The following is a 72,089-nucleotide window of genomic DNA, read 5'->3' on the forward strand; positions in this document are numbered from 1 at the left end:
CCTGTTACCTTACTGTAGTGTGATGAAAGTGAAGCACTCTTCTGCTTCCTTGTCCATGTAGGTAAGTCGATCCTAATTTCTATCTTCTTTACTGAAAGTATTGTACTATATCATATAAGGGAACAAAACTTAAATATATACTATATTACTGCTCTTAAGTTTCTTTTTTTTTTTAATTAATGTTTATTTTTGAGAGAGGCAGAGAATGAGCAGGGGAGGGGAAAAGAGAGAGGGAAACACAGAATCTGAAGCAGGTTCCAGGCTCTGAGCTGCCAGCACAGAGCTCACCACGGGGCTTGAACTCACAAATTGTGGGATCATGACCTGAGCTGAAGTCAGATGCTTAACCGACTGAGCCACCAGGCACCCCTGCTTGTAAGTTTCTTAAAGCTTAGTACATGTATAGTGAGATAATATGGCAAAGTGGGAAGAGCATCTTTCAAGGAGGATAAAACCTAGTATTATCTGAGTTAACATTTCTAGCAGTATAGCTTTAGGTATCATACATATAAAGCATGTTACTGGGGCCAGATGAAATCTTAGATCATTCCTAGCAACAAAGTCTGACCTTAGCATGTAAGGATAAGTATAAAAGGAATATTAAACCCTTGATGAAGAGGAATTTAAGGCTTGCTAAAGACAACGATGCACGTGTAGTAATCATGAACCTCGCAAAATGCCCTTCCCAAATAATATGAAATAATTCACAACTATGAAAATTCTATACAAAATCACACCCTCATCATTATTTGAGGACAATGAATGCCAAAACTTCAAATCAACTGTTAGTGAAAGGAAAATTCAAAACCCCTAGCATTTTGGTCCAACAAGTGCCAGCTCCCACTCTGCTCTCTGTAAGGCCTTGAGGTAAACAAAAGCTGACAGAGGAAAAAAACACAAGGAAGACAAAGAAGGGATACTAGTAAATGGTCCTATGGGAGAACTGAAGCAAGCACCAAAAACATTAAAACTACCCTAAAGTTTAAAATACTAAAAGAGTAACCAGGAAGAGTCAGAGCACAGATATAGAGAAGGGATTTCAAAGTATGTGTTATTTAAAAATACCAGATGTCATGGGCGCCTGAGTGGCTCAGTCAGATACTTAACTTCAGTTCAGGTCATGATCTCATGGCTCATGAGTTTGAGCCCTGCATCAGGTGCCTGGAGACTGCTTCAAATTCTGTGTCTCTGTCTCTCTCTGCCCTTTCCTTGCTCATGCTCTGTCTCTCTCTGTCTCAAAAAAAAATATTTAAAATTTTTTTTAAAAAAAATTAGATGTCATAGCAAGGACGAGGCATACAATTTAAAGGGACAGGTTTAGCTTAAAGGGATGGATAAAGTATAAAAACATAGGACCCCAAATGCATAACTTGTATGAAACTAAAAAGGCAAATAGGAAGGAAAAGTGTCTTTTAGCATTGAGGTGGTGGAGGGAGAAAGAAGGAAAATGGAGAGATTAAAATCTTGCAAGGCCAAAGTCAACAAGAAACCTCACACACTCAAAATTGAAAGACTTACCACAATGCTGTGAAGCTTGAAATCAACCACAGGAAAAAGTCTGGAAAGCCTCCAAAAGCATGGAGGTTAAAGAACACCCTACTAACGAATGAGTGGGTCAACCAGGCAATTAGAGAAGAAATCAAAAAATATATGGAAACAAACGAAAATGAAAATACAACAATCCAAACGCTTTGGGACGCAGCGAAGGCAGTCCTGAGAGGGAAATACATTGCAATCCAGGCCTATCTCAAGAAACAAGAAAAATCCCAAATACAAAATCTAACAGCACACTTAAAGGAAATAGAAGCAGAACAGCAAAGGCAGCCTAAACCCAGCAGAAGAAGAGAAATAATAAAGATCAGAGCAGAAATAAACAATATAGAATCTAAAAAAACTGTAGAGCAGATCAACAAAACCAAGAGTTGGTTTTTTGAAAAAATACACAAAATTGACAAACCTCTAGCCAGGCTTCTCAAAAAGAAAAGGGAGATGACCCAAATAGATAAAATCATGAATGAAAATGGAATGATTACAACCAATCCCTCAGAGATACAAACAATTATCAGGGAATACTATGAAAAATTATATGCCAACAAATTGGACAACCTGGAAGAAATGGACACATTCCTGAACACCCACACTCTTCCAAAACTCAATCAGGAGGAAAGAGAAAGCTTGAACAGACCCATAACCAGCGAAGAAATTGAATCGGTTATCAAAAATCTCCCAACAAATAAGAGTCCAGGACCAGATGGCTTCCCAGGGGAGTTCTACCAGACGTTTAAAGCAGAGATAATACCTATCCTTCTCAAGCTATTCCAAGAAATAGAAAGGGAAGGAAAACTTCCAGACTCATTCTATGAAGCCAGTATTACTTTGATTCCTAAACCAGACAGAGACCCAGTAAAAAAAGAGAACTACAGGCCAATATCCCTGATGAATATGGATGCAAAAATTCTCAATAAGATACTAGCAAATCGAATTCAACAGCATATAAAAAGAATTATTCACCATGATCAAGTGGGATTCATTCCTGGGATGCAGGGCTGGTTCAACATTCGCAAATCAATCAACGTGATACATCACATTAACAAAAAAAAAGAGAAGAACCATATGATCCTGTCAATCGATGCAGAAAAGGCCTTTGACAAAATCCAGCACCCTTTCTTAATAAAAACCCTTGAGAAAGTCGGGATAGAAGGAACATACTTAAAGATCATAAAAGCCATTTATGAAAAGCCCACAGCTAACATCATCCTCAACGGGGAAAAACTGAGAGCTTTCTCCCTGAGATCAGGAACACGACAGGGATGCCCACTCTCACCGCTGTTGTTTAACATAGTGCTGGAAGTTCTAGCATCAGCAATCAGACAACAAAAGGAAATCAAAGGCATCAAAATTGGCAAAGATGAAGTCAAGCTTTCGCTTTTTGCAGACGACATGATATTATACATGGAAAATCCGATAGACTCCACCAAAAGTCTGCTAGAACTGATACATGAATTCAGCAAAGTTGCAGGATACAAAATCAATGTCCAGAAATCAGTTGCATTCTTATACACTAACAATGAAGCCACAGAAAGACAAATAAAGAAAATGATCCCATTCACAATTGCACCAAGAAGCATAAAATACCTAGGAATAAATCTAACCAAAGATGTAAAGGATCTGTATGCTGAAAACTATAGAAAGCTTATGAAGGTAATTGAAGAAGACTTAAAGAAATGGAAAGACATTCCCTGCTCATGGATTGGAAAAATAAATATTGTCAAAATGTCAATACTACCCAAAGCTATCTACACATTCAATGCAATCCCAATCAAAATTGCACCAGCATTCTTCTCAAAACTAGAACAAGCAATCCTAAAATTCATATGGAACCACAAAAGGCCCCGAATAGCCAAAGGAATTTTGAAGAAGAAGACCAAAGCAGGAGGCATCACAATCCCAGACTTTAGCCTCTACTACAAAGCTGTCATCATCAAGACAGCATGGTATTGGCACAAAAACAGACACACAGACCAATGGAATAGAATAGAAACCCCAGAACTAGACCCACAAACGTACGGCCAACTCATCTTTGACAAAGCAGGAAAGAACATCCAATGGAAAAAAGACAGCCTCTTTAACAAATGGTGCTGGGAGAACTGGACAGCAACATGCAGAAGGTTGAAACTAGACCACTTTCTCACACCATTTACAAAAATAAACTCAAAATGGATAAAGGACCTAAATGTGAGACAGGAAACCATCAAAACCTTAGAGGAGAAAGCAGGAAAAGACCTCTCTGACCTCAGCCGTAGCAATCTCTTACTCGACACATCCCCAAAGGCAAGGGAATTAAAAGCAAAAGTGAATTACTGGGACCTTATGAAGATAAAAAGCTTCTGCACAGCAAAGGAAACAACCAACAAAACTAAAAGGCAACCAACGGAATGGGAAAAGATATTTGCAAATGACATATCAGACAAAGGGCTAGTATCTAAAATCTATAAAGAGCTCACCAAACTCCACACCCGAAAAACAAATAACCCAGTGAAGAAATGGGCAGAAAACATGAATAGACACTTCTCTAAAGAAGACATCCAGATGGCCAACAGGCACATGAAAAGATGTTCAGCGTCGCTCCTTATCAGGGAAATACAAATCAAAACCACACTCAGGTATCACCTCACGCCAGTCAGAGTGGCCAAAATGAACAAATCAGGAGACTATAGATGCTGGAGAGGATGTGGAGAAACGGGAACCCTCTTGCACTGTTGGTGGGAATGCAAATTGGTGCAGCCGCTCTGGAAAGCAGTGTGGAGGTTCCTCAGAAAATTAAAAATAGACCTACCCTATGACCCAGCAATAGCACTGCTAGGAATTTATCCAAGGGATACAGGAGTACTGATGCATAGGAGCACTTGTACCCCAATGTTCATAGCAGCACTCTCAACAATAGCCAAATTATGGAAAGAGCCTAAATGTCCATCAACTGATGAATGGATAAAGAAATTGTGGTTTATATACACAATGGAATACTACGTGGCAATGAGAAAAAATGAAATATGGCCTTTTGTAGCAATGTGGATGGAACTGGAGAGTGTAATGCTAAGTGAAATAAGCCATACAGAGAAAGACAGATACCATATGGTTTCACTCTTATGTGGATCCTGAGAAACTTAACAGGAACCTATGGGGGAGGGGAAGGAAAAAAAAAAAAAAGAGGTTAGAGTGGGAGAGAGCCAAAGCATAAGAGACTGTTAAAAACTGAGAACAAACTGAGGGTTGATGGGGGGTGGGAGGGAGGGGAGGGTGGGTGATGGGTATTGAGGAGGGCACCTTTTGGGATGAGCACTGGGTGTTGTATGGAAACCAATTTGTCAATAAATTTCATATATAAAAAAAAAAAAAAAAAAAAAAATTGAAAGACTTACAACCTACCCAGACCACCAAAGCAAAATAAAAGAGACAATTAATTCTTCTAATGTGCCCAAACTTTTCCTAGTCTTGTAGAAAATGATACCATTCAAATGAAGATCTAGTAATATTCCCCCTTAAATGAACAAAAGCCGTGTGATGTTAAGAGAAAATATTTTTTAAACGAGGAAAAAATTTCATGCATATCAACTGAGTAAACCTATCCTGAAAACAAAAAAGCATGAAAAAATTATGAGTCTCCACCGTACAGAGAATTACATGTACTCAGATAAGCATTTGACGATATGAAAAACCACCTTGAATAAAAATGTAAGAATTTAGTAAAGAAATTTTAAAAACTGAAAAAGTTGATTTAAGTCAGAAAAAAACTTGCAAAGTGTGATTAAGTTATCTCAAAAACAAACAAATCTATAATTTTCAAGGTGCCTTAGAGAAAATAGACTCAAATTAAAATTCAATAAAAATACAATAAATTAATATAGGAGAATAACCCACATAATGAAAATAGCATAATGAAGTGAAATATTAGGAAGTAGTGGAATTGGAAGACAGACAAAAAAAGAATAATATTCACATAATTGAAGTCCCTGAAAAAGAAAAAAAATAATTAAATATATTTAAAACTATAAAACAAGAACACTTTCAAAGATAGAAAAAATGTTAATCTACACATTGAAAAGGCTTACCAAACACTTGAGAAAAATTAATCCAAAATAATCAATGTCTAAAGATTTTTCCAGTAGAACTATTACATTTCAAAGATAAAGTAAAAATATTCAAGGTTCCCAGACAAAAAGATCAAATATTTCACAAGGGCAAAAAACTAGACAAGCATCAGTCTTTGCAAAATCAATATACAAATCAAGATACCAATGGAGTAGTGTTTTTTTTTTCTAAAACTCAGTAAAAGAAAGTTTGAACCCAAGAGTTTATGTCTAGACAAGATGTTCTTCAAAATCAAATATATTAAAAACAGAGTTTTTAAAACAAGAGTTTAGGGAATTTTGCACCTAATAGTCTTTCTTACATAATCTTATGGAGGTTGATGTCATCCAAATAAAAACGGAAAACTTTTGCAAAAGACTGATAATGAGCATTTAATAATGTATGAATGTACATAATACAATTTAAAAATGACAAGGATGAAGGTGGATAATTAATGTTACATTATCTAACTAAGGAGAAATAGTTCAGCTAAACTAACAAACGAGAAGAAAGGAGAAAATAGGAAGAAAGGTTATTGTATAAAGACAAGAAGTAGTTTAAAAGATATTAAAGAGTCAAATTAGAAAATACAGCACTAAAGGCATCAATGAATATATAAATCCAAAGATATCACTAGAGCAAAAACATACACTTTCTTAAATACTAAAAAGAGTTTAAAAAGAGAGAGATGAGAGACAGAGACAGAGACAGAGAGAGAATGCAAAGAATATCAACCTAGTTCCAAAGAATAAATTCTAAAATTAATGATGAAAATTTGGGGAGAATCAGGATTTGCATATCTTCAAAATTTCTCTCCTAATATATAGTTACTAATTACAAAGGCCAAGATAATAATTTTACATTGGGGAAACCCGGCAGACCTCACCTAAATTAAGAGATCAAGGTAAAAATCTCTAGTGTTTGACATGATTCACTGAAGATATAATATTATTTCTGTGCTATTTTTACAAAATAATGCATAATTTTATACCAGTTATGAGACAACATCATATAAACTCAAGTTGAAGGACATTACCACATAACTGATCACTACGCTTCAACCAAAGTGTGTTAAAAGTGCCAGAGTCATGAAAAACAAAGCAAGGCTTGAACACCTGTTACCGGTACAAGGAGACTAAGGACAACTTGAAGACATAATGCAATATGTGATGACTGACAGTATCTCGCAAGAGAAAAAGTTGGTGAAATGTGGGTAAGTCTGTAGTTTAGTTAATAGTAATACATCAATGTTAATTTCCTAATTTTGACACAATTTTGAAGTGAATAATCTTTGTAAGTCTAAAATTAGAAAATTTAAATTGAAAAAAATTCATAGAAAAAATTAACACGAGTTTGGTAAAAAGCTCTTTAAGAAAGAAGAGAAAATGAGTGATCTGAGCAAGGTATCATTTCCATAACAAAGGGGAAAATACAATGAATATATTCCATTCTTAAATTTAATCTAAGAGTTAAAAAGACACTTTGCTAATTAGACCATCAAGTAAATGTTAGTTTAGGGAGTCTGCCAAATTTGAGATTAGGAACAAAATCCAATATCCTATTTAAATTAACTACAGATAAATCCATGTTTATTATTTTTTCAAAAGCCAGGGTCAGCAGTGACTACCTAAGCAAGGCACCCCAAATATGGACAGGAGCCTGTATGGAGCTGGTCCCTGTTTCTCTTCTTTACTATACTCTTCAACTTTCCAGAGTTGCTCCCAGTTCCAGTACTGCTTCCCTTCAGTACTACCAAAACCACCAATGGCTGGCAGTATTTCCTTCATGAATTCACTCAGATTGTAAGAATACCAAAACGATTGTTGACACCCTGATTTGGGGTGATTCCTACTCATTGTTGGACATGGACTGGGTTAAGGACACTGGGTTACCACTGTCTAGTTTTAAGCTAGAGCTACTTCTGTGGGACCATGAAAAAGGCTTGTTCAGCTCCCTCTTCCAACCACACTCTCACCTCTGGTCTAGAAGACCCTAAAGAGGCAGAACACGGGGTTAGGGTCAGCACCTAATTGATACTGGTTCTATAGTATCTGACTAAATGGCTCATAGATGCAAGGAGATTTTTATGGTATTATTTTCCATCCAAAGCCAAAGTAAATATGTTTGTGACTAGCAGTAATGAATGTATATATCTGTCACAAATATGATAATTTATCAAGTGTTACCTAGGAACAACATTAGAACATAAGACTTCCTAGGTTGCATGCTCTCCAGTTTTCAACATTTGAATTCATTCTATATCAAAGAAACTTCTTGTTTCAGTACTTGGAAAGGACCAAAGAAGGGCCTTTTCTCCTTCAATGTTTCTAATAATGATTTTCAAATGTTGGCATTTATGCATGAGCAGAAGCCACTTTTCACAGGATAATGTAACTGAATTCATCATCTTCTTTTGACCTTTAAATGACTTTTTGGTCTTGCCTCACTTATCTTACTTCTTGGTTTTGTCATTCTCTCTCATCTTCTGAGATCATGGAGTCAGGGCTTCAGGGTGACCCTTTTCAAAGGAAGATGCCTTGGTATTAAGGCCTTGTCTGTTTTGGATCAAGGCTTTAGAGCTTGCTCCCACATAATATTAGAAGTAATATATCAGTTATATAATTACTTTTTTAAAATCCTTACAAATGTGGACTTTCCTATTTCTCAGGTAATGACCTGTGTAGATATCATTTGATGTTTTAATATTTTCCCATGGAGTAATATGTTTTTAATAAAGCTTTCAAAATTCTAACTTTTTACCTAAATTTAATCAAGCAAAGCAGTACTTAGAGAAGGATTACAAAACATAATGGATATACTTCTTTCACATATGTATTATAAGTGAAGAAAATTACCAAATGAGAAATACAAACCATGAAATGTAGAATAGAATTTTTAGAGTCAACTTTATATCTGGAATTTCATACTTAAGACCATCAGAGTGAGAAGGCTACTGATCTATAAAAAGAAAAAGAAAAAAAAATCAACCAAAAAATCCTCATGGCCTTTGTAATGCTTTCTTTTTAAAGGTCACATTATATATGTGTATATGTATGTGTATAAATGTATATATTTATATGTTATATATATTCATTGTACAAAGAATGACAATATTTCTGACAATCATTGAATTGTTGCTGTTCCAATAAAATTACAGCTAAGCTACTATCATTTTTATAATTGTACAGTAGGAAATATCGATATAAAAGGATATATAGAGTACCTTAGCAGTACAAATTCTTTTATTTTACATTTAACACAGATAAAGCCTTTTATTTAATGTTAAATTTGGGTATGTAAATTTAAATTTTTGAAGTTGTTTTTCAAGCTTTATAGAGTTATCCTAAAAGTGACTTAATTATCTATTTCACTTTGTATCAGTACAATCTTCAATGAAAACAGAAATTCTATAAATTCATGTTTTCAAGAAATGAGCCCTTTTTTTGTTACACAGTATGGACTGAACTAAAAAAAAATTCTAAAGTAAATGAAATCAGACGGTTATTAGAGGAATTACAGGGTTGTAATTTCAACAAATTAGAGTGCTATAGCATAAAATATAATTTACCCCAATATTTTAAAAGACTATATGTTTTTCTAGATTTATATGGGTTTTGGAAAATTTTAAACACAATTAGCCAAAATGAACTTCATGCGTGTGTGGATAAATGTGTGTTTATATCCAAAGCGACCATAACTGTATAAAATATTCACTAAATTTCAACAAGTGGCCCATTAATTATACAATTTTTGAGTGTTACACTTTCTTTAGTTTTTCCTGTGTGTTTGCCAGAGTATGTGTGTGAAGGATTCTGCCACTGTGCCATAAGGTTCATTGAAATTTAAGCTTTCAGTAGCATTCAAAAACATTACTGCCAGCTTACAATGTATTAGTCATTTTGCTAGATGCTGACAAAATAGACTAATGGTTCCTTATTCAGAAGAGTACACAGTCTGATGAAGGAAACTTTCTTGTATGTGACTGAATAAAGTACAACATACTAAGTGTCAGGAGATTTCAGAGGGAGAGGTGATTTACATTGTCTGGGGAGAGTGCATACTCATTTTCAAAGAACTGGCATTGAATTGGGCTATGTGCAATATTCTTTGCTTTTTACCTCTGAATTCTATATTACCTCAACAAGGGTTCAACCCTGTTATTTTATAATTCTGTAATTCCATTTTGCTCACATGCTTTCATAGTTTTAGAGCCAGAAGATATATAAAGCAGTAATGCATGATGAGGCATCTCCCTGATGATTAGTCTCCTACATATTGGGAATTTATTACAGAATATCAGCCAGCAGATTTCTGATAGCAGAAAACTGGTAAACGCCTCTAGGGAACTTATTTTATTGAGTCTTCTCATTTAACATATGGTGAAACCTGGTACCAGCAGGATATGTTACTTTTTCAAGGTCACAGAGTTAAACAGTGATAAATCAGGACTAAAATTCAGACATTTAGCTTTCGAGTTTGAGTGCTTAGCTTGGTTTACTTTTGTTTTCTAGGCTAGATCAATATTCTGCCAAATTTCATCTAGCTTAGGAAATAGGAGTACCTCTCTCCATTATGCTTGTTAGCTTACTGTCTTCATTAATATTTCTAGAGTAAATTCAGAGAAAAAGAATGATCCACATGTGAGTTTTATAGACTGGAGATTTGCAATAATATTCATTCATTTTTTTGTTGTTAGTAAGGTTATGTTTTTGTCACTTCTTCACAATAAGAATTATTTAATATTCTCTGGCCTAATTTCTTTATCTATGAGGCAATTACAAATATTAAGGCAATTGAAATATTTTACATATTATTCTCAGGTTTTTTTTATATTTAATTGTGGGTAGTGCTATACTGACATGCTTATATAGATTTTTCCATGAAAATATTACCTAACCACTTTTGCACCTTGAATAGACTTTTAGAATTTTTATTTTGAAAAAAAAATCCTTATCTCATGTTATCCACAGATTTACACAAGTTCATTTTCACTCTTCCCCTCTAGATTTTTTTGCACAGCCATTTTTGTGAGAGAAAAAGCTACGCAAGTGGCACATTCAAATGACACCTTTAAAAACTGACAAACATTATTATTTCCCTGATGTTTCTTCTGTTCGTGACTTTATTTTATTTATTTATTTAGTTTATTTTGAGAGAGAGAGTGCAAAGTGGGAAGAAGGGCAGAGGGAGAGAGAATCTCATGCAAGCCCCAGAGGCCATGCGGAGCCTGATGCGGGGCTGGAACCCACAACTCTGAGTCAGAATCAAGAGTATGATGCTCAGCTGACTGAACCACCCAGGTAGCCCTCTTCTGTTCATGATTTTAAAATGTGATCATAAAAGTAAAGCAGTTATTAAAAAGCAACACAACCTCTTCTAACCCTCCCAAATCTCTCCTTACGCTGCACTTGGCATATTGTTACACAATTAAACTACGTGCCACTAATATTGTTCTAAATATTTAGCATAAATAAGTACATCCATTTTAAAAGCAGACCATTTTAATTATATTGGATTAATAACAAGAAGATTCTAAATTATACCAACTTTTTCATGTTTGTCTTTAAATCCTTCTTTTAAAAATATTTTTAAATGTTTATTTATTTTTGAGAGAGAGATAGAGACACAGAGGGTAAGTGGGGGATGGGCACAGAGACACACACACACACACACACACACACACACACACACACAGAATCTCAAGCAGGGTCCAGACTCTATCAGCACAGAGCCCGACACAGGTCTCAAACTCACCCACCACGAGATCAGGAGCTGAGCTGAAGTCGGACACTTAACTGACTGAGCCACTCAGATGCCCCTTTAAATCCTTCTTTAATTCAGTTTTCTTTAATCCTTATTTTCTTCTACTTAATCTCATATGTTCTCTTGTATCTTAAGACAGCTTAACTTATTCCTTTATATTATTCATATTCAACATTCTTTAGGCAACACAAAAATGTTTGTTTTACACAATTTAAAAATGAAGAAGGAAAATGAAAGAAAGAGTGGAAAATTAATAATTTAATAAATAACCGCATTCACTAAAATATTATAGCCCCATGTGTCAGTCTCCGTGCTATTTTCCCATACATTATCTTGCTGAATATTTTCAATAACTCCACGAGCCATGAATTCTTGTTCACGATTCACAGAAGACAAACTTCAGACTCAGAAAGGTGAAACATCATGGCCAAAATACCACACACCTTGTCTGTTGGGGAACCCCGGCCTTGCTTTATGCTGCTGCCCAGTTTCATTAAATATAAAGTCTAGAATTTGAATCATGTTCTTTCTTATTCTGTGTTCTATTTCCCAATGTTTAGTTCTTCGTGGTACCCATGGAGTTGAGCAGATTATTTTTATGGTCATAAAAATGAAATTTCTCACTCAACAAGTATTGATCACCTACTCACAGGGGTCTAACTCCCATAAAGAACACAACAAATATCTTTCTAACATATAAAATAACCACATTTTAAAATATAGTTTCCCAAATATTTAGTATTACTTAAATCTTTAAAGTTTTTTTTCTACTTGGATTTTCATCTTATAAAATCCAAAGCATCATTAAATTTAGCAGATATACAACTGAGAATGAAAATTCTGAAACACTGTGAATAGACAGCAAGTCTAAAATTATACAAAAGTCAGTTAAATGCCTTTGACAGCATCCTGAAGACTGATGAAATCATGCTCCATCAGTTCATAAATGAGTGGGAAATTCAGATCGATGGCCTTCCCCTGAAACACCTTGCCCTGGGCCTAGAGAACAATTCTCCATCCTCTTACTCTCAGCAGAAACTACTTTGTTAACCTTAGCTGCCTGAGGGAAATTTCAGGTAGAGAAGCATTCACAAGCTGGTTCTCATTAGTTTGCTTTCCAGTGTCTGCTATGATACATGTATGTTTTTGCACTTTGTAACAAAGAGAAGGTAGCTATTCTTTCCATTTGCTTCCTCAGGTTGCTAAGCAGACAGGCAGAGAGGTACTGAGGCAACAGCACTGAGCAGAGTACTCAGGTCTAAGTTCTACTATTGGTTCTTCCACTGACTGTGTAATGCTTTTAGAAAAACCACAGAACCTCTTGGAGCCTTTGCCCATTGGTGAGCTAAAATTCTTAGACCATTCCTAATCCTTCTGTAAGTCTATGTTTTAAGGATACCATAACTCTGCAAAGTGAACCACAGGCCTGGATTTCAGTGCCTAAGGTATCTCTGGGCACAAAAGAAAAACCCACACAGTAAATAATGTATAACAGTTACTCTGAAAAATGTCATTAAGTGCTTTCAAAACTATAATAAAATACAACACTGAGTATTTAAATAATTATATGAGTTTGAATCAACAGGTAAGACAGGAAACCTAAAATATTGTAAAGTAGTCTTCCTAATAAGTTGTAGAATGTCTTGGGTTCATGCTTTATCTAGAACTAATGATTAATGCATGGGGGAGAAATGAAATTAACAATAATAATAATGCTAATAGTGAATATTTCTGTCATGTTAAATTCTCATTATAGTCTCAGGACTTTCAAGACAAGCCCAAGTGGCATTAACATGGTAAAATTGTTTAATAATCCTATAACTGTTGTAACACAATATATCTAAAATTGCTACTGTTAGCCTTTTCAAATGTCAGTAAAAGGAATTCTTTTTCCTTTTAATTCAATGATGTTGATAGAATACTTAATCATATTCTATTACCCTGAAACATATATTTCCTCAACTGTAATTTATCAAAGATAAAAGCTGTGAATTCCATACCATTTTACTAAAACTACGATCATTGTTTAAGCAGGATAGTAAATTGTTACTGAGAAAAACTACCAAATCATTTATTATGTTATGTTTTTACTGACTTGTATTACATATTTTATGTAAAAACAGCTTTAAAATTTTCTCTAACAATTGTGTTAGGTTTCTGGAAATATTCACAGGTATAATCCCGGAAAGAGCCATTCATTTCACTAAAAATAATAAAGCCATCATCATTTAGAAAATAACTTTAGGGGCACCTGGGTGGCTCAGTCGGTTGAGCAGCCAACTTTTTATTTTGACTCAGGTCATGATTCCACGGTCATGGGATGGAGCCCTTCATCTGGCTCCACGCTGGGCATGGAGCCTGGTTAAGGTTCTCTCTCTCTCTCCCTCTTCCCCTCCCCTGCTCACACTCTTTCTCTCGCTAAAATAAAAAAAATAAATTAATTAAAAAAAATAATTTTAAATAGAAAACCTGGGAAGATTCTTATCTCATTGCTATCATATAATCTCTTTCAAGAGTAAGCTAACCAGCATAGCATAACATATAGAGTTGGCGAATCATTATATTGCACACCTGAAACTAATATAACATTGTGTGTCAACTACACTTCAATCAAAAAAAAAAAAAAACCTAGAGAAAAAGCCACTAGAATTGGGTCTACAAATCAACAAGAATATCCATATGACAAACACAGCGTGAAAGGGTCCAAAACAAAGGCCCATGAGAAACAAAAAGAGACACAGATCATCACCTTGCCTTCAAAGTTTAATAATCTACCTGCAAATTTACTCCATGGAGTGAAGACTATCTTGCAACCATCTCTACCCAAGGCCTGATCAGTGACTAGAATACTAAGTGCTATAAAAGAGGGGGGAGCCAAGAAGGAAAGCAAGTCTGTGGGCTGGTGAGAGGGAGGTAAAAGAAAGCTTACAGAGGACGTGGGACTTGTGCTGGGTCCTTGGAATCCAGAGAAAGGTGAAGAGAAGTGATCTCAGAACCAACATTGTAACTCAAATGACATTTTCAGGTATCTGAATCATGGATTTGAATTACTCAAGTGAGGGGTATAGCACACTAATTTACTGAAGCTTGAGCTGGCTCACATAGTAGTTTTCATTAAACTATGAATTGACTTAAAAAAAAAAGATTTGCTAACCAGTTACTAACGTAGGAATGCCTTTTTAACTCAATACTTTTTCTAGTTAAGAAGAAACATGTCCAAAAAGTAGTCAACTGTAAGACCACACTGTTATTGGTTCTTCCTTGTCACCGGTTCTAAGAGTGTGGTCCAAGGACCAGAAGCATTAGCATCACCTGTGAACTTATTAGAAAGGCAAATTATTAAGCCTCATTCAAACCTACTAAATGAGACAATGTAGGTAGGGGTGAGCCACAGATTGTGTTTTAACAAGCCCTCCAGGGATTGTGATGCATAGTAAAAGTAGAGAACCACTGCTCTACGTATATGTGGGTTTGTTTCCATTTTTTTTAAATAGGCTTTATTTTTCAGAGCAGTTTTAAGTCCACAACAAAATTGAGCATAAAGTATAAAGAGTTCCTATTTTGTACTCAAGTTGTGCATTTGTTACAGTTGGTGAACCTTTATATATGATTTTAAAAATAAAAAAAAATGTTTCCTCTGGAAATCATATTTTTGTACCTTTAGAGTTTTTCTTTAAAGATTAGTTTTAAGGGGCGCCTGGGTGGCGCAGTCGGTTAAGCGTCCGACTTCAGCCAGGTCACGATCTCGCGGTCCGTGAGTTCGAGCCCCGCGTCAGGCTCTGGGCTGATGGCTCAGAGCCTGGAGCCTGTTTCCGATTCTGTGTCTCCCTCTCTCTCTGCCCCTCCCCCGTTCATGCTCTGTCTCTCTCTGTCCCAAAAATAAATAAAAAACGTTGAAAAAAAAATTTTTTTTTTAAAAAAAGATTAGTTTTAAAATAATTTAAAGCATTAAGTGGCATATTCATTGTGCCTATGTTTTGTTCATCTCATTTGATAGAATTTATATAGTGATAAAATTGAAGTTTTCATGATCATTTATTGGCATAGGGTGTAATAATGATTGTAAAGGATTCACTGGGGCTCTGAGAATTCATGACATTCCCCCAAGATCCTTTTTTTCCTTGTAGCATCCCATAGCAATCAAAAGTCAAGAAAAAGCAATTAGCAAAAAGCAAAATCAAAAAGCAATCAAATAGCTTTAATGAACTAAGGTGTTATAAAATTTTAAAGTTACCTTTTTAGTCAAAATCTTCCTAAATTATCATTTAGTCACTTGTAGTTTTGTGCCTCCATTACTTGTGGGATAGCTGTGATATATGCATATTCCTGTGGTGTTTAGTATGTTTTAATTTATCTCTTGTTCAAATATTAGAATTTCTGGTAGGTGTCAGACATTATGCCAGGCAATGAGGAGAAACACAGTTCCAGAGGAACTCTTCAAGAATCTGTCTCACTTATACAAAAGGGAGTAACCTTCTTGTAAATCACTTGCTGCCTAAGTATGTATCTTACAATTCCAGTTTCTCAAAGGCAGAGAGATGAATCTTTAAATTAAGAAATACTTAAAAAATATATTTTTGGGGTGCCTGGCTGCCTTAGTCCAAACAGCATGCAGCTCTTCATTTGGGGGTCATGAGTCCAAACCCTATGCTGCATGTAGAGATTACAAAAAAGATAAATAAAATTGTTTTAAAGAAAGTAAAAAAAAATAAAATAAAATATTTAAGTATTTTTATTGAAGTCTAACATATGTAGAAAAATGTGAAAAATAATAAATGTATGGCTCAATGAATCTCTACAAAATAAACATACTCATGTAATATCCATTCAGATAAGGATAGAGAACATTATTGGTACCCCAGATATCTCTCCCAGGTGCCCTTCCAGGCATTAACTCTCTGTTGGATGAGTACTAGCCCAGTTTGTATCACTAGATTGCCTGATTTTACCCTTATGCTTTTCAATTGGCAATTAAAAGTAGTATCGAAAACTAATTTTTCTGTATTTATGCATTTTACATATTCTGCTATGTATTTGTTATACTTAAAAAAATGCTACAAAACCCAATTATATCTCCATTTTTATTTCTAATTTTGTGTATGTATACATTTTATTGTACTCATAGTTTCATCTATTATTGGTTTGATCTATAACAAATTATCTATGGGGATCATTTATCAATTCTATTGCTTTACACAGTTTTTAAAAAAATCAGTATTTACTTCTTTCATCTTTGTTAATTCTAGTCTCTTATTTCTTTACTTATTATTAAACATTTTGGGGGAGCCTGGATGGCTCAGTCGGTTAAGCGTCCGACTTCAGTTCAGGTCATGATCTCACGGTTCCTGGGTTCGAGCCCCGCATCGGGCTCTGTGCCGACAGCTCAGAGCCTGGAGCCTGTTTCAGATTCTGTGTCTCCCTCTCTCTCTGCCTCTCCCCCACTTGCGCTCTGTCTCTCTCTGTCTCAAAAATAAATAAACATTAAAAAAATGTTTTTTAATTTTTACTTAAATTCCAGTTAGTTAATGTACAATGTAATATTAGTTTCAGGCGTACAATATACACCTGATTCAACACTTCTGTAAAATACCTGGCTCATCACAACAAGTACACTACTTAATACCCATCATCTACCTTACCCACCCATCCCGACTTCCCCTCTGGTAACCATCAGATTGTTTTGTATAGTTTAAAGTTGTATATAGTTTGTATAGTAAAGTTGTATATAGTTATAGTTTAAACTATAATTGTATAGTTTAAAGTCTGTTTCCTAAAGTCTTGGTTTGCCTCCTCTGTCTTTTTTTTTTAACCCTTTGTGTGTTTCTTAAATTCCATTTATGACTGAAATCATATGATATTTGTGTTTCTCTGACTGACTTATTTCACCTAGTATAATACTCCCTAGCTCCATCCATGTTATTGCAAACAGCATCATTTATTTCATTCTTTTTTCTGTGTGAGTAACATATATATATATGTATATATATATGTATATATATATGTATGTATATGTATATGTATATATACACACACACATACATATGTATGAATTAGTATTTTTTGTATTTTTTGGGTAAATACTTAGTAGTGCGATTGCTGTATTGTAGGGTAGTTCTATTTTTAACTTTTTAAGAGGAATCTCCATACTGTTTTTGAGTGGCTGCTGGAAGTTGGCATTCCCATCAACAGTACATAAGATTTCCCCTTTCTCCACATCCTTGCCAACACCTGTTGTATCTTGTGTAGTTGATTTTGGCCATTCTGACAGGTGTGAGGCAATATCTCCTTGTAGTTTTGATTTGTATTTCCCTGGTGATGAGTGATGTTGAGCATCTTTTCATGTGTTTGTTGGCCATATGTATGTCTTCTTTGGAAAAATGTCTATTCATGTCTTCTACATATTTTTAGTTAGATTATTCATTTTTTGGGGTGTTGCTGAGTTTTACCATTCCAGACTTATATTATATTATATTATATTATATTATATTATATTATATTATATTGAAAAAGCTGTAGTGATCAATACAGTATGGTACTGGTACAAAAACAGACACATAGATCAATGGAACAGAAGAGAAAAGCCAAAAATGGACCCACAACTATATGGTCAACTAATCTTTGACAACGCAGGAAAGAATATCCAATGGGAAAAAGCCCCTTGAACAAATGGTGTTGAGAAAACTGGACAACAATATGCAAAAGAATAAAACTGAACCACTTTTTTACCCATACACAAAAATAAATTCAAAATGGATGAACAACCTAAATTTGAGACAGGAAACCATCACAATTCTAGAGGACAACACAGGCAGCAACCTCTCTGACATTGGCTGTAGCATCTTCTTTCTAGATATGTCTCCTGAGGCAAGGGAAACAAAAGCACAAATGAACTATTGGGGCTTCTTCAAACTAAAAAGCTTCTGCACAGTGAAGGAAACCATCAACAAAACTAAAAGGCAACCTATGGAATGGGAGAAGATATTTGCAAGTGACATATCCAGTAAAGGACTGTACGAAACAGTTGAATCACTATGTTGTACACCTAAAAGTAATATTACACTGTATGTTAACTAACTGGAATTTAAATAAAAACTTTTTAAAAAGGTTAGTATCTAAATATATAAATTAAGACATACTTTAAAAGTGAAAGAGATGCTATATATGATGTCTATGCTCTTAACTCAGAGGAAAATTGTGCTAATTGTCAAGATGAGATACACAGCCACTGTATCAAAAGCATTTGATTTTTTAATTTTCCTTTATATTTTTAAAATTTTTTTTTAACATTTTATTTATTTTTGAGACAGGGAGAGACAGAGCATGAACAGGGGAGGGTCAGAGAGAGGGAGATACAGAATCTGAAACAGGCTCCAGGCTCTGAGCTGTCAGCACAGAGCCCAATGCGGGGCCCGAACTCACAGACCGTGAGATCATGACCTGAGCCGAAGTCGGCCGCTTAACCGACTGAGCCACCCAGGCGCCCCATATTTTTTATGTTTCATAATTTTTGACTGTTAGTATCAGGTTATGCTACAATAGTGACCATTGGTCAGACAATATTAATCTATTTTATATAACCTCTGGTAGTGTTTTCATCTTCTCAAGTGGAAAACTAACACAAGAAATGTGGGAACTATTTGTTTCCAGAAACCTTCTGCATTTGTTTTTATCTCTCCTCCCACTAGATTATGTATTCCTTTAACTGACATCAGTGTGTTAGCTTGGCCAGATGGTATCCTCTACATTGCATTGTACTTGTTATTTTGTTTGCTGAAATGATCAAACTAATTGAACTCAGTTCATGTTTTAGACACATGGAGTCAACTTTATCTCTTCCAGTATTGGAGAACTCTTTCCTGAATTGATGCTGCCATGTTTACATAGATCATAGGAGAGTAAACGAAGGGAGGTAATTTTTTTTAACTTGTAAAATAATTGTATTTGGAATCTTACATTCTAGAAGAATATACTCTCTCGTATACATAGAATGTAAATTCTCTATTTAGAGAATGGTAATTAGACTCCAAAAATGAGAAGAGAAGGAAGAGGTTAGAGACAGTGACTGAATGAAAAGATACTTTTACTTAAAAAAAGAGCACGCCTTGTGTAATCCGTAAAATAATGAATATAGTGTTATGTTCATATAGAGGTATTTTTAATTAATACTTGTAACTGAAATCTTTTTTACAATATTACTTTATTTTATTGGTATGATTCTATAATGAAACGATATGAGATGGAGAAAGGGAAAATGATGGTAAAGGCAATGGTTTGAGTTTTTTGTTTTTGTTTTAATTTTGCTTTGCATAAAAGAACCATTAATTGAAGGTCTGTTTATCACATTCCTGTTGTATTACTTATCTCTGATGCACAGGGAGGTTTCCTTAAGAAATACAGAAGAGAATCCTGGGCAAAGGATTATAAGTACTGATTTTGCAAGGACACTTTGATCTACCAAAATTATATGTCCTTTGTTGGAAAAGTCACAAATTTTCCATTTTACAATCCCACTTGCCAGTGTATACTTTTGTTTCTAAATTAGGGGCAGAAACACCAGTTTCTAAGGAGTTCAGGGCTGGTTGTAATGTAATAAAATTGCAAGCTCTCCTTATCAATGCAGAGCCATCTGACATTCTTACAGGACATGTTCAGAATAGAGAATGCCTAGCACAATGTTTCTGTTTTCCCTTGACAGAACATATGAATGATTATTTGTGTGAGGGTTCCTTGTGCACTCTGCTCATCTGACCACTCTAGTAGATTGCTCTAAATTAACTCCATGCTTTTTCATGTTCTTCTAGTCCAGGGGTCAGCAAACTTTTTTCTGTAAAGGGCCACATAGTAAATATTTTAGATTTTGCATGTCCTATGGTCTCCGTTGCAACCATTCAACTCGACCTCTCATAGCGCAAAAACAGTCATAAGCAGTACAGTAAGAAATAAGTGTTGGTATGTTCAATAAACAAAAATGCATTAAGAATGAAATTTGAATTTCATGTACTTTCCATGTGTCATGTATACTAGTTTTCTTCTTCAACATTTTCAACTACTTAAATGTAAAAGTTATTTTAATCTTTTGGGTTGTATAGAAACAGGCAGTGGGATGGATTTGATTCATGGCCCATAGTTTATTAACCTTTATTCTAGTCAAACATATCATATGTTATGATTTAATTAACAATTTTACCACTGTCCTATAAACTCTCAGGAATTTTGCCCTTCATCTGAATCTCTTTTTGCTTCTTTGTTATTCAGTGAATAAATGAATGAATGAACCAACCCATTGAGGAAAAATATGTTCATAGTTGTGTGAATAATTAATACATGTCAGTGGCAGACTCCAGAGCTGGAAAGTATGTTTGTGCTATCTGATTAGGATGTTGCTATCCCAGAAGAGTCTTCCTTCAACTACTGTTTTGTAGAGAAGTATTATTGAATTTATGTTCATTCTCTGTGTTTATATGCAAGTTAAATTTTATTAATAAAATAGCATTCTCCCAGTGGAAAATGCTGAGAAAACTGTGGTGAGGAACAAAGAAGAGTTGAGTTCAAAACAAATTAGTCAACGGATTTGAAATGATGCACTGCATTGATTTGTCTCTTAAGTTCTGAGAACCTATCAATTTAATTCTTTCAATGTGGCAAATTGCTCTTTTACATTATTTTTCAGACTTTCCACAGGGAAAAACATAGCAAGTGTGTGTGTGAGAGAGAGATTAGACTTTAGTAGCCTACATGCCTTTTTAATTCTTTTATTTTTCTAATAAAGGAGAACAATAGTATATTTCTAATGCTTTATTTCTGTTGATTAATGCTATTATACTCTTAGTTCCTTTCTTTCTCAAATCATTTATGTTTGATAAGATTTTTTTCTTTCTCTTAAATTAATGTAATAAGTGTTAAAGATATTTTCTCTTACTCTTAAATATTAAAAATATGTTGAGACAGAGAAACATTAACCTTTGTTGGAATATCTTATCCTTGAATATACTCATTGTTATAAAACCAATTTATAAACGTGGTCTAGTTTCCCAAGAATGCTTTTCATGCATCTGGAATGCTCATGTAAATGCTGCTATGTTCACAACATCTTGGGAACAATTCTTTGTTGCATAGATTTGGATAAATAGAAAACACAACAAGCATCCACATTTCAAATACCCAGTACATAAAGTATTCTGTGTCCTCCAATTATGTACCCTATAGACAGATTGAAAATGCTCTCAGAACCTCATTCCAAAAGGCTTGTGCCCACATGATTGCTTCTAAAAGACAAACATTTTAGTTGAACCTTTTCAAAAAGCCAGGCAACAAATTATACTTTTCTCTCCATTATGCCTCTACAATTGTGTGAATTTCAGTGATATATTTATATCCTTCTCTGTGTGATGACTTGTCAAAGAGATTAAAGTCCTCATCATGCCTAATGCATGCCTAAAATAAAGATGAAGTCACTAAAAGGCTTTAAATAAGGCCAAAATATGAATGTGTTGAATAATTTCTAGACCTAGCAATGCCCTCCCACTTCATGGAACACCTTAGGAAAGCCGTGGAAAGTCAGGGTTTATAATCATCCTCTTCTCCACACATGGCATCTGCCAAATATCAACATCCCAAATCATTTATAGGAATGGCCCAACTCAAGACTGATGAATAGGGAGAGTGGTGATGTACTGGCTTAGATTTATTGCTTGAGCTCTTCTGGCTCACCTTTATTCTCCTTCTCATATCTTTTGACCTCTCCCTTGAGTTTTTATAATTCTGCTTTGGGTTGTGGGTTTTTTTTTTTTTCATGCTTAAAGATTTAAGTTCAAGTTAGTTAATGTACAGTATAATATTAGTTTCAGGAGTAGAATTTAGTGATTCATCACTTACATGTAACAGTGCTCATCACAACAAGTGCCATCCTTAATACCCATCAGCCATTTAGTCCATCCCCCTGCCCATATCCCCTCCCCAACCCTCAGTTTGTTCTCTACAGTTAAGAATGTTTTATGAGCCTAGAAGGCTCAGTTGGTTATGCATCCGACTTCAGCTCAGGTCATGATCTCATGGTCCATGAGTTTCAGCCTGCATTAGGCTCTGTGCTGACAGCTCAGAGCCTGGAGCCTGCTTCAGATTCTGTGTCTCCCTCTCTCTCTGCCTCTCAAAAATGAATAAATATTAAAAAAAAAAATTACAAAAGAATGTTTTATGGTTTTCTTCACTTTTCCCCCTCCATGTTTATCTGTTTTGTTTCTTAAGGTCCACATATGAATGAAATCATATGGCATTTGCCTTTCTCTGACTGACTTATTTTACTTAGCATAAGACACTCTAGCTCCACCCACATCATTGCAAATGGCAAGATTTCTTTTTATGGCTAATATTCCATTGTGTGTGTGTGTGTGTGTGTGTGTGTGTGTGTGTGTCTGTTTTATCCATTCACCAGTTGTTTGTGGGATCTTGCTTCAAACCCTTCATTAAATGTGTTTAAACAATTTTCCAAAAACAATTTCAGAGGGGAAGGAGGTGGGGGATGGACAAAATGGGGGAAAGGAGTAAAAGATATAGACTTCCAGTTATGGAATAAGTAAATCACAAGGATGAAAGATAAAATGTAGGGAATATAGTCAATGGTACTGTAATAGCATTGTATGATGACAGATGGTAGCTACACTTGTGGTGAGCACAGTGTAACATATAGAGTTGCCAAATCACCATGTTGTATATCTGAAACTAATGTAACATTATATGTCAAACATACTTTGACTAATTAATTAAAAACAAACCCCAAAACAATTGTACCTAATTTTTATCTTTTCCTTCTTTTATTTGCTATTCTTCATCTGCCATCCATTTATCTTTTACTTTATCCTTTTTTTGTAACATTATGCAGATCTTGTATTGATTTCTTTGGGATTACTCATAGGTGAAGAACCAGTGATTTAGGGGTTCATGTGCAAAACAGTGTTCCAAGCTAAGAAGGATTCCCTTCATGACCAAAGACTTTTTTGCCTGTAAGCTATTAGTTTTTAGTCTCCCTAGATAATGGAGATAGGCAGATTATCATTGTTCACAATAAAAAGTCTGTCTTCTTCCCAATGCCAAAGGGACACATTCATACGATTCCTTGGTCTGCACCCCCATACTGGTCATCATAGCTAATAAACCTTCTTCAAGTAAGCTCCTACCATCAATCAGCAGAGTATATTCTCTTTGTTATAAACACATGGTTTACAACTTGCTTTTCATGGTAAGTCTTTCACCTGTGAGAAATATGCATCAGTAGGCATTTTCTAATATGAGAAGCACCAGAAATTTCTTTTGGTTTCTACCTATAGGAAACTCGAAGTGAATGTTCTTTTGCCAAATATCCCTAATTTATGCTTTAACATGTTAGGTGTCTTCTAAATTCCATTTTGTTTCTTTTTTTCTTTTCTTTATAAATAATTTCCTCTAAAAGCGGACATACCAAGTTAACACCATCATTAAACCGGAAGTCTTCCACTCAGCTCTTCTGGCACAAATGTTGGAATTCCTTTGTCAAAATTTACAGCTTATTTTGGATAGTATTGACTTTGCTATCTTTCAAAGAATGATACATACCAGCTTTTGAAAGTCCAGAATCTGCCTCTGAGATTATAGGACTAAAATACATATTAAAATGCATCCACAGACTCTGAACATATATTCTCTTTTCTTGTAGGATTTTTAAAACTTTATTGAAAAATAACTAACAGGTGTATGGTATATATTTAAAATGCACAACATAATTATTTGATATATATATACACATTATGGAATGATTTCCAAGATGCAGATAATTAACTAATCCATCATCTTACATAGTTAATTCTTGTGTGTGTGTGTGATGAGAATTCCTAAGACCAACTCTCAGCAACTTTCAAGTATGTAATACTATATTATTAACTATAGTCACCATACTGTACATTAAATACTCAGACCTTACTCTTCACATAACTGAAAATTTGTACATCACCCTATCCCCCTTATCCCCTGCCATGGTAACCATGATTATATTTTGTTTTTCTATGAAATCAGCTGTTTTTTGTTTTGTTTTTGTTTGTTCATTTTGTTTGTTTTTTAAGGTTCTTCATGTAAGTGATACAGTACAGTACATTGTGTATATATGGCACATTTTCTCTGTCCATTCATCTGCCAGTGGACAATTTGGTAGTTTCCATATATTGGCTATTGTGAATAATGATGCAATGAACATGGGAGTACAGATATCTCTTCAAGGTATTTTGTTTCCTTTGGATATATACCCAGAAGTAGGATTGCTGACTATATAGTAGTTCAATTTTTAGTTTAAAAAAAAAAAAAAACTACCATACTGTTTTTCCATAGTGATTACACCAACTTACATTCTCATGTTATGTCAGAAATTGTTTTGTCATTTTCTAGAATTTCTTAAAATGAGGCAAGCTCATATAACATACACTTAACCATCTTAATGTGAGCAACTCAGTGCCATTTAGTAAATTCAATATCCAGCCAACACCACAATCCAGACAAAACATCTTTATCATGCCTCAAAAAACTCTCTGTATTCATTAAACAGTCACTATTCATTTCCCCCTTATCCTCCAGACTCTAGGAGCATCAATCTGCTTTCTGTGCCTATGGATTTACCTTTTTTGCATATTTATGTGAATGAAATTGTATAATTATATTATTTTGAAAATGATTTAATGAAAATGGTGTCAACATGGGTGTTAGAATCCCTGAATTTAACTCTTTATTATACCACATAAATTTACACAAATGATAATTTCATTAAAATTTAATTTCTTTTCAGCTTTAAAAACTGTGTATCCTCATTAATCAATAAGAATCATTTGTAGATACCCAGTGCACCTGAGTTCTCTATTGGTAAAAATACATCAATCAAGTTTCTCAAGCATGGTCTTATTCTTTACATAAAATGGTGTTATTTATTCCTTTATTAGATTGAAAAAGTAAATTAAAAATGATGATCATATCACTACTTTCATGGCACACAGTATTAAAATAGTTCTGAGGGAAGTCAACAACTCTATGAAACATAATAAAACTTGTGTAGGAGTCCCAGAAGAAGAAGAGAGAGCAAAGCAGGCAAAAAAATTTATTTAAAAAAATAGCTTGGGGTGCCTGGGTGACTCAGTTGGTTAAATGTCTGACTTCGGCTCAGGTCGTGATCTCACAGTCCGTGAGTTCGAGCCCCACGTCGGGCTCTGTGCTGGCAGCTTAGAGCCTGGAGCCTGCTTCAGATTCTGTGTCTCCCTCTCTCTCTCAATCTCTTTTTCTACCCTTCCCCCACTCATGCTCTGTCTCTCAAAAATGATTAAACATTAAAAAAATTTTTTTAAAAATAGCTCAAAATATCCCTATTATGGGGGAAGGAAACAGATATTCAGATTCAGCAGGCACACAAAAATCCCATCAAAATGAACAAAAAGCAGGCCAACACCAACACATATTGTAATTAAATTTGCAAAATACAGTGAGAAAAAAATATCTTAAAAGCAGCAAGACAAAAGTAGTCCTTAACTTACAAGGGAAAACTCATATGGCTAGCTAGGGATTTCTCAAGGGAAAACTGGCAAGCCAGAAGGGTGTGGCATGATATATTCAATGTGCTGCATGGGAAAAATCTGCACCCAAGAATACTGTATCGAACAGGACTATTATTCAGAATAGAAGGAGAGATAAAGATGTTTCCAGACAAATAAAAACTAAAGGAGTTAGTGATCACTAAACCAATCCTGCAAAAATATTAAAGATGACTCTGAGTGCAAAGGAAATGCCAAAAATGACAAAGACAGAAAGGATCAGAGAAAATATCCAAAAACAACAACAAAACAAGTAATAGAATGTTAATAAATACAGATCTATCAATAATTACTTTGAATGTAAATGGACTAAATGCTCCAATTAAAAGACATGTGGTGCCCGAATGGATAAAAGTCAAGACTCATCTATATGTTGCTTTCAAGTCAAGTGATGCATTTTAGACCTAAAGATGCCTTCAGATATAAAGTGAGGGAAAGGAGAAACTTTTGCATTTAGTTTCTCCAGTTTTTACTTAAATTCCAGGTAGTTAACATACAGTGTAATATTACTTTGGGGTATAGAGTTTAGTGATTCAACATTTACAAACAAAATTTGGTGCTCAAAACAAGTGCCTTCCTTAATCCCTATGACCTTTAACCCATCCCCCCCATGAAAGTGAGGGGGTAGAGAAACATTTAACACACAGATGGATGCCAAAAAAGAGCCAAAGTAACAATACTTATATGAGGCCAATTAGACATTAAAACAAAGAGTTTAAAAAGAGATAAAGAAGGGCATTATATATTCATAGAGGGACAATCCAACAAGAAGATATAACAATTGTAAATATTTATGCACCCAACATAGAAGCACCCAAATACATAAGCAGTTCATAACAAACTTAAGAAAACTAATTGATAATAATACAAAAAAAGTAGGGCACTTCAAAACCCCACTTATATTGACTAAACACAAAATAAACAAGGAAACAATTGCTTTGAATGACACACTGGACCAGATGGACTTAATAGATACATTAGAACATTCTATCCTAAAACAGCAGAATACACATTTTTTTCAAGTACACATAGAATATCCTCCAGAGTAGGTCACATATTGAGGTCACAAAATGGCCTCAACAAACACAAAAAGATTGAAGTCATACCATGCATCTTTTCAGACCACAACGCTATGACTAGAAGTCAACCCAAGGGAAAATTTGGAAAGACCACAAATACACAGAGGTTAAACAACTTGCTACTAATTATTATTGTGAAAAATTATATGCCAACAAATTGGACAACCTGGAAGAAATGGATAAATTTCTAGAAACATATAAACTACCCAAACTGGTAATAAACAACAAGGAAGAAATAGAAAACTTGAACAGACCAGTAGCAAGCAAAGAAATTGAATCAGTAATCAAAAATCACCCAATAAACAAAAGTCCAGGGCCAGATGGTTTCACAGGGAAATTCTACCAAACATTTAAAGAAAAGTTAGTACTATTCTTCTCAAGCTATTCCAAAAAATAGAAAAGGAAAGAAAAGTTCCAAATTTATTCTATGTGGCCAGCATTATTACCCTAATTCCAAAACAAGACAAAGACTCTACTAGAAAATAGAACTACAGGCTAGTATCCCTGATGAACATAGATCTAAATATTCTCAATAAAATACTAGCAAATAAAATCTAATAGTACATTAAAAGAATCATTCACCACAACCAAGTGGGATTTATTTATGGGATGAAAGCGTGGTTCAATATTCAGAAAACAATCAATGTGATAACACCACATTAATAAAAGAAAAGAGCCACAGGATCATTTGAAAAGATGGAGAGAGAGTATTTCACAAAGTACAACATCCATTTATGATAAAAACCTCAATAAAGTAGGGATAGAGGGAACATACTTAAGGTAATAAAGTCAATATATGGAAATCCCACAACTAATTTCATTCTCAATGGGGAAAAACACAAAGCTTTTCCTCTACGGTCAGGAACAAGACAGGGATGTCCACTCTCACCACTGATATTTAACATAGTACTGGAAGTCCTAGCCTCAGCAATCAGATAACAAAAAGAAATAAAAGGCACTGAAATTGGCAAGGAAGATTTGCATATAATATGATACTCTGTATAGAAAACCCAAAGACTCCACCAAAAACTTGCTAGAACTGTTACATGAATTCAGTAAAATTACAGGATACAATATCAATGTACAGAAATCTGTTGCATTTCTATACACCAATAATGAAGCAGCAAAAAGAGAAATCAAAGACTCAGTCTCATTTATAATTGCATCAATTACCAGAAGATATCTAGGAATAAACCTAACCAAAGTGGTGAAAGACATGTACTCTAAAAACTTTAAAACACTGATAAGAGAAGTTGAGGGACACCTGGGTGGCTCAGTCAATTAAGCAAGTGACTTTTGATTCTGACTCAGGTCGTGATCTCACAGTTTGTGTGATTGAGCCCACATCAGGCTCTGTGCTGATGGCACAGAGTCTGTTTGGGATTCTCTCTCTCTCTCTCTCTCTCTCTCTCTCTCTCTGTCTCTCTCTCTCACTCTCTCTGTCCTCCTCCCCCACTCGTTTTCTCTTTCTCTCTCAAAATAAATAAATAAACATTTTAAAAAATTGAATATGACACAAAGAAATGGTAAAATATTACAGGCTCATGGATTGGAAGAACAATATTGTTAACACGTCTATACTACCCAAAGCAATGTACACATTTAATGCAATAATAACAGCAGCATTTTTCACAGAGCTAGGACAAACATTCCTAAAATGTGTATGGAACCACAAAAGACCCTGAATAGCCAAAGCAGCCTTGAAAATGAAACGCAAAGCTGGAGGCATCACAATTCTAGACTTAAACTTACATTACACAGCTGTAGTGACCAAAACAGTATGGTACTGGCACAAAAACAGACACATAGATCAATGGAACATAACAGAAAACCCAGAAATGGACCCACAACCATCTAACCAACTAATATTTGACAAAGCAGGAAAGAATATCTAATGGGAAAAAGACAATCTCTTCAACAAATAGTGCTGGGAAAACTGGACAGAAACATGCAAAAAAATGAAACTGGACCACTGCACTATGAAGGAAACAATCAAGAAAACTAAAAGGCAGGGCACCTGGGTGGCTCAGTAATTGAGCATCTGACTCTTGATTTCAGCTCAGGTCATGATTCCAGAGTCATGGGATTGAGCCCTGCATTGTCACTGAGTGTGGAGCCCTTAAGATTCTTTCTCCCCCACTGTCTCTCTCCCAGTTTTCTGCCCCCTCTCTAAAATAAAATAAAATAAAAAACTAAAATCCATCCAAAGTCCTTTTTTTGGTACTAAATTAGTTTATTTGAAGGAATGGTACAAATGAAAGAAGTTAAGTAGATGTTTGGTACAACTTACAGAAAGGGGAACGGTTACCCCAGCATGCATGCACTGTCTTGGTGACCAGGGAAGTCACCCTTGTGGCTACTGCAAGACAATATAAAGCTTAGCTCCCATTATCACTGTTTCCCAAGGTGTGCTTGTCAAATAGGTACTCTGTCATGCCAGATTCAGAAGTCCTCATCTTGCACAGGTTGGTTACATGGTCACCCAATTCTTTGATGTATTTCATCTGCTCATTCAGGTAATGAGTTTCAATGAAGTCACACAAATGGGGGTCATTTTTATCAGTGGCCAGTTGGGAGAAGATATTTGCAAATGACATACCTAAGAAAGGGTTAATATACAAAATATATAAAAAACGTATAAAATTCAACAACCCAAAAATGAAGAATCCAATTAAAAAAATGGGCAGAAGATATGAACAGGCATTTCTCCAAAGACATTCAGATGGCTAACAAACACATGAAAAGATGCTCAACATGACTCATCACCAGGCAAATACAAATCAAAACTACACTGAGATACCACCTCACACCTGTCAGTATGGCTAAAATTAACAACACAAGAAACAACAACAGTTGGTGAGGATGTGGAGAAAGGGAACCCTCTTACACTGCTGATTCCCACCAACAAACTGGCTGCAAACTGGTGCAGCCATTCTGGAAAACAGTATGGAGATTTCTCAAAAAGTTAAAAATAAAACTACCCTATGATCCAGCAATTTCACTACTAGGTATTTACCCAAAGAATACAAAACACTAATTAAAGGGATACTTGTACCCTGATGTTTATATCAGCATTATCTACAATAGCCAAATTACAGAAATAGCTTGTGACCATCAACTGATGAATGGATAGAGGTGGAAATGGAAAACTAGCCATAAAAAAGGTTGAAATCTTACCATTTGCAATGACATGGATGGAACTAGAGACTACTATGCTAAGAAAAATAAGTCAGTCAGAGAAAGACAAATAACATATTTCACTCATATGTAGGATTTAAAAACAAAACAAAGAAAGGGTAAAAAGAGAGGAGGCAAACCAAGAAACAGACTCATAACTATAGAGAACAAACTGATGGTTACGAGAGGGGAGGTGGGCAGGGATTTGGGTTAAATAGGTGATGGGGATTAAGGCATGTGCTTGCTGTGACGAGCACAGGGTATTGTATGGAAGTTTTGAACCATTGTATTTTACAACTAAAAGTATTATTACATTTTATGGTAACTAAGTGGAATTTAAATTAAAACTTAAAAATATAGAAATTAAAAATAAATAAGTTCTGTTTTCTAAACATTTCTGTATGTCAGATGAATTAATTATAATTCTTACAAAAATTCTTCCAGTTCACTGTGAATATTACTAACATACAGATTAGTAACTCTAGTTTATAAAATCTTCCTAAGCTTGCACAATTAAGAGGTAGCAGATTCAGAATTCCAACTCAAGTCTTCCTAGGAATAATGCAAAAACTAAGCAATATTAAACACTTCCCTTTTATTGTTACCCACTAGAAACATTTAGAGACCTAAAGAAAATGAATACAAATAGAGCTGTGGTAATATTCAGAACCCATCTTTCTCTAGAGAAGTCAGCCTTTGGACTCCAAGCCTCCAAATAATGCATCTCCCTGTATTTAGAACAAAGTAATGTAATGATATTGATGGTAATCATAGTATACTAATAAACACTGACATTCAATTGACATATTATATATTACAAACAAATATATGTATATATACAAAACACTTTAAGACTTATAGAGGGGAACCTGGCTGGCTCAGTCAGTAGAGCATGTAACTCTTGATCTTGGGGTCATGTTCCAGCACTTGCTCTTTTTTAGAGATTACTTAAAAAAAAAAAAAAAAATATATATATATATATATATATATATATATATATATATATATATGGAAGGTAAGGCTTCTAGAAATAAATTGCATTTTAAAATATTTTGAATAAATAACTTATTTTGTGTTTAAAAATTATCATAATTAAAATCAAACAAAAAGCAGGAGATAACATAGGATGTTGTTTCTATGCAGAAAATAGTTGAAACGATGCCTGTATATATTAATTGACAAAAGAAAATGATATAAAAATTATAAGGAATTTAAAATCTTCTCAAAATATTTTTACATGTGATATTTTTAATTTTATTGTCACATAATATTTATTAAAACTCAATATTCATTTGTATTTTTATCAAATCTCTTGAAAAAGTTTAACATATTGAATTATGTTTTGATGTTTTTTGGTAAAATTTGGTTTTTAAAACTTGATCCAGATTGTTTTGTTTGTTGCTATTGTTTTTATTGCTTTTTTCTTGTTAAAGTGACAATTTATTCTAAATCTCCTGAGAATCTTCCAAAGAGATACCTCTATTTCCAAAATTACAGTTTGCCCCTTCATTCTTTGTGATAACTTTTTTTCTGTTCATCTTATAAAAATGATACTACATAATTCTTTTTATTTTAGACAGATAAACTGAAGTACAGTGAAAAATCAAAACAATAAAGCTATAATTTGATCACAGATTTGCATAATTTAATTGCTAAAAGAGTAACACCTATATTCTCCAAAGATGAGAGATTTATCTGCTCATGTCCCTTGAAGTACATAGGTAATCACAAAATAATATCAATAATTCAAAACAAAGTCATTCAGAAAATATGCAATTTAGAGGAAAAACAAAGACTTCAAGGACATGTAATATATGAAATATACAGAATTATGTCAACAATCCTCATGTAAGTGGTCTAAATATATTGAATTTTATAAAATAAAAAATTATATTAAAATATTAATGACAGCCACCACATTAGAGATGTTGATTATAATTGGATATTCCACTGTAAGGCTTGAATTCCTTTGATGACCAACAAATAAAATACAATGTATCCAGGTTATTTAGCCAAAAATTTTCAGCAAATGAACTGTTAAATTTACTTAGCTACAAAATTAATATTTGCCTGCACTCCAAATCACACCCTTCAAGATGCCAGTGTTTAACGCTGCTATTCAGAAGTAGCCTGTTTTAGTAAATCTCTGTGCTTTCTTTTTATTAATAAAAATGATCACAAATTGACATTTGAAAGAGTTTAACAAATTCAACCTCTAACAACTCTTCTCTTCAGAACTCAGAAAGAAGTTAATGATGTTTAAAGTCATATGATAAGATGGATGTAAGATTTTAAGTCTTGCAACATATTACAGCCTGCTTTATATTACAATTGTTGCAACTCATGCCTTATTTTCTCTACTAAGCCAAAGTCCCTGGGTCATGCCTAACTCATTTTCATATAACCTGTGCTGCCTCCTATGGAGTTTAGCACATTATAGTCACTTAGAATTCACTAATTGATTTTCGTGTTTGTGCCCTACTGAGTTCAAAATGTTCAATAAACCTGTTATCAAGTTTTATATGGAATCTGCCTAGGAAAGGAATGATTTTTAAATTATAGTTTTAGATAAGCAATTTTGTAGTGGTATCAAGGGAGTTAAAAACACCTCTTAAATGCTATTAAGAACAGTTCAGCTCAGGTAATTCACATTCCAAATTTCTGAAAGCATCCCGATTATTGGCACTAGGGAATTTGATTCCCAAGCTTCTTGATTTCAAGGCTGAGCCACTGTTGCCTTGACTGGCAATAACTTAGGAGAAAAGCAAACCTTCTTATTCCTTTTAGTCAGCAGGACTTTACCATGAACGGCTTACTGTGAAGTCTATGTCCTTGGCCTTGTCCTTTATGGATGAGTTTGCAGTGACTTCCAGAGATCAGAGAGTTATGAATATATATTAAAGCAATTTTCTCATAAACGTTGTGCAAGTCAGATTTCAGAGAGTTTAACCTATCCTTTTCTAGTTTTAGCTGTTGCTCTTCACACACACATATACACACACAAAGGGGCTTGCTGATGAAAAGACCATAAGTTAACACTGAAAAAGATGGGATATAAATAAATTCAATCTATAAAAAATCTTTCTCCAGAATTCAGAAAGAAACATAATTTTTAATGGCATATGACACTGTGATATAAGATTCTAACAGCATGTGGCATATTACAATCTATTTTATATTTTAATTTTGAAACCCAATGCCTTATTTCCTCTATAGGCTAAGTGTATTAAGCCTAGTGCCACATATTTTAAAAGTCTAAATCCTTTGTTTAGTGTATTGATTCAACCTAGCTAAGTTAAACTATCTTTCTCCAAATCTTCCTGTTATGGTCCCAGGTTGGGTAGGGTTGGAAGAGTGAGACAGTACCATTTTGCTCTAAAGGCAACAGGGGCTCTTGAAATTCATGCTTTTGGCCCTGATCTGCCTTCTTGCCTTGGGGCACTGGGAAGCAGTCAGGTAGAATTCTTCCAGATCCCACTGGATTGCCTCCTTTAATAATGTTCTGGGACAGGTTGGCATGCAGCACTGAGGCAAAGGGTGCCTGCTCCTTCTGCAGGCCACCTTCATCATTGAAGTTGTGAAAATGTGTTAAGGAAAGGAGTCAAAATTGGAGTTGGGAAGCCATGAGGGAAGGACTCTCAGATATGTCTCACACTTGGAAGCTTGCATAGTCCAGCAGGAGAAAGGAAGATTTCCTCTCCCCTGGCAACAGAAAGTTGTCCATGCCTGCAGCCATGGACAAGCTACCACTACTTCGAAATCTCATTTTCTTCCAATGAACTTTTATTCAAAATAACCCCTGCCAAATTCCTCCTTTCTTTTATAAAAATATGCTTCTACTCCTTTGTTCTCTGCACTTCCCTATGGTTTTTTATAGCTTGCTTGTCCCAAATTGCATTTCCTGTGTGATTCCTGAATAAACTTGATTTTGCTGGCTAATCACTTAAATTTTTCTTTTAAAAGACTGACGGTGTAAAAGACACAGCTCCTATTTTATCTTCACTGGTCCCATTTTATCCTCACTCTCCTTTGATTCATTGATCTTCTTCTTCTTCTTCTTCTTCTTCTTCTTCTTCTTCTTCAGAGAGACGGGGGGGGCACAAGTGTGAGAGACAGACAGACAGAATCCCATGTGAGGCAGAAGTAGAGAGAGAGAGAGAGAGAGAGAGAGAGAGAGAAGTGGGGTTCACCCGAAGCAGGACTTGTGTTCACCTGAAATGGAGCTTGAGTTCACCCTATGTAGTACTCAAATTCATGAACCATGAGATCATGACCTGGGCCAAAGTTAGATGTTTAACCGACCGAGCTACCCAGGCACCCTGGAGCTTTTCTTCTTCATTGCTGTTCTAAATCAACTTCAGGTCCACCACCAGATACAAAAGCAAAATTTTCCATAGTGTTTTTTAATCAACATTAAAATTCTACACTCACTAATAAATTCCATATTTCGTATCATTCATGGTGGTTCTACTTCCCCACTCAAACCCATATGTTGCAAAGCACAAATTCTAATACCCAAATATAATTTTCTAATACTGAAATATGCTAGTTTTGTACTAATACAATCATAGCCAATTGAAAAATGCCTACTACTTCACTTAAAGGAAATTTATGAAAAATACTGTTTCTTAAAAAAAGCACAAATAATTAACAGAAAGCTCATATAGAAAAGTGAATTTCAGACAACATATAAGTTTTAACTGAGAAATTGCTCAATGTCTATGTTATTCTTTATTTTCAAGCTAATTTTGCTTAAGTCTATCTTTAAGCTATGTTTTCATAAATATTCTAGGGAAATAAAGTTTCTGATACTTGAATTGCTTTAAAATATCTTTGATTTCATGACTAATAATTTTGGTGGGGATAGAGTTCTTTGTTTAAAATCATTTCAACCTCAGAATGTTCAAGAGCTTATGCAATTACTTTTTAATAAACACTCCTTTTTTAATGTTTTATACTTATTTTTGAGAGAGAGAGAGAGAGAGAGAGAGAGAGAGAGAGAGAGAGAGAGCAGGGAGGCACAGAGAGAGAAGAGGATAGAGGATCCAAAGCAGGCTCTACACTGACAGCAGTGAGCCCAATTTGGGGCTCAAACTCACAAACCATGACCATGACCTGAGCCAAAGTTGGACCCGCAACTGACTGAGCCACCCAGGTGCCCCTAATAAACATTCTTAGTGGTGAAAATAATAGTGTGAATCATTTTGTCATTGTGGTTTCCCTGTGTATGGTGCCTTGAAGTCACTTAGAATTCTCTCTCCTTTCTCGGTATCCTAAATTCTTCCTATGACTTGTCAGGTATGTCTCTATTCATTCTTCCTTGCCATTTGATAGGCTCCTTCAATTAAAAGCTCCTGTATTTAGGATGTTTTCTTCTTTTATGAATTTATTTAATCATTATTTTCCTTTTTTTTTACTCTATTACTTCTTTTTGGAATTTTTATTATTTAGCTGTTTGATCCTTGAATTAAACATTTAAGTATTTTATCTTTCCTTCCCTATTTTCCATGACTGTTGGTTTTTGTTCTGTAAGATTTACTCAACACTTTTTCTAACTCTTTTTAGGTTCTAAAGAACTTTTTAAAATTTTCTGCCTGTTTAACCTACTGAAAAGGAGAAGATATGTCTTCAAATGATATGTTTGATAAGGGGTTAGTATCCAAAATATATATAGAACTTATCAAACTCAATATCCAAAATAATAGAGTTAAAAAATGGACAGAAGACCTGAATAAACATTTTTTCCAAAGAAGACATACATATGGCCAATAGATACATAAAAATATGTTCAACATCACTAATCATGAGAAATGCAAATCATAAACACAATGAAATAGAACCTCATACCACTCAGAATGACTAGTATCAAAGACAAGAAATAACAAGTGTTACTGAGAATGTAGAGAAAAGGGAATCCTTGTGCACTGTTGGTAGTAATGTAAATTGATGCAACCACTGAAGAGAAGAGTATGGAGGTTCCTCAAAAAATTAAAAATAGAATTACCATGTGATCCAGTAATTCCACTACTGAGTATTTGCCCAAAGAAAACTAAAACACTAATTCCAAAAGATACATGCACTCTTATGTTTACTGCAATATTATTTATAATAGCCAAGATATGGAAGAAACCCAACTTTCCATCCATACATGAATGAATAAAGAAGATGTGGTATGTATATATACAATGAAATATTAGTCAGCCCTAAAAAAAGGAATGAGATCTTACCATTTGTAACAACATGGATACACATAGAGGGTATTATGCTAAATGAATTAAGTAAGACAGAGATTTCACTTATATTAACTAAGTCAGACCATATTATTTCACTTATATGTGGAATTTTAAAAAAAAGAACAAATGAACAAATAAACAGACTCTTAAATACAGAGAACGAAGTGGTGGTTGTCAGGAGGAAGGTGTGTGGGGGGAGTGGCAAAATAGGTAAAGGGGATTCAGATATGCAAACTTCCAGTTATAAAATAAGTCACAGAGATGAAAAGTACAGCATAGGAAATACAGTCAATAATATTGTTAACAATGGTGACTACACTTAATTGTGGTGAGCACTGAGCAATGTACAGAATTGTGGAATCACTATGTTGTACACCTGAAACTAATATAACATTGCATATCAATGATACTTCAATAATAAATTTAAAACATTCTGCCTATTACTTTTTATGATACTTCTTTATAGGTAGTCAGTATCTTTTCTAATCTCACTCAGGATATTAATCAGTCTTTTAGGCTTATGTTTTGCTCCATTATATAGACTTGTTTCCTTCAGAAGTAGATGTTCTCTTTTATTTGTTTTTAAACTTATGCATTCAGTTTTCCTTAGAATTTTGTATTCTTCAGTTCTCATGTGCTATAGACTGAATGTTTGTGTCCCATCCCCCCCAAACTCATATATTGAAATCTTAACCCCCAACATGATGGTATTAGAAAGTGGGTTCTTTGGAAGGTAATTAGGTCATGGGGGTAGGGCCCTCATTAAAGGGATTAGTGCCTTTGTAAGAAGAAATACCAAAGTCTGATCTTTCTGCTACCTGCCATGTGAGGATACAACCAGAAGACAAAGATCTGCAAATGAAGAAGTGTGTTGTCACTAGACACTGAATCTACTGGCACCTTGCTGTTGGACTTCTCAACCTCCAGAACTGTGAGACACGAATGTTTGTTGTTTAAGCTGCCCAGTCTATGGTATTCTGTTATAGCAGCCCAAATTGACTAAGACACCGCTAACACTTGAGAATGAAAGAAAAGAAAATCTACCTCGTTGCTATATAGATACAAGAAAATTCACTGACAGGTACATTTTACCTTAGCATGATTGGTGGCAATATGGCTGCTATTTATGCATGGAGTACCCAAACTGCCATTAGAAGCAGAGAAAGACTTAACTTGATGGTATCAACACTAGCTTAGCTGGCCCTAGTTTCCCTGGATACATTTTTTAAATACTCCTTTTCAGAAAAAGCTTGCTTTGTTGCTTTGTCTTCATTAAAATATAGTTTGAACATTATGTTCCAACTTGATTACAGCCATTCCAGTCATTACATCTGCAATCCAAGCTGGCATAAGAAGGAAGAGAGGAGAAAGACACTCCTCTCACTAACATGCACCGCCAGAAATTACACACACCACCTTTACATCTCACTGACCACATGTCTTCACATGGCCACACCTTACTAAAAGAAGGCTGGCAATTTAGTAATTACTCTAGATGTTTTTTGGGTCAGCTAAATTTCAGGGATGCCATTGCTGATTAAGAAAGGGAAATGACTATTAGAAGGTAATTTCTAATTCCTATCACATCAAAGAACTAATTATTATGAGCCATTAGGAAGTGTAGAAAAAAAAAGAAACTAACATTTAAAAAATATCCAGCATAAACTGCATATTCATATCCAATAGTGTCCTAGAAAATTACATAAATGGTATCTCAATTGATCTTTACTGCAACTCTGTGTCAAAGGTATTACCATTCACCAAATCAATAAATTGTTACCTTGATTTGAATGTTAGTCTGATTCTTTTATTTTTTTATTTTTATTTTTATTTTTAGAGGTAGAGAAATCAGGAGAGAGGGGCAGAAGAAGAGAAAGAATCTTATGCAGGCTCCACGCTCAGTATGGAGCCCTATATGGGACTCGGTCCCACGTCCCTGGAATCATGACCTGAGTCGAAATCAAGAGTCAGATACTCAACTAACTGATCTACCCAGGCACCCCAAACAGTCTGATTCTTAATCCTATATTCATTTTTATGTGATGGATTATAGTCCAGCAGTTAGACATTTTAAATATTATGGGGCGCCTGGGTGGCGCAGTCGGTTAAGCGTCCGACTTCAGCCAGGTCACGATCTCGCGGTCCGTGAGTTCGAGCCCCGCGTCGGGCTCTGGGCTGATGGCTCGGAGCCTGTAGCCTGTTTCCGATTCTGTGTCTCCCTCTCTCTCTGCCCCTCCCCCATTCATGCTCTGTCTCTCTCTGTCCCAAAAATAAATAAACGTTGAAAAAAAAAATTAAAAAAAAAAAAAAATAGAAAAAAAGGTGAAAAATATTGTAAACTACCTCAATCGAATGTGTATTGTACTTAACCAAATATACACTATGATACTATGACAATGTCTTAAACCATATTTCCATCAAGTAACACTCCTAACACATAATTACATAGTTTAATTCATGACATATGAGAATGAAAAATAATATTCACTATATGCAGATAAGATGCATATTTTATTCCAATTATATACGTAAACATAAATTTTCTTAATGATAGATTAATATATCCATGACAAAATTTGTCATACACATTAAAATTCATAGAAGTATGATTTCTTGAAAAGATGTACAAATGGAAAATTTTGCTATGAAAAATGAGATTTTGAAATGGATGCATGTATTCCAATATCTTCATTTAATTTCCAAAGTTTTTTTAATTTTTTTCCTTTTTTTAAGTTTTTAATTAAATACCAGTTAGTTAACATACAATGCAATATTAATTTCAGGTGTACAATACAGTGATTCAGTACTTCCATATAACACCCAGTGTTCATCACAATGAATGCACTCCTTAATCCCCACCATAAGGCAAATATTTTTATTCTTAAAAAAGTTTTCTGCATACATTACATGTCTACATACATCATAATAAAAAGGTGTTTTTATTTTGTTGTTTTGTTTATAAATTTAGAGCTGACTGATACTTACAGTTTGCTACGTTTTCTTCAGTCACACTTTAAATTTGACAATACCTATTTTAAAATGAGTGATGTGATACTTTTATTGGTTTCATTCAGACAAAGACTAACTTTGCAGTGAGATATAGTAAGTATTAAACAGAAAGCTTACTTCAAAAGGCCATTAAAAACTGTAATCATGAAACAGGTGTAACAGACTCAAATAAGCAGCAGTGTCCTCACTGATTGGTACCAGTTGTAAATTACTGAAAAACAGTGAATCATTCTCCTTCATTCCTTTCAACAGTATGAAGTTAGCAAGCACTTTTAGGCCTCAGTAATGAAAGGGAAGGAAGAACACACTATCAACTTGTTGGCACCCTGAATGCTGTTTAATGCAGCACACGGCCATTTGGCAGCCACTTCTATTTGTGACAGTCTATACTCAGGCATGTGTTTGATCCTTCAGGGTGTATGTTCAATATCAATATTAGTTTCTAATATTAGTTTCAGGTAGAGAACTTAGTGATTCATCACTTACATATAACACTCAGTGCTCATCTCCATAAGTGCTCTCCTTAATAGCCATCACTCATTTAAATCATCTCCCTCACCCACCTCCCCTCCAACAACCCTCATTTTGTTCTCTATAGTTAAGAGTCTGTTCTCTGGTTTGCCTCTCTGTTTCTTATTATCCCCCTATGTTCATCTGATTTGTTTTTAAATTCCACATATGAGTGAAATCATATGGTATCTATTTTTCTCTGACTTATTTCACTTAGCATAATACACCCTAACTCCATCCATGTTGTTGCAAATGGCAAGATTACATTCTTTTTAAAGGCTGAGTAATATTCCATTACATATATATAACATTCATACACACACACACACACACACACACACATATACAAATACACATATCAACTCTTTATCCATTCATCAGTCAGGGGACATTTGGACTATTTCCATAATTTGGCTATTGTTGATAGTGCTGCTATAAGCTGCTATAAGCATATCCATTCATGAATCAGTACTTTTGTATCCTTTGGGTAAATACCTAATACTGCAATTGCTAGATCATAGGGTAGTTTTACTTTTAACTTTTTGATAAATCTCCACACTTTATTTCAGAATGGCTGCAACAGTTTGCATTCCCACCAGCAGTGCAAGAGGATTCTCCTTTCACCACAACATCGTCCACATCTGTCGTTTCTTGTATTGTTGATTTTAGCTATTCTGACAAGTGTGAGGAGATACTGCATTGTAGTTTTGATTTGTATTTCCCTGATGATGAGTGATGTTGAGCATCTTTTCATATGTCTGTTAGCTATCTGCATATCTTCTTTGGAAAAATGCCTATTCATGTCTTCTGCCATTTTTTATGATCTTTTTTTTTTGGTGTGTTTTTTATAAATTCTTTATATATTTTGGATATGAACCCTTTATCTGATATGTCATTTGCAAATATCTTCTTCCATTCTAAAGATTGCCTTTTAGTTTTGTTGTTTCCTTCACTATATAGAAGCTTTCTATCTTGATGAATTCCCAAGTTTATTTTTGTTTTTGTTTCCCTTAACTCAGGAGACGTATCTAGAGAGCAGTTGCTATGGCTGATGTTAAAGAGGTTATTCCTGTGTTCTCCTGTAATATTTTGATGGCTTCTTCTCTCACATTTCAGTCTTTCACCTGTTTTGAATTTATTTTTGTGTATAGTGTAAGAAAGTGGTCTAGTTTCATTCTTTTGCATGTTGCTGTCCAGTTTTTCCAGCGCTATTTGTTGAAGAGACTGTCTTTTTCCCATTGGGTATTCTTTCCTGCTTTGTCAAAGATTAGTTGATTAGATAGTTGTGGGTCCATTTCTGGGTTTTCTAGTCTGTTCCATTGATCTATGTCTGTTTTTGTGCCAGTACCATACTGTTTTGATCACTATAGCTTTCTAATGTAAGATGGAAGTCCAGAATTGTGATACCTCCAGCTTTGCTTTTCTTTTTCAAGGTTGCTTTGGTTATTCAGGGTCTTTGTGATTCCATAAAAATTTTATGATTGTTTGTTCTAGCTCTGTGAAAAATGCTGCTGGTACTTTGATAGGGACTGCATTAAATGTGTACATTGCTTTGGGTAGTATAGCCATTTTAACAATATTTGTTTTTCCAATCCATGAGCCTGGAATGTTTTGCATTTTCTTTGTGTCATCTTCAATTTCATTTGTCAGTATTTTATAGTTTTCAGAGTACAGGTCTTTGACCTCTTTAGTTAGCTTTATTCCTATGTATCATGTTTTTTTTGTGTCTGTGCAATTGCAAATGGGATCACTTCCTTGATTGCTCTTTCTTCTGCTTCATTATTGGTGTATATAAATGCAACAGATTTCTACACATTGATTTTGTATCTTGAGTCTTCACTGAATTTGTGTATCAGTTCTAGCAATATTTTAGTGGAGTCTTTTTGGTTTTCTGTGTAGAGTATCATGTTGTCTTTGAATAATGGAAGTTTGACTTCTTCTTTGATGACTTGGATGCCTTTTATTTCTTCTTTTGTCTGATTAATGAGGCTAGGACTTCCAGTACTATGTTAAATAACAGTGGTGAGAGTAGAAATCCCTGTCTTGTTCCTGACCATGGAGGAAAAACCCTCTATTTTCCTCCACTGAGGGTGATATTAGCTGTGGGTTTTTCATATATGATCTTTATTATGCTGAGGTATGGTCCCTACAACCCTACTTTGTTGAGGGTGTTTATCATGAATAGATGTTGTACTTTAATGCTTTTTCTGGATCTATTGAGATGATCATATGGTTTTCATCCTTTCTTTTATTAATATGGTGTATAAAGTTGATTATTTTCCTTATATTGAACCACACTTGACATCTAGGAATAAATTTCACTTGACTGTGGTGAATAACTCTTTAATGTACTGTTGGATTTGATTTGCTAATATTTTGTTGAAAATATTTAGATCTATGTACATCAGAGATATTGGCCTGTAGGTTTGTTTTCTAGTGGAGTTTGTCTTGTTTTGGAATTAGGGCAATGCTGGCCTCATAGAATGAGTTTGGAAGTTTTCCTTCCATTTCTAATTTTTGGAATTGTTTGAGAGAATAGATATTCTTCTTATTATTCTTCTTTAAATGTTGGGCAGAATTCCCCTGGGAAGCCATTTGGCCATACACATTCGTTTGTTGGGAGATTTTTGAATACTCATTCACTTTCTTTGCTGGTTATCAGTCTGTTCAAGTTTTCTATTTCTTCTCATTTCAGTTTTGGTAGTTATATGTTTCTAGAAATTTATCCATTTCTTCCATATTGCCCAATTTGTTACAATATAATTTTTATAATATTCTCTTAGAATTGTTTGTATTTCTGTGGTGTTGGCTGTTATTTCTCTTCTCTCATTTGTGATTTCACTTATTTAGGTCCTTTCTATTTTCTTTTTGATTAATCTGGCTAGGGTTTTATCAATTTTACTAATCTTTTCAAAGAACCAGTGCCTGTTTTCATTGATATGTTCTTCTCAGGGTTTATTTGTTTGTTTCTATTTCATTTATTTCTTTTTTTAAAAAAAAGTTTATTTACTTATTTTTAGAGAGAAAGAGAGTGTGTGTGTGACGGAGGAACGGAGAGAGAGGGAGTCAAGCAGGCTCCACACTCTCAGTGCAGAGCCTGATGCTGGGCTCGATCACAAACTATGAGATCATGACCTGAGCCGAAATCAAGAGTCGGATGCTTAACCAACTGAGCCACCCAGGTTTCCCTCTATATCATTTATTTCTGCTCTAATCTTTATTAGTCTTTATTAATCTTCTTCTGGCTTTAGGCTTCATTTGTTGTTCTTTTTCTAGCTCCTGCAAGTGTAAGTTTAGGTTTTTTATTTGAGTTTTTTCTTGCTTTTTGAGGTAAGCCTGTATTGCTATATACTTCTCTCTTATGACTATTTTTGCTGTATCCCAAAGGTTGGACCGTCATGTTTTCATTTTCTTTGTTTCAATGTATTTTTTAAATTTTTTCTTTGTTATCCTGTTTGACCCATTCATTCTATAGTAGGATGTTCTTTAACTTCCATGTATTTGTGGTTTTTCGAATTTTTTTCATATGGTTGACTTAAGTTTCACAGCATTGTGGTCAGAAAAATGCATGGTATGTTCTCAATCTTTTTGTACTTGTTGAGGCCTAATTTGTCACCTACTGTGTAATCTATTCTGGAGAATGTCCCATATGTCCAAATAATTTTTAAATTTGAATGGCAGCTAAATTGAAATGCTTCAAGTAGTCCACAATGTAAAAATAAAGACTTGGGTGTAGTTACTTGGTAAGTATATTTAAAATATATAAAAAATTGTATTTTCTTTAGAAAATAGCCCTGAATCTTACAAAATGAAAAACTGTATTAGATTTTTTTTTCCAGTATCTGTTATTCAACACTGGTTTGTCATGAATGTGTCTTCTTTTACCACATGAGTTTTGGCATGAATAAAATAAAATTAATCCAGAAAAGGATAAAAATTTATGTTTATGTAAAAAATATAGATCTAAAATAATTGAGCATGAGTATCTCAGAACAGTGGTAAAGTGCTATTTTGAAGTATTCAGGAAGAATATTTATGTAAGAGATCAAGGGAATAAATAAAAGCCTCATGTGAGTGAAGGTGAAAGTTACATAAAAATTATATATATTCAACCATCGTTAATGTCATTGCCACATTTGGAGCACTTTTTAAACAAATTCAATGTATTTAAGAAAACATACTCTTGACTTAGTTATGTCACTGAAACAAGTCATCCCTTGAGGACTTTATTAAAATTAAAATAATCTAAAACATTGACTTTTATATCAAAAAGCTAAAATTACCCTTTCTAGTCAATTTGTTTACTGACCTTTAGAAAAGTCCATATACCGTTAAATATAGGTGCAGTATTAATCCTAATTTAGTAATTAAAAAAAAAAGATATGGGGTATTATCAGGAACAATATCACCTATAGAAGATAAACTTCAGAGGTCTACATTTTCTTGCAATTTTATGTGAATTAGATGTAAAAGTGAAAAATAAAAGAGACATAATTCTGCACACATTCCTATTCTTTTATCTTGATTCTGAGACAGCCCATATACATAATCATTCACTAATCAGCACCTGACTATAGATCTTCAAGTCTAAAAGAAATATTACATTCAATGAACTAACTGAAATTAAAACAAAGCCATTGATGTATAGCATTAATTATGCTGTTAACAAATAATTTACTTAATACTGACATTTATTATAACCTTGTTTTCTTTGCTTACTTTGGAAATGTAATGTGTTATTAATCATAAATATTATGCTAAAAGAATTTCTATCCTGAAAATATAAGAAGTGTTGATATTTATGCCTCTTAAAATAAACTACCTTTTGTTCTTGTGTTTAAGAATATAGCCCTTTAAAATAGATGTAATAAATCTGAAAACAAAACTGATTAAATTCACATCATGACTTGCATGTTCAAACCTGAAGGAAGAGTTCTCAGATTAATGAAATATCTTCCCTTTAAGCACTCAAGATACTTTACAAGTAGTCTCATTAAACATTATATTATCCTTGTGTGGAAGATGATGGGTATGATAATGACATTTCCTTTACGGTAAGAATAATCCAGTCGAAGGGATTCTAAATGATGCGTTCTTCTCAGAGTACAAATCAGGATTGGAATTAATATAAACCTCATTGACTTCCAGTTTGTTTAGTTTTGTTTTGTTTCAGTCCATTTAACTCTTGACACCTTGTAATTTTGATTATTGATCCATAATTTTCTGGTATAATTATTTTTGGTAATTTTTTATCTCCTCAAATGATCATGAAAAAATAAAATGAAGCTAAATAAAAAAAAACCCTTTATTTTGATGTATTATGGGTAAATTTTTCACTGTTTGCTAATACAGATATAAAGGAAGGATTATATAGACAACAAAACTTTGATCATAGTTTAATTTTTTTTCACGAAAAATATGTCCAAGTTACCATTTTAACATTACAATGAAGCAGTAATTGAACTCAGTATCATTAGTCATGGAAATTATTGTTTAGTTTATTCAGTAGCTATGAATAAGGAGGAAAATTATTAATTTGTACGTTACATGAAACGAAAAGGAATCAGTTAACAATGGCTTTGGTTTCAGGCTTTCTTAGTACACAATTACTTATATATTTCATATTTTAAAGGGCTTAAACAAAGGTATAAATAATACTACTATTTTCTATGAGTACTGGGTACTTACAGAGCATTCAATCCCACAATTTTTTAGATTGAAATAATGGCAAGTGTAGTGTAAGTACACTTTTTCAGTCATTTATCAGTCCAAGGCTGCATAATACTATAAAGTCCTTGACATGAAATACTATCAAGGAACTTGTACAGATATACCTATATGACAGGTAAACAAAATTCATCAGATTTTATATATATTTCTTGATCTGGCTTCTGAAGGTTCAGATTAATGTGCTGTTCATATTGAGGTTTCTGAACTAAGGAATAAAATCAAACTTTGCTGCTCTTAAAATAAAATACAAAACAAACAAAAAAAGCACACAAAACCCTTTAACTTTTACTTTTTACGTAATTTATAAAAAATGCTGATATTAATACTGAATTTATCATGTAGTCTCAGAACACTTATATTCTGTTATATTGGGTTTATTCTGTGGTCCTGCTTCTCTGCACTGTGATTCACTAAAATAGGGTGATTACAGAGATCCTCAACGACATAGGTGTTAATGTTACTCTATCAACTGCCATTAGTAAGTCCCTGAATGACTGGTTTGATAATCAAAATTACACATTAATAGTTTAACATCCTAGTTTCTAGCAAGGGTATATGCTTGCTGGTGAAGCTCTCATATTAAATATTCAGAACTTTTCCAGAATGCTTATTTTAAAAAGTATTTTTCTTTTTCTTTTTTTTTTCTCAAATTCACCATTACTCTGTCTCTCTCAGGCTTGTCCCAGAGAATAGGGTCAATAAATTCCAACCTTTTCTCTTAAACTTCAGGTCTGCAATATTTTAGTAATGCAAATCTAAGATACCAGCAATCATGATTATAAATGTTCTCACTAATTTAATTTCCACTGGAAAGTAAGAGTTGATCATTACTATCTAATTTAAATATATATGTACACATATATATGTAATACACATGTATATAAAAATACATAATATATATAAAATATGTAAGAACTTAAGACTTTAGCAACCTATATGAGTTTCAAGAATTTGCATTTTCTTGACTGCTACTGAATTGGAGCACCATCTAATATATACATTCTGAATGTATATAATATACATTGCCCATTTATTTAATGGGTTATTGTCCTTTTCTTACCAATATGTAAGGTTCCTCATATATTACAATATCAGTCCTTTGCCTCTTGCCTTATGACTATTTCCATCACCATTTGTAACATGCCCCATCTTTATATCTTTTGCCAGACACAAAATTCATCCATTTCCAATGTTAATGCCCAGTATTAGAGACCAGTAATTGTGCTGCCTTGCTGTGAATTACTGTCCCAGAGTCAGTTTCCCAAAAGAGTTGCTGGTAATGCAGTATTTCTCAAAATAGCCCATTAACTCATTTCCCTTGCTGAAAACATAGTAATATTTTAATGCAAGTCTGAGCATGATGATCCATTTTAAAATCCATCAATGGTTTTCCATTGTTATTATGATGAAGACCCAAATTCACAATTGTTCACAAATTCTGATTCAATCTGTTCCCCTGTATAACGCTCCAGCTTCTCATAGAAATCTTTTCTTTACTCTCTGGTCTACCACCTTGCTCCCTTCCCCTCAGACATGTTTTTCTTCCAACTTCCTTACTTAAGCTCCCAACTTAAATGCCACTTTCTCAAAGAAGGCTTTATTTCTCTCTGGGCAGGTACTTCACTAAACTCTCTCAGAACACTCTTAAGATTCTCTCTCTCATCTCAACTGGGATTGCCTAATCATTCATGCAATATCTTTTCGTGATTTTTGTTTCTTTTAGGTTGTCAGTATGAGGGCAGGAACATCACCTGTCTTGTGCATTCTTGAATCTCTTTTGCCACCATGAAACCTAGTACATGGTCAATACTTAATGGAATAAGTAAAGGGATAGTCAATGTTATGCAACAGAATGCCAAATCAGATTAAGGACTTTTCTCTACTGCAAGAATGTTGAAGAGACTTAATATTCAAACTTGTATTTTGGCTTTCAAAGGGAAGGGAAATAATGTTAAGTCTACATTTCCTTGACTGCAATTCCAAAATCCAGAAATGAAATCAAAACTGCTTTGCGATAACTGACTTGGTAATAAGTTCTTGCCTTGACCGAGGTGAGGCAATCTATAGGCTTTCTTTGTCTCACATTTAGTGTGGATACTCATACACAGGTGTAGGGAACTGGCTCATATATAGTATAAAAACTGCATTCTCTTTCAAAAAATCAAAGAAAATACCCTAATTCGAACTAACTCATCTCACCCTCCAAAGTTTTAGTTAAGGTATTTTGGGGCTGCACACAGAATTGTGTAACCTTGTTCACAGGACTCTTTATTTTTCCAGCCATTCATCTTACTCTTTTCAAGAAGTGCTTATTCCAAGGAATAAGTCTTAGAGAAACTGAAAATATTGAAAGATAATGTGTGGGGATAGGAGAGAGGTGGGCAGGATTGAAACAGGACCAGATTCCTTCAACTGTAACTCCTGAATCAGGGAGGTGGGTAGAATTAGCCTTTTCACACCAGGTGGACTGACATTCTGCCTCTGTGCTTTGATTGATGGGGATCCTTTTGTTTTTATTCTTTGTGATTTCTGGCAGGTTGTTCATCAATAACACCGTTTTATTATATTATACTACATTTACTTTACTTGAAATATTTTCATGAGAATTTCCAAGGGAAAATGTGGAATATGAATCAGTAACAGCAAGGTTTCACCATCTCTATTCAGAATCTTTTTAATATAGTAATCTGATTTTCTAACCTGGTATAGGCATTTGATGGTCATTATTAATCTAATCTAATAGAAATAATTTAATAGACACTTATTGATAAGGTTATCTTTCCTTTACAAGTATCTTCTCTGTCCCAACTATTTGATAGATGTGTTGCATTCTATATTTCCTTATTTTTTTTAGCAAAAATATGTAGTAGGTATTATCTCCATGTTTACAAATAAGGAAATTAAAAGTCAGAAAGATTGACTGACTTTCCTAAGGTTGTACTACATGGAGATTCAACTGCAACAGAGGATATTGTGACTTCAAAATCTATCTCACCTAAAAGCACAATGATTTTTTTCCTATGTTAAAAAATAAAGATGAAAAGATTAAATATTAGAAAATGCAAGTGAGTCAACTTTCAAGATGTGTTAACAAATGGGAGCAGTCACCTGTATCAAATAGTTTCATAAAGAAAATACTTAAGCAAAGAATATACCATAAATCACTTACCATCACATCCCATAGTAAATTAAGAGCTCAATGACAAGCTACCTAATTTAATTTAAGACACAGTGGTATAAAATGAATTGATCTGTAGGTATTGCTACAGAGTATGGGTTGTATATTCGGCCAGACTATATGGATTTGAGTCCTACAGCTGTTGCTTGTCACCTCTATAAACTCTTGAAATTAATGTTCTGTTCTCTTATTTGTAAACTGGAGGTAATAACTATCCGTACATTATAGGATTGTTTTTAGGATTAAATGAAACAACGAAGAAAGTGCTTAAGACCATGATCAGCACCTAAAAGTATTACCCACATTGTTAGCTTTGGTGAATTTGGCTAGTCATTTAAGACATATGTAGAATATATGGAGCATCCATGACCCTTTATTAAAGCAATACCATTTTACCTAATCTGGGTCCTTCTAATGTAAATTCAAAACTAGTAAGACCATACAGATTTATTTATGACAGTTACTTGCTATAATTATTAATGTGCTCTAAATATTTTAGTCAATAAAACATCCTTATAACATTTTAAATGACCATTAACCAAGGATTAATATGTATATACAAGGAAAAAATATATACAGATATAAAAAGTATTCATTAATTTAATAAAAGAAAAAAAACCCTAAACATCTGATTTAGTAGTCTTTATATTCAGATCCTGATAAAAAAAACATTTGTTTACACTTAAGTTGGAATTATTTCAAATTTTGTGTAATACTAGGTTGAAATGTCTTCAATTAAATGGAATAAAGTAAAAGAAACATGGACATTTTACTAAACATTATTATACAATGTTTGGATATGGTTTGAAATCAGCTTATAAAAGGTTTCTTATGTTCATGAAGCATTCTGTTAAAGTGGTATGATTCACACAAACTTTGATGCAGACTTAACTTAGATGAAGTTTAGCATCCTACTATTTAGCAAAGACCTACAGTTCTTTGAAATTTGCCTTGTTTAGAAAATTATGCTATTTATCATCATTATATTGAAGGATCACTGAGAGTATGTGATGGTACTAAATGCTGCTAGAATTCAAGGGTATAGTTTAAAAAGGGGCCCTGCCCTTGAAATGACTGATTTCCTTAGTCCTTTTCATTAAATTTAAGATCATTGTCCATAATTTGGCTATTGTTGATAATGCTGCTATAAACATTGGCATGCATGTGCTCCTTCAAATCAGCATTTTTGTATCCTTTGGATAAATACTTAGAAGTGCAATTCCTGGGTCATGGGGTAGTTCTACTTTAAAAATTTTGACGAACCTACATACTGTTTTCCCGAGAGCTCCAGTTTGCATTCCTTCCAACAGTCCAAAATGGTTCCCCTTTCTCCACATCCTCACCACATCTATTGTTTCCTGAGTTGTTAATTTTAGCCATTCTAATAGGTGTGAGGTGGTACCTCAATGTGGTTTTGATTTGTATTTCCCTGATGATGAGTGATGTTGAACAACTTTTCATGTGTCTGTTAGTCATCTGGATGTCTTCTTTGGTGTCTATTCATATCTTCTGCCCATTTCTTCACTGGATTATTTGTTTTTTTTGTGGGGGGTGCTGAGTTAGCTAAGTTCTTTACAGATTTTGGATACTAACCCTTTACCCAATACACCATTTGCAAATATCTTCTCCTATTCTGTTGGTTGCTTTTTAGTTTTGTTGATTATTTCCTTTGCTGTGCAGAAGCTTTGTATATTTATGAGGTCCCAATAGTTCATTTTTGCTTTTATTTCCCTAGCTTCTGGAGACATGTCAAGTAAGACGTTGCTGTGGCCGAGGTTGAAGAAGTTGCTGCCTGTTTTCTTCTGTAGGAATTTGATGGTTTCATGTCTCACATTTAGGGATTTCATCCATTTTGAATTTATTTTTGTGTACGGTGTAAGAAAGTGGTCCAGTTTCATTCTTCTGCATGTTGCTGTCCAGTTTTCCCAGCACCATTTGCTGAAGAGACTGTCTTTTTTCCATTAGATACTCTTTCCTGCTTTGTTGAAGATCAGTTGGCCATATGTGTATATGTACATTGAATGTGTATATTGCTTTGGGTAGTATTGACATTTTAACAATATTTGTTCTTCCAATCCATCAGCATGGAATATTTTCTCATTTCTTTATGTCTTCTTAAAATTATTTTATAAGCTTCTATAGTTTTCAGCATACAGATATTTTATCTCTTTGTTTAGGTTTATTCCTAGGTATCTTACGGTTTTGGGTGCAATTGGAAAGGGGAATGATTCCTCTATATCTCTTTCTGCTGCTTCATTATTGGTGTATAGAAATACATCTGATTCTGTGCATTTATTTTATGTCCTATGTCTTGAAAGAGCCCAATTTCCATTGACCGATGAAGGATAAAGAAGATGTGGTATATATATACAATGGAATACTATTCGGTGATCAAAAAGAATGTAATCTTTCCATTTGCAACCCCACGGATGGAACTAGAGGATATTATGCTAAGCGAAATAAGTCAGAGTAAGACAGATATCATATGATTTCACCCATATGTGGCATTTGAGAAACAGATAAAAGGTGAAGGGAAGGAAAAATAAGATAATAACACAGAGGGAGGTGAATCACAAGAGACTCGTAAATACAGAAAACAAACTGAGGGTTAGTGGAGGAGAGATGGGTGGCAGGATGGGTTAAATATGTGTTGAGCACTTAAGTAGGGCATTTTTTTGAGATGAGCACTGGGTGTTATATGTAATAGATCAATCACTGGGTTCTACTCCTGAAGCCATGTCTACATGGTATGTTAACCAACTTGAATTTCAATTTTAAAAAATCTGATAAAAAAAGATTATTGTCCAAAGGGAAAAATGTTAGATCATAACACAATATTTAGGTTAATTTATTTTAATTCTTCACAAAGAAATATTGATGTTGTTATATCTAATTTCAAATAAATTTTTCAAAACATATTTTCTCATTATAGGACATAAATTTAGAATAAACTCATGTGATTACCTCAGACAAATCAATTTACCTCTCTGAGCTGCAGTTACCTCATTTCTCCTTCAAGTTACTCTTTCATTTTTTATTCATTCTTTCCCTCATTTATAAACATCTGAGTAGTTATCAGATGCCAGGCACTGCTCTAGAATTCTGGGATACCTGAAAGAAAAAAAATTACCTGGTACTTTCATTCTATTGGGAATAATAATAATACCTAATTAATATTAATTTAATACAGAGCAAATAAGGTGTTAAGTATGGAGAATAATCTGTCTCTGCTCCCTACCTGAACAATTTTCTTTCTTGGTTTTCTGATAGTTTTCTTCATACAAACTTTTAAATTTGTAATTAGATTTAGTTTTTTATGTACTGGAGCCAAGAAGCTGTATCATTTAGCTCCACATTTCTAGTCAGCATTTGAATGAATGAAGTAATGAATGATGCAGAGTAGGCATTCAATTCTAGGACTGAAAATAGGATTCTGTCCAAACAGGTACACATGCAAGAACGATGCATTTTCACCTATCAAACCAGTATACTCTCTGTGTGATTTCTGATAGAGTCTAAAACAAAAGTAGGGATGAATCCAAAGTTTGATTTATGCTATACCATTAAAGGCTCACTCTTTATCAGTAGGTGGTATTTTACATCAGACACCAAATTTAACAAGAATGTATTTCTTTTCATTATGGTATAGACTATTTGAGCAGCAGACCTGTCTGCAATTTGGAATTCAGCACTGTGTAGATGAAGTATCCTATTTAAGATAAATTGATATATTTATCAATATGCATTCTATTGTGATTACCTAAAAGATTAATCTGGTATCAATTACCAGGAATTTTACTATGCCACATGCTTAGTGTTCCTATTATTTCCCCTTTGAGAAAGAGAAGCATATACTTTATTACTAAGCAAAACTTAATTAAAGAATGGTGACTTAGAAAATATGCAATAAAATACGAAAGAGTTTTATAGCACCAACTTTTCATTTCATTGGTTATCTCTATATCTGTTCTATTCTCTACTTTGTGTTATTTATTTTCTATTCTTGTCTAATCTTCATATTTATTTTCTTCTACCAGCTTTGGGTTTAGTTTGCTTTTCTTTTTCTGGTTCCTTGAGGAGCGGCTAGGTTATTGATTTGAGATCTTTTTTAATACAGGCACAGACAGCTACAAATTTCTCTGAGCATGTCTTTGCTGCATGCCGTAAGTATTGGTATGTTATGTATTCATCTGCTTTCATTTCTAAATATTTTCCATTTTCACTTGTGATCTCTTCATTGACCCACTGAGTGTCTAAGAATACACTGTTTACCTTCCACATATTTGAGAATTTTCCAATTTTCCTTCTGTTACTCATTTCTAACTTCGTCTGTTGTGCTCAGAGAAGATATTTTGAATGATGTTTATCTTTGAGACTTGTTCCGTGTAACATACGATCTATTCTGGAGAATGTTCCAGGTACACTTGAGAAGAATGTGCATTCAGCTGCCATTAGATAGAGGATTCTATATATGTCCATTAGGTGTAGTTGCTTTCTGGTGCTATTCAAGTCCTCTATTTTCTATTGATCCTCTGTCTAGATGTTGTATCTGTTATTGAAAGTGATGCATTAGAGTCTCAACTCTCATTGTAGAACTATTTCTCCCTTTACTTCTGTCAATGTTTAGTTCATATATTTTTGGATTCTGTTGTTTTGGCATGCATGTTTATAATTATTATGGTATATGATGAATTGACCCTGTCATCAATATATAATATCCTTTGTCTTTTGTAACACTGCAGCCACCCCAACTCTCCTTTTGTTACTACTATTTGCATGGAATATCTTTTTCCATCCTTTCAGTTTCAAGCTATTTGTGTCTTTTTTGTAGTGAATTTTAATTCACTTCTCATTATGTAGAAATACATATATTATTTTTGTGGTTTTTATCGTATTTAACATCTGAAATTTATAAAATTCCAGTTTAACTTGATACCAATTTAGCTTGAAAAGCATACGAAAAATGTGGCTTTCATACAGCTCCACCTCACCCCACTTTATGCTTTGTTGTACAAACACTTCTATATACATTTTGTGGCCAATAGTAAAGATTTGTAATTATTTTTATTCCTTTGTCTTTTCAATCTTGTATTAAATAAAAAGTGGAGTTATAAACCACAAATACAATAATACTGGTGTTTATATTTGCCTGATGTATTTATCTTTTGACAGAGATCCCTGAGTTAGTAACTAGTGTCTAGTTTCCTATGATTTCAACCAAAGGACTCTGTATAGCATTTCATATAGGGCAGATCTAGTGACAACTAATTCCTGCAGCTATTATTTATCTCAAAAAGTCTTAATCTCTCCCTCATATTTGAAGGACGGTTATAAGTGAAAGAATTGCTGGTTAACATGTTTTCTGTTGTTTTCTCTCAGCACTTTCAATATGTCATGCACTATCTTCTGGCTTCCATAGTCTGATCAGAAATCAGCTGTTAATCTTTTTGAGGATCCTTATACATGATGAGTCACTTCTCCCTTGCTTTAATGATTGAAGGCTTATAGTGTCCATTTCGTTCAGGATTTTCAGTATTATTTTTTGCAAAGACTGTATTCCTTACCATGTATGGACACTGAAGCCTCATCTTCTAAGTTTTTGTTCAGCTAGTACATTGCTAGAGATTTTCTTGAACACAAGTAACTAAAAATAACTAAACAAATAACACCTCCCCCAGCTTTTACAGATTGGCTGAGTGCCCAGGCACTCTTTCAACACTTAGCCAGGCTTATACTGAGCTTAGGAATCAGGTAGAGGTGGAAAAATCAGTCTTCTCACGTCCTTTTTGAGAATGCTTCCTGCTGTAAGTGCATGAACTTCCAAACTCCACCATATAGAATAGTACTTTGAATGTTCTAATTCCCCAAAGAAATTCTTCCCAGGTTTTGCTTCTGGGCCTTAGGCAATTAAAACATACTACAACCTTTTGTCCCAGGCATCTGTGAACTGTCATTTCATTTGCAATGTTTCCAAGTGATTCTCACCACTTTTCTGGCCTGAGGTCTGAGTTGGATGAAACAGACACAAATGCCTTGTGTTAGTCTTTTAGATAGGTTAGAAAATACACAGGCAATAATTTGTGAACAGGGTGTGGTCTGCTTCTTCTGGAACCAAGGAAGACACTCCTGCACTGGGAAAGCAGGCTTCTCTCTTCAAGACTGGAGGGGGTAGGGCAAAGTCAAGTTAAAACACCACAAAGTTTTCCTACGAGATTGCAAGTTGCTTTTTCCTTGGTCCATCATTCATTTGGTTGCTCTACATCTTTGACGGTTTTCCCAAGTTCTGACAAAGGTGGCCCAAACAGTTTTTGCTTACCTTTCAATGTTTCTCTGAGGAGGAAGAGAGCTTAGAGCTGCCTACTCCTCCATTTTGCTGGCATAATACTTTATTTTAGGAAGAAAAGCTAAACAGGAAAAAAAACATGGGAGAGTATACTATCAGAAGGCAGTCCAGTCAGAAGGCACGGTGACAATTAGCACAACTGACTTGCTCAAAGGTGTCTTTAAGACCAAATTATGGGTATATTGTATTTTAGGGGAGAGTAAATTAATGCTACTTTTGTGTTCTGTTTGTCCATTACTCTGAGAAGATTAGCCTCGTGTAAATTATGTCCTAGTGATACACACTTTATTTTGATTATGTTGATGGGCTAAAGACTACTTGTAAATTATTTAACACAATAATTTCACTGTTTCTTGACATGTACTGTGCCTGATATATTCTGTTTGCCTCTCAGATTCACCCTGCACTTATGTCTCTGAAGCTTAACTTTTATAAGTCACATCACAGGACACCCATGAGCTCAGGCTCCTGAAAATAGGGAAATCTTTTCCAAAGACCCATGGGAGCAGATACTAGAACATTTATTTCCTTGCTTCCTTACTTTAAGTCTGCCTATGACCTTCAACCAAACGAAACTTTGCTTTCCAAGTTAGCCCTCTCTATTTCCTTTTGAGGTTCCAGAAATGTCCTCTCTTCAAGCTCATCAAAAAGGGCTAGGGGAGATAAAAACCACTCTTATCAGCTTGGGAGTCCTGCTTTCTCATGTAGTTTTCTTGTATCTTCCCTATTTTATATTTAGTTCCTTTATTAAACTCTCCTTCAATTATCTTAATTTTAACTTGCTGTCTGTTTCCAGCTGAGACCATGACTGATAAACATACTAAGTACAAGTCTTTGAAACTTAATATTTTAATTATCCATAAAGATAGCTCCAGGAATAAAAACATCAAAAAGATAAATACCCAGCATTCCTTTTAGGAGAGCCTTATAAAGTTGTTTAGTAACAAAATTATAAAACACATTCTAAACCTCATCAAGACTATACATTCTCTATCTCCCTAAATGCAAATGTGTCTAATTAAACATTTATATTTATAGCTACACTGTAATTATATTACCCATAACTGTATTTGCTGATTTAACAAGATATACTATACCCCGCCAGCATATTAAAAACAGTTTCAAATTAATAAAATAATTGTATTTTTCTAGTTGAATAGTGTATAGAAATACCTGTAAAATATATTTTCTGTAAGTGATATTATACTTTGAGCAATAATAAAAATCTATTAAACAAATACAGATTCAGGCATGTGGAATATTACTTCTAAATTAAAATAAAAAGAAACATAACTTCATTCTACACTGGGGTTTTTAAGGTCACATAAGTTTATCTCAGTTTAATTAGAATTTGAGATCCAATTTCAGGGTATGTTTGGCAGGTTTAAAATCATATTTGGAGAAACAATAAAATGAACATTTGAGAAATATTTTGAGATAATCATCTTAAAAGTGTGTAAAATAGATACAAGATTAAGTTACTGACAACTGTATAAGTGATGCTATTTTACTTAAAATAACTAAGGATATGGGGTGCCTGGATGGCTCAGTCAGTTAAGCGCCTTCCTTCACCTCAGGTCATGATCTTGCAGCCCATGAGTTCAAGCCCCGTGTCAGGCTCTGTGTTGACAGCTTGGAACCTGCTTGGGATTCTCTCTCTCCTCTCTCTCCTTTCTCCTCTCTCCTCTCTCTGCCCCTACCCTGTTTGTGCTTTCTCTCAAAATAAATAAACTTCAAATAAAATAAAATAAAAACTAAGGATAGGGGCATCTGGGTGGCTCAGTTGGTTAAGCAAGTGAGTCTTGATTTCAGCTCAGGTCATGATCTCATGGTTCCTGAGACGAGCCCCAGGTTGGACTTGGAGTGACAATGCAGAGCCTGCTTGGGATTTTCTCTACCCACCACCCCCGCCCCCTGTCTGTCCCTCCCCTGCTCACTCATGCATGCTCTCTCAAAATAAAATGAACTTTAAGTAAATAAGTAAATAAATAAATAAAATAACTAAGGATAAGCTGACTGAGTTCTAAGGACAAATTAAAGTAACAGAGACAGGTAGGGAATCAAAAATTACAATGTGGGCTTAAACAATGTCTGAAAATAAACTGTAAGAATAATGATAATTATTAAGACTGTTAATCATATACAAGACTTAGCTAGTATAAAACTTGAGAAGGATACATGCCCAGTGGAGTTCAGAAAACTGATCACCACTTTGTGTACTCTAAATTTTCTTGGGCATTTCTTGTATTTTATTTCACCAATTATAGATTTCGGGACTGGGCAACATATGCTTAAATTTTACAGGCAAAAAAAAAAAAAAATAGGTACTGTTTGAAAAGTACCAAGATATTAAAGTTTCAACTCACATTCTCACTTATCATTAATTATTTTTTTCTGGCATGCTTCACCATGGATTCCCACTTCCATTTTGGCAGCGTCTATGGTAGACCTGCAATTACAGCTATTGAAAAGCATGTGTAACTCTATTCTAAGGTGGAAGGTTCCTTATGGGAAGCACCTAACTCAATTATCTTTGCTTGGTCCCAGTATGCAACACATGGTTTGTACAGAGAAAGCAGTCAAGAAATTGTTAAATTGAAACATCATGTTGCTAAAAGAGTGAAAATCATCATAAAATAAAGATATCAAATCTATTATTTTTGGAATATATCCCCTTTCATTTAATATTCCCTGTCACTTGCCAGAAATAAAACTGATCTACTAGTAGATGAGAGAGAATAGTGGGTTTAAAATACAATGATAGATGGTAATCCTTCCTCAACTACTATATAATTTAAAAAATGTAGATAAACCACAATATTTGATTTGCTGAGATGACGTTTCTTTACTTACAAAATTAAGGAATCCAGAATTAGACTGGGACTGAATATTTGTAAAATGTTTGCTTGATAGTATTAAGGTAATATATTTTAATGAATGCAAATCAATTCATAACATTTTAATTCTAATATATGCATTTGAGGTCATATTTTACAGGTTTGTGATAATTTTATGAACTATATATTTGCATGTTTAGCATATATTACATGATATTGTTGACTTGTTGCTAAAGTAAAATCCTGATAAAAAAATAATAAAACATAAATCTGATTACATTGCATGAAAGGATATGTGTATTTAAAGATTGGATATATATATATATATATATAATAATTAAAAATGAATTGTTTTAACTTGTTTAATGTAATCTGTTTTAACATAATTCATTTTCAATAGATGATCTAGAAGTACTTCCAATACTGATTCCTGATATCAAGTATTGTGCCTTTACCTAGATAACTTATGCATACATTAAAAAACTGGTTTCTTCACAAAGACTGTGTGTTCAACATGAGCATTAAATATCAAGTTTTTTTAAAAAACCCTAAAAAACTGTATATTTAAAATCTAGTTCACCTTATTCACCACCACTTCTAATACAAATATACATTGCTTTCACTAACCACTTGGTAATATCCCAAATTGAAACGAGACAAACAATTATTACATATTCTATATATTATCTATTATGCATTCTTCTTTTAGTGTTTGCCTTCTAGAACAGACAGGAACCATGACTATAACTCACACTTTATAGTCTAAGATCATCAACTGGAACTCTAATTGTTCTTACCACCAGAACTTAGGTTTTCTCTGTCTGAAGAGACTTATCATCTCTGAGTAAAATAACAACAGAATGAATTTAGGGGGTGGGGGTGGTCAAGAGTCAGTTTTTATTTTTAGTTTACCAGGTAGGTGTACTCTATGTTTGATGAGACAGTTAATAAACACTGTTCTTACCCTCTTCATATCTGTTTCCATCATATTAGAAAAAGAGGGATCTCAAAATATTGTGGAAAGCTATAAAATTACTTCCTCAACATTCTTGAAGAAAACTAATATTTAAATTTTTAAGCCTGCTAATAATACATTTGTCTTAGGCTCTTTGGGCTGCTATAACAAAATGCCATAGATTGGGTAGCTTTATAAATAACATAAGTTAATTTCTTACAGTTCTGGAGGCTGGGAAGTCCAAGATCAAGGCATTGGCAGATTTGGTGCCTGGTGAGAGCCTACTTCCTGGTTCATAGGCAGTTGTCTTCTCTCTGTACCTTCACATGGTGCAAGAGGCAAGGGAGCTCTCTGAAGTTTCTTTTTTAAGGGCACTAATCTCATTCATGAAGGGTCCATCCTAATGAACTAATCACATCCCAAAGGTTCCGATACCATCACATTGGGAGTTATGATTTGACAGAGTAATTTGGAGGGAACACAAACATTCAGTCTATAGCAATATTTTAATAAGAACCACAGCACATTTTGGAGGAAAAACTTCTTTGATTAAGTATCATAAATCATTTTTGTGGAAAACAAAGAATGGCTTCAAAAAGTGATCCTTTACTTCTACAGTGAACACTGGACTTCCTGCTGAAGAGCCCCTTGACTTTCTCCATTTGTGTGCATCAGTGAGCAATTTTAAATGAGATAAAATCTAGTCCATATAACAATATCGCACTGAGTTCAAAGACCTATCAAGGCTGGGTGGAATTCAAGTGCCAGTGTCTAATAAGAGGATGGGATATCAAACTAGCAGGTGAACTGCAGCCAAAGAGTTAATTGCCTGGGCACTGGTAGAATTGATGCTGGATTACTCCAAAGAGTCTACAGAATACAGGAAAGACATAAGGAACAGAACACTAGTTCACTTGTTAGAAAAATAATCTTTTTATGGTTTGCACAATTTAAACTCCCCTATAATGGGAATTCTTTTTTTTTTAATATAGGTATCATAAAATACTTTCAAATGTTCACTGGCATCTTCAGAACTCTTTTAAAACTATTTTTGGTTCACTAAATGTGAAGTAGATAAATCAGAACATAGAGTGCATGGGTCAAAACACATTTCTTGAACTATAAAAATGGGATTCTAACCAAAAGTATTAAACATCAAAGACCATTATTCTGTATTCATAGAGTGATTCAACAGATAATATAGTTATATTATACAATATCTATGAAGAACTAGTGAGATGATGCTTTATTCTTAGGTATCTAAAATAGAGTCATGGCTAATTTACAGTGCCATATTTCTTATAAATATGGAAAAAAAATTAACAGATCATGTAATGTTGTTTAATCACCGTTCTGTATTCTATAAAAGTGCAAATTCATTAAGTAGATATTGGATATTTTCCCTTCACTGCTAATACATATCATCATTTACATTAATTCCTCAGGGATATTATCAAGTAGTTGTTTGGAAGGCATCTTCAATTTTTTGAAAGTATTATGCTTAAAATAACCCAACAATTAAAAGAGCCTGAAACTCACTTGAATACCAAAAGGTTCAGACTTAATTCTCTCCAATGTGTGGAAATTGTGAATTTAATTTAGTTAAACCACTGAACTGCATGATTTTCTTTTTCTAAAATGATGGGTACCTTTAGTTGAACTGGACAAATATCCATAAAATTCAAAATTATAAAATTATTTACCTATTATTTATAGATTTTTCATGAAAAAAAGTAAATGCATGTAAATTCATTAAGATGTAGGAGATTCCTTCCTGTTATGGGTTTAATAGGGGTTTGGGGGAATTCTGAACTTACAGCAGAGCACAAATAAAGATATTCAACACTTTGAGATGTCTTCTACTTAAGTTTACTATGTATCTAAATTAGTCTCATAAGTGCATGTTTTTTTTCATAAGTATCTACAGGGCCTCTCACACCCCACAGCCAGAAGAGGACTTCCCTGGACACTCAAAGCTTCCTGGCCTCTTTCACTCATTAAATCAAACCCCATAGGCTTCTCTAGTGGAAGCAGATTCTTTTCAAATATATCAGCTTAACAATGCCCTTAAACTTAAACTTCCTCACTTATTCCTTACAAAAATCTAGCACTTCAAGAGAAGCTACTAGTATTTGTCTTTTATAGAGCCTTACCTCTTCTGATGTCCATATCTACAGAACTCGTCTCAGACTATCTTTTTTAAATAAATTCTTTTTAATGTTTATTTATTTTTGAGAGAGAGACAGAGCAAGAATAGGGGACGGACAGAGAGATTGGGAGAAAGAATTTGAAGCAGGCTCCAGGCTCTGAGCTGTCAGCACAGAGCCTGACGTGGGGCTCGAACCCATGGAGTGGACTGGGAGATCATGGCCTGAGCCGAAGTCTGACGTTTAACCGACTGAGCCACTCAGACACCCCTCAGACTGTACTTCACCTCTTCCAATACATTCTGCTTGATGTTACTGTGGACACTCCAAGAACACTACTGGGCACTTAATGATTTCTTGCAAACCACAAGCACTAAATGCTTTTTCTTTGGAAAAAGGCTCCAAAGAGCTTTGTTGGCAACTTCACAGAGAGTAAATCATCTGGACTGTCAAATCTGTTGAACAAGTTCCTCAGGTCATTCACAGACACTAAGAAACAGCAAGTTACCCCCGTTTCAACTCTTCTCACTCTGGCCCATGGCTTCTCTGCTGTTGCTGAGGTGCAAGCTTCAGCAGGTAATGCTCGTGATCACACACATACCAGACACCCAGCTCCTTCCCTCTCCCTGTGTGTTATGCCTTGCTCTAGGAACCAGCCTCCTTTGAAGGAGCCAAGTAACCATATGGAGGAGAATACAGCTGATGCCTCAAGAATAACTTTGCGAAAAGAAGATATACATCTGGATGTCTTCTTTAGAGAAGTGTCTATTCATGTCTTTTGTCCATTTCTTCACTGGATTGTTTTTCGGATGTGGAATTTGGTGAGCTCTTTATAGATTTTGGATACTAGCCCTTTGTCTGATATGTCATTTGCAAATAACTTTTCCCATTCCGTCGGTTGGCTTTTAGTTTTGTTGATTGTTTCCTTTGCAGTGCAGAAGCTTTTTTACCTTCTTGAGGTCCCAATAGTTCATTTTTGCTTTTAATTCCCTTGCCTTTGGAGATGTGTCCGGTAAGAAATTGCTGCAGCTGAGGTCAGAGAGGTTTTTTCCTGCTTTATCCTCTAGGGGTTGATGGTTTCCTGTCTCACATTCAGGTCCTTTATCCATTTTGAGTTTATTTTTGTGAATGGTGTAAGAAAGTGGTCTAGTTTCATTCTTCTGCATGTTGCTGTCCAGTTCTCCCAGCACCATTTGTTAAAGAGACTGTCTTTTTTCCATTGGATGTTCTTTCCTGCTTTGTCAAAGATTAGTTGGTCATACTTTTGTGGTACAATTCTGGAGTCTCTATTTTATTTCATTGGTTTATGTGTCTGTTTTTATGCCAATACCATGTTGTCTTGGTTATTACAGCTTTGTAGTAGAGGCTAAAGTCTGGGATTGTGATGCCTCCCACTTTGGTCTTCGTCTTCAATATTACTTTGGCTATTTGGGGTCTTTTGTGGTTCCAAACAAACTTTAGGATTGCTTATTCTAGCTTTGAGAAGAATGCTGGTGCAATTTTGATTGGGACTGCATTGAATGTGTAGGTTGCTTTGGGTATTATGGACATTTTAACAATATTTATTCTTCCAATCCATGAGCAAATAGATCTACCCTATGACCCAGCAATAGCACTGCTAGGAATTTACCCAAGGGATACAGGAGTACTGAGGCATAGGGGCACTTGTACCCCAATGTTTATAGCAGCACTTTCAACAATAATCAAATTATGGAAAGAGCCTAAATGTCCATCAACTGATGAATGGACAAAGAAATTGTGGTTTATATACACAATGGAATACTACGTGCCAATGAGAAAGAATGAAATATGGCCTTTTGTAGCAATGTGGATGGAACTGGAAAGTGTTATACTAAGTGAAATAAGTCATATAGAGAAAGACAGATACCATATGTTTTCACTCTTATGTGGATCCTGAGAAACTTAACAGAAGACCATGTGGAGGGGAAGGAAAAAAAAAAGTTAGAGAGGGAGGGAGCCAAACCATAAGAGACTCTTAAAAACTGAGAATAAACTGATGGTTGATGGGGGTGGGAGGGAGGGGAAAGTGGGGGATGGGCATTGAGGAGGGCACCTGTTGGGATGAGCATTGGGTGTTGTATGGAAACAATTTGACAATAGATTTCATGTTAAAAAATAAAAATAAAAATAAAGAAGATATACAAATGATAGTCTTTTCTCTCCTTTGTCCAACTATTTATAAAATGAAGAAATTTCCTTTGCCTCTATCAAGACTTCTTATGAGATCAACCACCAGTTAACCTGTTCTAAAACTGTGACCAGCTGAATAATGCACTCCCTTAAATAGCTGCTATTTTTCTTCTCTGCTTCACCCTAAAGGTATCTTCTCTCCTACTTCCCTGGTATTGTGCTCCCTACTGAAGTATTAGCACCCAAGTTTTGGCATGGGCTGAAAAATGCACCCAACCAGTAAGTTATTTTTTTTAAATACATCAGTAATTTATTTATAGATTAAATAATATATACTACTACTTTCAGTGAAAAGTATAAAATATACATAAATATTATGTGTTATTGAGAATCCAATCTCTTTCTGTTCTCTCACCCAAGGTTCTCTCATCCTCAAGGTTTAGTTTCAATACATCATGTCCTAGTGTGTATATTATAGCTTACGATATCACTTGTACATTTCAGCTAATGGAAAGGAAATGAGTGGGAAAGAATTAACACAACTATTCTCATAAACATGAATGAGACGTTACATACATACCTTTCTCTCATATCCCATAACCGGCACTTAGTCATAATGCTTTACTTATCCGCAAGACAAATTTGAAAATACAGTCTTCCAATGCATATACTGTCAACTTATCTCTGAAAGGGCACCAAGAATACACAATGGGGAAAAGATAGTCTATTCAATAAATGTTATTGGAAAAACTGGTTATCTCCACATGAGAAACAAAGCAAGGAAGGAAGGGAGGGAAAGGAGGGAGAGAGAGAAGGAAGGGAAAGAAATTGGACCCTTATCTTACACCATACACAAAAACCAACTCAAAATGGATTAGAGATTTAAATGTAAGATTTGAGCTGTAAAACTCCTACAAGAAAACATACAGAGAAAGCTCTTTGATACTGGTCTTGGCACAGTTTTTAGGATATGATACCATAAGTAGAGGAAACCAAAGTAAGTAAGTAGGACTACATCAGATTAAAAAGCTTCTGCACAACTACTGGTGGAAATGTAAACTGGTACAGCCACTATGGAAAACAGTATGAAGTTTCCTCAAAAAGTTAGAATAGAAATACCATATAGTCCAATAATTCTAATACTGGGTATTTATGTAAAGAAAACAAAAACACTATTTTGAAAAGATATATGCACCTCTATGTCTATTGCAGCATTATACTACATCCAAGATATAGAAGCAGTCTAAGTGTCCACTGATAGACAAATGGATAATGAGAACTTGCTATACACACACAAACACACACACACACACACACACACACACACACATACACACAAGGGAATATTGCACAGCTATAAAAAAGGATGCAATCTTGCCATTTGTGACAACATGGATGGATCTAGAGGGTGTTATGCTAAGTAATATAAATCAGACCCAAAAAGATAAATACCATATGATTTCATTCATATGTGGAACCTAAAAAAACCCAGAATAAATAAATAAACAAACAAACAAGCAAAAGGCAAAATCAGAATTACAAATACAGAGAACAGACTGATGATTGCCAGGAGATGGGTGGGTGGGCAAAATGGATGAAGGGGAATAGGAGATACAAGCTTCCAGTTATGGAATGAATAAGTCACAGGAATAAAAGGCATAACATAAGGAATATAGTCAATGATATTGTAAGAACTTTTTGGTAACAGATGATAGCTACACTTGTAGGAAGCATAGCATAACATGTATAGAAACTGAATCACAACGTTGTACACCTGCAACTAATGTAATATTGTGTTTTAGCTATGTTCAATATTAAAATTAAAAAGCACAGCAAAGAAAATAATCAACAAAATGAAAGACAACCTACAGAACGAAAGAAAATATTTGCAAATAATGCTTCATATAAAGGGTTAAATTGAAGATATATTAAAAACTCATGTAACTCAATAACAAAAAATAACCCAAATAAAAAATTCACAAAGTATCTGAAACATTTTTCTGAAAAAAGCATATAAATAGCCAACACATATATGCAAAGGTACTCAGGGAAATGTAAATCAAAACTACAATGAGATATCCCCTCATACTGTTAGAATCGCTATTATTGAAAAACCAAAAGATACTAAGCATTGGTGAGGATGTGGAGAAAACAGAACCAACCTTACATGTTAGTGGGAATGTATGCATTAGTGCGAATGTAAACTGGTACCACCATTATGGAAAACATTAGGGAGATTTTTCAAAAAATTAATAATAGAACTACCATATGATCCAGCAATCCTACCTCCGGATGTTTATTCAAAGGAATTAAAGTCAAGATCTTGAAGAGACACGTGCTCTCCTATGTTTATTACAGCATTATTCACAATAGGCAAGACATATACAGTATGTATATATATATATACATATATATGTATATACACATACACATATGTATGTATATACACATACGATGGAATATTATCCACCCTTAAAAAATGAAGGAAATCCTACCATTTGTGACCATATGGATGGTCCTGGAGGACATCATTCTAACTGTAATAACCTACGCAAAAAAAGGCAAATGCTGTATGATCTCATTTATCTGTGGAATCTAAAATAGTTATAGTCATAGAAGCAAAGAGTAGAATGGTAATTATCAGGGTTTGGGGAGTGGGAGAAATGGAGACATGGTCAAAGAATAAAAATATCAGTTCTGTAAAATGAGTAAGTTCTGGAAATCTATTGCACATAGCATAGTGACTTTAGATAATAATACTGTACCATATACTTGAAATTTGCTGAAAGTATATCCTATGTATTCTCGCCACACTCACATACAAGACACACACACACACACACACACACACACACACACAGAGTAACTATGCGAGATAACAGATTTGCTAACTAGCTTGATTGTGGGGATTATTTCAGAATGTATATGTATATCAAATCATTAATGTGTATACTTTAAATACGTACAATAAAAAAAGAAAATGTACCTTTAGCTGAGAGGAGACATGCCCAACTGAAATGTGTAAATCCTTTTAATAGTGAAAGAAAGTGAAATTACTGTAAAGAGATAAAGTACCTCTGCCATAGTCTCCACCAACCACCCTTATACCCATACACATATTTTCCCTAGGGAGTCCATCCAAAGTCCTACCAAATAATGGTGTCCAGGTCAGAGTCCAAGATTTCTGGACCTTCTGATCAGTCTGGATGTGGTTTCTTGTGGTCTGATTACCTAAAAACAAGCAAACAAAAAATGATAAACACAATAATTAATTCCAATGATTATTATACAGAATGAATAACACACAACAGTGAATGGTCGCAAACAGTTACAGAATCTCGCCAAGCAGTTACTGTGAAAACTGCCTGCTTTGACAGTGGTTAGGTTTCCTTAGTGAACACATCTGCCACAATCTTGTTCTGCTCTTTGCAAGGAATGTCTTTGCCCATTGTTTTCCAAACCATTTGCCTTTGCTCTCAGAACTTTAATTTTATAAAACAGTTTGGAAAAAACATCTACATAATAAGAGTACCATTGAAATGTAGAATGCATTAAATAATTAAGTTATTCTGAATGAGAAAGAGAAAAAAAGGTCATTAGGGAAACCCTGGTTTTTCAAAATTCTTTCGAAAGCACTATAAAACAAAGTAGAATTAAAATTGCTTTAAGTTAATTCCCTTTAGAGAAGTTATCCAAATTTGTTTCTGTATTTCAGTTTTAAGCTTTCTCCTGCCCCAAATCAGGCATTATCAACCCCATTTAGAGATTATACAATGATCAATAGTGTCTCTCTATATTAGAAAACTCAATTTAGAAAAAATTGCGTAAAATTCCTATACAAATAGCAAAAATATATAAAAAAACATACAATGAAAATTTTAAAACCTAACTGAAACACATAAAAAGCCATAAATTAGTTGGCAGATATTTTTAGGAAGCAGAAATAGCAATGAAGCAATGGAGATATCAAATTTCTCCAAATTAAACCATGTTCAATCAAAATCATAAAAGATTTTCTATGGGCTGGTTCAATGACGTTTTTTAAAATTCATCTTGAAACAAAAATTCTAGAAGTATCTAAAGCAAACATATTTGGGGGCGCCTGGGTGGCGCAGTCGGTTAAGCGTCCGACTTCAGCCAGGTCACGATCTCGTAGTCTGTGAGTTCGAGCCCCGCGTCGGGCTCTGGGCTGATGGCTCAGAGCCTGGAGCCTGTTTCCGATTCTGTGTCTCCTTCTCTCTCTGCCCCTCCCCCGTTCATGCTCTGTCTCTCTCTGTCCCAAAAATAAATAAACGTTGAAAAAAAAAATTTAAAAAAAAAAAAAATAAAAAATAAAGCAAACATATTTGAAGACATTTTTGAAAAATATGGAAATAAATATCTCTGCAGTTAAGAAGGCCATAAAATGTACAAAGGAGGTTGAAGACTTAAAAGAACAGATCTTAGTTGCAGAACATTAGGCTAACAAGGATGGGTGATTAATCAATTTTTTTTTCTGGACACATGGAAAATAATTAGTCATCTGTGATTTAGCAGAAAATGCATAAACACCAGATGTTTCTATCCTGCTGTATGTACACCATACAAATGGCGTTCTTTATTGAAATACCTTAAATAGAATTAAACTTAAAGAATTTAATAGGGTGATTTCATCTTTACATTAAAAATTAAAAAAATCCTGCCATAACGGTAGCATTTTGAATTAATATGAACAGATCAATTCACTGTTTTACACCATTAAGTTTTGAAAAGACTATTATCAGTTAATTCTTACTTAATTCTATTTTTATTATATCTTTAATATATCTTATATTTAAGGTGCTTCGATGAGATAACACGAAGAGCCCTGAGAATAAAAATATGTAGATTATAGATTTGTCTGAAAGCAAATTCAATGGCTTCTAATCAAAAATAACTTTTTGAGTTTACAATGTCATATATTTAAGATCTATATATCCTATTATAGACAAATCAATTAAATGGCATTAGTATGATATGTTCAAATATGATTTTCAAAGTATACATCACCTCTTAGGAATTTGGTTTATAATGATGGTATATCACTGTCACTATCACCATTAATGCTTTGAGGCACATATCTTACTTTCTAAAGTCCAAAAGCAACTCATTGCTAAATAGTAAGTATCACAATCTGCTCTATATTACTAATATACTTACATATTTTATTCTTTTTATTATCCTTTGAATAATTGATATATGCAAAAGTATACACAACACACAAGTAATTAATTGTTAAAGTAAAAAAAAATGAACACTTGTGAACACATCACTTAATACAAAAACAAAATATTATCAAATACAATATGCTTCTTAGCTTTGCTTGTTTTCAAGCTTCATAATAATTGCATATGCAGTATGCAGTGTTTTGGGACTTACGTCTTTACAAGCTCCATTATTTTTTCATGATTCATATGTTACTGTATAGTGGGGTAGACAGTAACATTATTATATGTTTACTTATTTTTTCACATACACTTAAAGACTTTCTTTTTTGACATAAAATGGACATACATTACACTGGACATATTTAAACTATATAATTTGATAAGCTTCAATGTATGGACACAATCCTGGAACAATCATCTCATTGTGATAGAACAGGAATGACTCTCAGACGGCTGATCCAAGAACCATGGAGAACAATGGACTGTAGAGTCACTCCTTGGAGAAAAATTGGAGCTTAAATCAAGAAACATTCCCCAACCTAAGAGTAGTAGAACCTGGCAGCCTTAATGCAGGTGGATTTTATAACTACTACAGACTAGTGCTATATATTTCCAACTCTCTCCCCTGTGGATGGCAGTGTGTCTAAGAGCTAAATCATAAAACTACTGTCCATTATTTGTGTGGAAAGCAGAAAACTTATCTTTTAATTTTATAGGTCCCCTGATAAGTAAGAGTAACTTCCAAGGAGACCCATTTGGACCTGATATGATAGTCAAGTCTTTGAGCCTGATACCATGATTGGATGATTCATCTGAGTACCTTAAAAGATAATAAATTTTTAAATTTCTTTCATATTACATTTGGGAGACGAATAATTAACGTCAAAGAACTGACTACGGTACATTGAGTGGCATTAATGGCCCCAGTTGCTATCTCCCCACATCCTTGTCCTTTGTCCTCTAATTCTGTAGTCTTTCCCAAATGTTTTCACTTGGTTTTCTATGCTTGTTGTGAGTATATAGTCAGAAAACCTACTGGAAGGAGCTAGACTTCTGAAGGAAGGTATTCTCCCTAGCAAAGCCAAGCTATCCTGGCTGAGAATATCTTAGCCATCCAGCCCTAAATTCAACACTCTGGCAGACTTTAAATGATCTAATACACAACATACAAAAAGAAAACACTCAAATTTAAAAAAAAAATGCAGAAAAACATTTTCATAAACTTAGGATAAGAAAAGAATAGGGGCGCCTGGGTGGCGCAGTCGGTTGAGCGTCCGACTTCAGCCAGGTCACGATCTCGCGGTCCGTGAGTTCGAGCCCCGCGTCGGGCTCTGGGCTGATGGCTCGGAGCCTGGAGCCTGTTTCTGATTCTGTGTCTCCCTCTCTCTCTGCCCCTCCCCCGTTCATGCTCTGTCTCTCTCTGTCCCAAAAATAAATAAATGTTGAAAAAAAAAATTAAAAAAAAAAAAAAGAAAAGAATGTTTGAACAGGTTATAATTTATGCTAATCATAAAAGAAGTAATAAATTGGACAGTATTAGAATTTAAAACTTTTGTTCATCACAGAACACTATTAAGGTAGTGGAAAAGCAAGCCACAGCCTGGGAGAAGGTGTTTGCCTGGGAGAAGGTATTTCAATTTCTTCAGTTATCAATAAAATGCAACAAAAATTAAAAGCACAAAAAATATCACCAGAAAGACTAAAACCAAAAAAATAAAAATTAGTCAATACTGTTTTGATAAGGATCTGGAGCAACTTTTATAATGGTTGGTGGGATAATAAATGTTTTGGAAAACTGCTTTTCATTAGTTATGTAAACTGATCATAGTATACTCCATGACACAGAGATTCCTCTTCCTAGACATACATAAAATGTTTTAACAATGTTTCTCATAAAAAGTCTAATATGTACATAATAGAAATGTCTATCAACAAATGATGAATATTTTTATATTATCCATAAAGCAAAACACAGCACTGAAAATTACGAGGCTACTAATGCATACACCAACATGATGAATCTCACAGACATTTTTTGAATGAAACAAAGCTGATACAAAGTAATGTAGATTGCACGATTCCACTTATGTAAATAGAAAAATTATGTGTGTGTGTATATATATATATACATATATATATATATATACGTTTATGTATGTTATATAATAGAAAAAAATTTAATCCCCAATAATAGAAATCACAAGGGTGGACCTTTAGCAATAATAACTCTGAGGCAGTGATAACTTTGAGGGATCATAAAAGGAATTTATAATTTTTGGCAAATCTTTAAACAGATGGCAGCTGTAGAGGTTCAGTTAAATTTGTGAAAATTTACTGAAATCCACACTACTGGTTTCTGGGTTTCTGCATGGCTCTGTATGTTGTACCTGAATAAAACGGAATATAAATAGCCCCATTAATACCTGTGCATTTACTATCTAAGAGAACTCAGGCAATTTATTAAAGTGTTCATTGAAAATCAGTTTCTTCATCTCTAAAAAGTAAACAAGAACATCTATTTCACAGTACTGCTAAAAAGATGAAGTGGATAACCCATAAAAGCACTTATTCTGATTCCCTATGAAAATACAGATGTTTATAATAGTAAAATAAAATGTTATACATTCTTATTGAGTGACATTTATTTTCTTATTTTCTTCCATATTAAAATGTGAAATATATGAAATTCAATTTAATAGGGACATTAGTGCTTACAAATAACTCTTCAAGAAAACATAATCATATATTCTTGGATGCACATTTTATCCTGTATCCTTATGAGCAAGGAAGGCCTGAGACTCTCATCCGTTGTTCCACAGTGTGTATGAAAGCACATTAAGAACTGCTGAGCAAAAGTGTTACATAGACTATTCCTGTTAAATTTACTGACCCTAAAGCTATCTGTCCTGAATTGAAATGCTCAGAATTGTCAGTATGTAGTTTATGTGATAATGAATGATGTACCATATAAACTAAACCAAATAGATAGAGTAAGTGGTCCCAAATTCATCAAACGGTACCCTTCTTTCTTCCAGTTTTGGGGCATAATAAAATCTGCTTAGCTACTGAAAAGATCGATTAACCAGATGTGTTTTGAATCTCAGACCCTCAAATGTGACTGCAGAAAATGAACTATATTAATTCAAAATTTAATGTGTTGTTATGACACATATATTCTAATGTCCTTAAATTATTAGTAAATATTTAGGATATTAAAAATATATAAAGAATAACTTTTAAAAATCACCTGTGTAGGTACCATCTAGTTTAAGATGTAAAACATTATCAATAGAGCCAAAGATGTGTTATGGCTCTCACCTACTGTATCCCCCTTTATTTCTACACAGAGATAATCTCTTAAGTACTTTTGTTGATTAGCATTCACATGCAACATTTTTACATTCAGTAATTATATATAGATGACATATATATTATATATTTAATGACATTTACTGAGCTGAAAGCATAAGTTGTTTATTTTTGCTTTTTGCTAGTTTTGAAATATAACTGATTACAGCTATATTATCAGAGTACTGCTGTGGTCACAGCTCATCCATTATGACTAC

The sequence above is a fragment of the Lynx canadensis genome, chromosome F2 (assembly GCF_007474595.2).
Source record: "Lynx canadensis isolate LIC74 chromosome F2, mLynCan4.pri.v2, whole genome shotgun sequence".
Taxonomy (NCBI): Eukaryota; Metazoa; Chordata; class Mammalia; order Carnivora; family Felidae; genus Lynx; species Lynx canadensis.